This window comes from Gorilla gorilla, chromosome X (assembly GCF_029281585.2).
Source record: "Gorilla gorilla gorilla isolate KB3781 chromosome X, NHGRI_mGorGor1-v2.1_pri, whole genome shotgun sequence".
In the NCBI taxonomy this organism is placed as follows: domain Eukaryota; kingdom Metazoa; phylum Chordata; class Mammalia; order Primates; family Hominidae; genus Gorilla; species Gorilla gorilla.
The window spans coordinates 62,439,358-62,511,446 of NC_073247.2; positions in this window are offsets into that span (position 1 = coordinate 62,439,358).

Consider the following 72,089-nt stretch of genomic DNA (forward strand, 5'->3'; position numbering starts at 1 on the left):
TGATTGATGTTGCATGTTTCCCTAAAATATATAAAACCAAACTGTGCTCTGACCACCTTGGGGACATGTCATCAGGACCTCCTGAGGCTGTGTCACAGGCATGTGTGCTCAGCCTTGGCAAAATAAACTTTCTAAATTAACTGAGACCTGTGTCAGATATTCAGGGTTCACAGTTATAATAGGTCAGTGTGTTGTTCCTCTCTAAGCTTATTATCTAATTGAAGTTTCATAAGTCTAGAGTCTTTGTGGGGATTTTCGTGATGCTGATAGGTGAGTAATCTAGTTTAGGAACTTTGTCCTGACAGGTAGAGTATATAGTGTTTGATCATTGGAATATTAATTCTTTTTGTATAAAATAACCATCAATAAATAGTGGTCTTTCTAAGGCAGTTATATGTAGATTATGTCTTATCTGTCTGTGTAATTGCCATTGTGTCTTATGCCATTGAGTCTCCTTCTCTTAATTCAAATAGATTTAATATACATTGCCCTGAATCCTGATGCTTTGAATGTATCCAATTTAACTACAGACATTTTGTCCCAATTTTCTGTGAATAATTTTCCTGATGTGTATAATGTTCCTTATGTCATTCCAAGTCTGAGTTAGTAAAATACTTAGCCTAGTACACTGTGTTTGCAGCAAGTTTTTCACCATAAAGTTTCTTAATGTAAATAGGTTAGTTTTCAGGTGTCTAACTTGTGATCAATATTGTAATTGAATTCCTTTTGGGATTCTGTGAGGTCGTGTGTATGAGTCATCATTGACTATATCTCGTTAATTGCCTATGAGATAGATGAAAGTATAGATGTGGTAGTTGTTTGCAGGAGTTACGTTTATGTTCATAGGTCTGTTTTAACTTCCTAAATTTTTGCTTCTTGTATTCCTGAAATGACTGAGTTTGAAATAATTCCAATTGCTGCAAATAGTTGTGGTGGTTTTCTTAGATGATATTTATCTAGTGAAGGTAAATTTGGTAAAATGAACTGCTTGTCATATCCTTGTCCCTCAAATTACATAACTTGTGGTTTGATGTATGTGACTTTAAGTTCTTTTTTGAAAAATATTTTGACTCTCCTAGGTGCTGGTTTGTAAATTAATCTTAATGGGTTAATTAGGATAGGTTCAACTAAATTTGGTTTTAATAATTTAGATAGAGGGTTTGTTATTCCTTTGGTACACTGTGGTGTCCAGTGGTGTGTTCCTAAGCAATGTGTCAGTCCAGCATCCTCTGCGAATTATGCATGGCCCGAGGTTCTGGGGTTTAACATAGCATTTTGCAAAAGAGATATGTCTAGCTACAAATAAAGGTAAGTGGGAGTCTAGTTTGGCTATATTTTGATAAATAGGATGTTGGACTGACCATATAACTTTATTCTATGATCCATCAAATGGCTGAATCATGAAGAAAAAGTAATTTGACATACCTGAGTCTATTTTTGTGACTTTATCCATATTTATTTTGGTTCCTAGTGTTTCCCACCGGTCAATTGATTTAAATTGTGTATTGTTTCTATCTACATCTTCAAAATTAAAGTTTACATCATCCTGAATTACCAGTGGATACATTGTAAAAATAACTTGATTTTGTATATACTTAGTTTTCCTGGTAAATTTGTCTAATATAGTTATGTCTCTTGGTTCATTTCCTGTAAAGAATGTGCCAATAACCTCTGCTGTTTTGTAGGTCAGTGTGAATGGTCCAAGTACTAAGAGTGAGTTAGATAATAGCAGATTGTATATATCTGGTCTGTGAGTAGATGTGAATATTAATTGTTCCCATTTTGTTTGTTGTAATTTACCAAAAATAACTGTTTCTAATGTCCAGTACCACCATGGGTTTCTAGAAGATGTTGACATCCAGCAATCAGTAAATTTAGAAGGGATTTTGTATGTCATTGTATCTATTGTGATGACTGGGAACTAGTGTGGTTTTTGTGGTTGTGTCCAACATAAGCCTGCTTTGGTTTCTGTCACATTCCACCATAGAGTGGACTTTCCAGTTATGATAACATATCTGTCTACATTCTCTATAAACTCTTTGCTTATTGTGTAAAGGTAGTTTTGATATATTGTAGCCAAGTTTGCCATGTAATGCTGTAAATTTAGCATGTGTTGTATTATGCCAAAGTCTGAATTGTGCTGTGTCTGTTGGTTTGTTTTGTTTTGTAAAGCCTGTTGATCTTGGAACGTGTAACCATGTTAGTAAGCAACTTATAGTGTAGAATGGGCAAGGATAAGGTTTTCATCCGTGGGATAATGAAATGTAGCTTTAATATATGTAAAGTTAAGGTTAAAGCATATTAATGTTGGTTGTCCCTCAAAATGTATATCTTGTTGGGTAGTGTTGATTCTATTTTTTATCTTTATAAGTTCCTTATTTGTGGAGGGCAAGTATACTTGTATTCAAGACAAGCTTTATCTACATACATTGTTTTAGTGTGTGTTTCAAAGGTAGTGTGTGTAAAGTGATAGTCAGCATTAGTTAAGATTACTGGGTGTCATCTATGTTTTCAATATAATTCTGCCAGTGAGAATTTTTTAGCCTTATTAAAGAATTGTTACTCCAGCTCTCTTTTGTCTAATAAAAAGAAAAAAGAAGAATTGTGAGACTGTCAAATAATTTTGGCTTTTTGCATAATAATCATAAGATGAACAGGGTGGGTGAAGGCAAAAGTTTCCAAAAAACAGAAAGTTAGGAAAGTTAATTAGATGATAGTTATAGTATGTCTTATCCTCTTCTGTTGTTATTATATCATAATCTAATGGATATCCTAGTGGCATTGACACTTTTTCCTGTGGGGGTCTGATATATGGGTGTAAGATGAAGTGGTTGGTTTTGTAGCTATATTTAGTCTTGTGTCATCCCTTGAATCTACTTCATAATCATAATGTTCATTTCCTTCAAGTCCAGATTGGTACCAGAATTCATACCAACTATTAACAAATGACTTGTAGGAGTGTCGTATCATATCCAAGCATGTCATGTGAGATCTTCCAACATATGGTTCTATCTGTGGTACTATGATTGGGGATTGGTATGATATAGCGCTTCTTATGTAATGAACTGTTTTGATTGGCATGTCTGTTTCTATTAGCATTTCTCTACCTATTATGTGAGCCATCCATGGTTTGAGATGTTATTGAATGCTTCATTGTAGCTGCATAAGTTGGGGTGTCACATTTAGTCATGTCATTTATGCATTCTTCTAAAGTATGTTTAGGAATATGCCCAAAGATTCTATAAAGATACAATGATTGGAAGTGTGTGTAAAAGCTCTTCAGGCATTGCTTTGGGTCAAATGAATATGAACAAAATGGTCTAATTGAAGCTCTAAGTATTCTTTTATCAGTCGCTTGATTTTCTAACAATTGTTCAAAAATGATATATTTTCATGAAGTATATATTGCGGAATTTGTTCTGGTAATCATGTGATTTTAGGTGCTGTATGAGTTGGCACTGTTGGATATGTATGTGTTTGAGGCTCAGAAATTTTAATGGTCACTTTAGGAATAAACATAGTAGTAGTAGTAGTAGTAGTAGTAGTAGTAGTAGTAGTAGTAGTAGTAGTAGTATCTGTTATTTCCCTTCTGTATCTCCTAACATATTTTAAGCTATTTGCATCAATCTTATGTTTGCTATTAATTATCAGATGTATAGGCATTAAATATAGCACTGCAAACAAACTAAGATATAATAATCTATGTCATCCTAATATTTCTCTAAGTAGTATAGTCAAAGATTGCTTCCAGTAGTAGTATTGCTGCTGGGTTAGGTTGGGGTAGATCAAAGTAAGGTAGTTCTATGGGGTCTGTCCTCTCTTATTAAGCAGTTTAGCAATGCAACTTATGTAATAGGTTAGTAGCCAAGCAAGACTTATGCAGTCATTGGGGTGTACACTTTCAACTAAACCTTCAATAGCTCCTAATGCTGCAGTTAGTTCATAAACGTAAGGAGCAGGAAGGTGGCAGTGGCGCCTAGATTCTACAAAGTCTGGTCTGAAATTCCAGTCCGCGCCTGCCTGTATGGGCCAGTCTGCTTGAGCTAATTCCTGAAGGAAATCTGGTGAAGGGGCTCTGAAAGCTATAGGTGGCGAACATGAGGCTGAAGCTTAAAAGGAAGGAGGGCAAGGCGGAATATACATGGATGATGGAGATCCTGGAGAGGCTAAGTCCATATGCTGGGGATGCATTATAGCTGTCAGTCTGCAAATTATTAATCAAATAATATACTTAACAAGCAAATAGTGAAATTTGTAATTTTTCTGCTGTGAGGGGTGTGTGTGCTTGTGTTAGTTTGATTTATCTGGTTACAGTCTCCCTGGTGGCAATATAAGTAATAACAAGGCAGTAAAGTTACTATGATGGCTAATATGAGGTGAATGAGAAAGTTGATAAGACCAGTTGAGAAGCTACACAAATTTGTAGCCATCTTGATGTCCTAAGTGAGTAAAGTATTTAATTATTCCAGTGATAGCTAGGAGTGACGTTGAAGTTAAAAATATTAGATTAGTGGCAAGCAAAATTGGATTGAAGTACACCTTCACTTATTCTCGTGGATAATATTAATGCAATGACTAGAAGAAAGCATTGTAAAGAGAGATTGGAGATTTTGTCTAATTTGAACTCTCCTGTTTCCTGTAGTCTAACATGTGTTTCCGTGTCCATGGGCCACAGTGTCCTGTTGGGAGATAGTGTTGTTATTTAGTCTACTGTTCACCTTGTAAGGTATAATATTTGTATCATATTCTTCCTTATCTTTTGTGACAGTTAAGTTTGGGTGATTAAGATAAGAATGGAGGCTGCTCTTACAGTCTTTCTCTTTGATTTAAGTTGAAACATGCCAGGTTAAGAGCTTGATGAAATGTACTCATTTGGTCTAAGGCTTTCCATTCTCTTTTTATTAGCCATTAAATCTTTCTATATATCCCACTGCTGTAAGATTGCAAGGTAGGTAAAAATTTAATTATATATCCCATTGGTCCACCAATGCTTGTGTGGTCCTTGATGTAAAATGAGTTCCTTGATCACTTTCAATCATTTTGGGGGCTCCATAGTGAGCCACCCAAATTTCTAAGGCTGAGATAGTATATTTGGCAAATGAGTGGCTAGCTGCTGTTGCTATGCCAATCCCTTTATATATATCCACCACTGTAACTGCATATTTTTGTTAGTAGGAGCAATTTAATGGTTCTATAAAATTTACCTGTAAGCAGAAATTAAAGATGTCAGATTTGTATGTATATTGGTTTAGTATATTTATATTTGTCCAGATTAGTTTTACATTATTCATAATTACCTGTAGCCTTTTTAATTTGATGTCATGTCACCTTTTGATTTCTGACAGCCACTTGTACAGTGAGTGTGTGCCTAAATGTCCTTTCTGCTTACGTAATTGTAGGAGCATTTGTGGAATGTAAGCTGCTTCTGGTGTCTGTTTAATTTTTTTTTTTTTTCAGGTGGAGTCTCGGTCTGTTGCCCAGGCTGGCGTGCAGTGGCACGATCTCAGCTCACTGCAACCTCTGCCTCCCGGGTTCAAGCGATTCTCGTCTCAGCCTCCTGAGTAGCTAGGATTACAGGCAAGTGCCACCACGCCTGGCTAATTTTTTGTGTGTGTTCTTAGTAGAGACAGGGTTTCACCATGTTGGTCAAGCTGATCTCGAACTCCTGACCTCGTGATCCACCTGCCTCGGCCTCACAAAATGCTGGGATTATAGGCTTGAGCCACCACACTCAGCTGTCTGTTTAATTTTCAAGTCATACCCCTGTTTCATTATAGTTATTGGGGGGTACTTGTACTATCTCACATTCATTGTCTGATTTTCTCCTGAGTTGTAGAAGTGGTAATGAATGTCTCCATGGGTTGTCTGGATTTCTGTGTAGTTTTAATTTGGGTATGTTTTGAGTGTCAATGTTTATATTCCCTGTTAATGCATCTACTTGGTTATTAAATCTTGTGGTCTCTGAATTGTCTTTTTGGTGTGCTGATTCATGCATCAAAAATATCTAAATTCAGTTTCATGATTCATATAGTTCCTTCCAGTAAGATGTGGACTATATGTCTTTACCATTAATTGTAAAATTATTTTGTTTTCATTGATGTGACTATAGGACTATGACATTTGCAACTGCCCATGAGTCTGTAAAAATATAAATTTTCTTTCAATTTTCTGATAGTGTCTGACTGGTAGGACAGCTGCACTCAGTTCTGCATGTTGTGTGGGGAGAGATTTACCTGCTTCCTTCAGGATTGTTTATTTCTGGGGTCTGAGTGCTGTTGCTGTCCGTTGGGTCTGGCTTTGGGTCATGGAGGCTGATCCCTCTGTAAACCAGGTGTTGGACAGTACATCAGGCTACACTGGGCCCCATTTACCTACATTTGCATGGATTGTCCCTGTCCTCAGAATAAATTCCAGCAAGTCTATTTCAGTCTTGTGGATCTCCTTGGTGAGGAGGCCTGGTTGACCCTTAAAGCCTGTATCTCGACCCTGGATGTACCATTTCCATGCAATCAATTTGGATACCTATTTATTCTTCAGGACTCAATTTTATCCAGTGAAGGAGAGGTATATGGTATCTAATGGTAATGGTGTTGTTACCAGTCAGAGGCTCAGTGCTTGTGAGGGCTTCATGTGTAAGCCATATATATTTTTCAAATGGGCTATATTTGTTGTTTAGAGCATGGGAATTTTGTTGTCCAAAATCTGACCAGTAGGAAGGATTTAGAATCTGGTTTCTTTGTCCATAATGACAATGTTCCATCTTCATTGCTCATTAAAATTTTTAACCTAAGTTGTGTATCTGGAGATGGCTAATGTTGTGTTTGGAATGTGGTGATGTAGTCTTTGAGTGTTTCGAGTGCTTGTTTTTGTTCTTGTCCCAATGTGAAGTCGGGATTTCCTAGTCATCTTACATATTGGTTTTAGGATGATGTTTAAATGAAGTATATGTTGTCTCCAGTATCCAAATAAATCTGCAAGTCTTTGTGCTTCCTGTTTATTCTTTGGTGCCTTAAGGCTTTTATTTTATCTACCACTGTGGTGGGGATTTTTCTCCCTTTTAATGACCACTGTACTCCTAAAAATTTGCAATTGGTGTTTGGACCTGTGTTTTTATCTCTATTAATAGTCCATCCCAGTGATCTTAAGTGTGTTATTGAGATTTTTTTCTTGTTTAAGTGTTTCATGGTCATTGTTTACCATTATAATGTCACCTATATATGATATTGTTAGTGATGTGTATTTTGACTGGTCTATGTGTGATGATAAAATGGAGTGAGCTATTACTGGACAACTTAAATATCCCCATGGTAATATTTTATATTGGAACTGTTTGCCTTCCCAGGTAAAAGCGGTATATTCCTGACTTTCTTGTTCTATTGGTATGGCAAAGAACATGTCCAACATGTCTATAGTTACACAGTATTTGTCATTACAGTTAGTGATCTTATTAATGACTTCTGCATCTGGTAATACTCCTGGCATTTTAGGTATGACTTTATTTAAATTTCTGTAGTTAATAGTTATTCTATAGCTCCCATTTGGGTTCAGGACAGGCCATGCTAGACTATTAAAGTTATTTGAAATGCCAATTGTAATAAGTTCTTCCTTAAGAAGTTCTAGAATCTTTGCTTTTATTTCTTTGTGTCCTCCCTTTAATGGATATTGTTTACTGTACGCAACCTGGTATGGTGTAGACAGTCTTATGCGCTTCATTTTAATTTGTGCTATGTAAGAGAATTTTAGTTCCTAAGTTTCTTAATAGACCACCATGGGTTAAAAAGTTTCACAACTCGATCCATTCCTATAATGTTTTCTAGTTCAGGTGAATAGTAAATAGTGCAATGTATAAGTTTAGAGTTACAGAGCCATATAGAAGCAGAGATAGGGAAGTCTCAAGTTACTTTTCCTCCAAGTCCTTCTATGAGGATGTTTGTGTTAAGGTTTGGTGCATTATATCTAAGACAGCTTGTGATCCAGTGTCTAATTAAATGTATAAGTATGTGTATATTTGTCAATTTGTATAGCTAATTGTATGTATGGTCTATTATCCCCAGGATTGAGTGTTACAGTTCGTACCCAGGGGGTTTCTCATTTGTTGAGAAACATTTTCTTGCAACATTTTTCTGTTGTTGTTGCTGTTTTTGACATTGTGAGTTTGGCCCTGGACCTCGGGAGGTCCATTATTTTGGACCTTATTTTGGTATCTGGCTGGTGGCCTTAGATGGCCCTGTTGCCAGTGTTGGAAATAAGAACTTGGAGTCACAAAGAAAACGAGCACTCGAACAAAGGATTTCTCAGCAAGGTAAATTTACTTCTGCAGAAGGATGCTGCTTGCACCTCTGGCCACTACGAGAGCACACTGAACAAAGGAGGGAAGGGGTTTTTATCCCTAACACACTCCCTACCTCTGTGTCACTCCCCCATGGGCTGGGGTCAGACCACACAATCTAAGCTGACTTGATTGGCTATTTGTGAATATTTTCCCAAATAAGGGAAGGGAAGGGGGATATGAGTTTTTGGCGGGAAGAATAGTTGCATTTGCAGAGTGGGTAACCAAGGGAACAGGTGTGAATTATTGATTAGAACTGGCGGGAAGGTTGTTTACTGTAACTAGGGGCAAGGAGGCACAAAGAATGAGGAAGTTAGGCTTTGAAAATAGAGAACAAAGAACAAAGAAGTTGACCAAGCTGACTTTTTGAAGAGGAACTTACTGTACCTAACACCAGTTTGGTCCTTGTGGCCTTAGTTGCCAATTATTTTGCCTGGGTTGCCAACTTGTCTGCCTTGGTTTATTTTTCCAAGGTCCTCCAGGTCCATTTTGAATAAACGTTCAGATTTATGTATTAAATGTAAAGAATTTTGGTGCCTTCCTGAGATTATCTCTTGGTGTTTTTTTAAATCAGGTTTGCCATAAATGTTACCTTGTGAGTTCCTGATAATTCGGCAGAAAGTTGAAAATTTTCTAGTATACTTTCTATGGTTCTTCATGCTGAGAGAGAATTAATGTAGGAGACTTTTAGGTTAGGTGGTGCTCCTACAAGTGCTCTTTCAATTTCATTTGTAGCTGGAATTTCAGATGGAATGGTATATTGATTATATCCATCATTTATCATTCCTAAGATAGATCATTTTCTTGTATCCTTTTGTGCCTGTGTTAGATCAGTCCGTTTAAGTCCATCACCAAATTTTGTTGGGTTTAAATATTGGATAGATAGATATCAGGCTAATGTAATCCAGTCCCAGATGGATAGGACACATGTTGGATAATTTGTTGTTAGTTCTAATAATTTCTGATTTAGTGATGGGTTTTCTGCTAATGTATTGATCTGATGCATTTCTGTGCCTGATAGTGCTGTGGTGTTTGCTTCATTATTGCATAATGGAAGGAGTCAGTCTGCATCTGTGGTCTGTCTTTGGCAAAAATTTATTCTTAGTTTTTGTAATTCTGCTGTGGTGTATTCTCTGTCCTTACTGATGTCCTGAGGTCTGCCATTTCCACTGTTATAATCTATAACTCTTTTTTGTAGTTATTGTAGGTCTTGCTGCATATATCCCACCCACCTCTGGGATCATTATATTCTCCTAGGTCCACTAGTTGGGGGTCCTTAGGACCCAGGGGTTCCTCCTTAAAAGTTACATCTGAAAGGGATTTACTTTTCCTTAAAATTCTGTGAGCTAGCTCTTTGGCTTTCTGAGGACCCGTGTATATCTGTGAGCTACTTTGCATTAAAAGTGCAGGAATTTCTTCAAAAGCCTAGCTCTTGGGAGCATTGAAATGTAAGCTCAGAGTTACATTTTCAAATCTTGGGAAGAGGCTTGTGAGACACATTGTTTGCTTTCTGCTGAGATAAGGAATGCATCACTCTGCCAGAGTATGACTTTTTATAGATTATTAAATAAAGTTGTGTATGTCTCAAAAAAAGTGCAGGGATTTCTTCTTTGGGAGCTCTGGTAATTAAAGGCTTAACATTTTGTCAGGTCCCTCGAGTCTGACCATACATCCTTGGGGGATCCTACAGGGACTCTTTCTGACTTCCAACTCTGTTGGGTACCAAGGACTCTCAACACTAAGTACTGTATTTGGGTGATGAGCCCTCTGGCATGCCTGCTTAATTTTCTTAACTAGAACCCACATTATGCCATAGTAGTAGTTACTTTATATAGTTTCTTAATAATATTTCAATTTCCCACCTTAACCAACTGTCTGAGTGGAGGTTATGTAATAATTGACTTTCTTTTGGCCAAATTAAAAATTTGTTTTGCCAGTCAGCATCCCATAAATTGAGACCTGCCTGATGTGAGCATTCCTGGCTCCACCAGCTTCCTAGCTTGGCATCAACCAAGACCTTGTCAGCCGTGGGATCTTCACAACTTGAGCAAGTTGTCTTATCACCCAAGGTTTTCCTCAAGTAGCCAGGCTTTCAAGGTGAGGCAAGATTATGTCTGCTGTCAGAGAGCATGGCAGTTTGTTTTGTCAAATGGTGTGATTTCCAATGGAAGTTTTAGTGGGGGCTTTGGCCTTAAAATTGAGTACACCAATTATGCCAAGTAAGCCAACTATGCCAGTTGTGCCCAGTAAGCTGACTATGCCAGCTTATCATGAGAAGTACTGGATTAGAAATAACCAGGTCCATGCATGCTTGTGTCTTTCAACAATATCAGGTTTTTATTGATGCTATCCAATCACAAAAGCCACGAACTACATGGAGTTCCCAAGGAGACACTTCCCCTTAGTTCTTCCTGTTCACTTAGTAGTCAGAGCCACAGGCACACAAGCTCAAGCCACTCCACAAGTCAGTCAGTATTGCAAACCATACATAACAGTATGCCAAATCAATATGCAAGTGTTACAGGTTAAACACTCCACAACAAACAAAGTAAAATTTACCATCAAGAAGAAAAAGAGATAAGATAAAGGATTAAAGAACCTGTCTAGGTGGAATGAAGAAGACAAAAGGAATCCTGGTCTGGGCCAGCCAGTCAATTGGTCTTGCAAGGAAGAGTGTTTGTGGTGGCAGAGCCTTTGGCAGCAGATGCCAAGTTCTTATCATAAATGACTGCAAGAAGGTATCAGTGAAGATGGCTGTTTTGAGCTGCTGAAGGTGTAAACTTTTATAGTCACAGAGTCCTCTGGTGAGAACTGATTTGCAGTGTGAAATGTGAGTGGGTGAGGAAGATTAGCATACAGGCCTTAACCAAGAAGAAATGGACAAGAATCTTCTCAGCCTGATAGGCCTGTAGTTGTGCGTACTTTAACATTTGATATTTTCTATTAGCTGAAATTTCTTTTTGTAATAGTGTTGTTGAACTAGTATAGATACACCGATAAAGATCTTCCATGCTGATAAAAAATGATCATGGCATCTCATGAACGAAAGACTAATCTAAGAGGATTATGTTCTGGCTTTGCCTGGATGAATGATCTTGTGTTTCCCGGATTTTGCCCATGACTCCCTCCTCATGCTTATTGATAACAGATTGCACACATCTATCCCAACAGAGATTAAAATGACTTCTAAAGCCCTTGAGGGTGTCTCTGTCTTAGAGTAACCTCTCCATGGGAAGAGTAACTTTATGAAGAATAAGTATATGTTTTGTGGGATCTATGGGGTGTTGCTTTTCTGGCCAGAAACCTCTGTGGCTGGTGGCATCTTTGCCCAAGTTCTTGTCTTGTGTCCAGGAAGAATGAGGTAGGCAGACAAGTGGAGAGTGAGCAAGATGAAAAAGAGCTTTATTGAGTGTTAGAACAGCTCAGAGGAGACCTGCAGTGTGTAGCTCCTCTCTGTACGTAGTTCCTCCTATCGTACAGTGTTCAGCTCTCAGCAAGGAGGAGGCCTGGAGTGAGTGGCTCCTCTCTGCAGACAGGTCGTCTTCATGAGTGTTCACCTCTCAGCATAGAGGGTGGCTCCTTTCTGCAGCTTGTCATCCTGTTGTCTGCAGCTCTCAGCAGAGAGAAGGCTCTGAAGAGGGTAGCTCCCCTCTGCAACTGGTGGTCCTGAAGTCTGCTGCTCTGGCAGAATCTGGGGTTTGTATGGGCTTCAGGGAGAAAGTGCATGCTGATTGGTCCATGGGCAGCCGTGGGCAGGCCCGGTAAAAAGCACCATGAGTTCCCCCTCCAGTCCGCAGTAATGGCAGCCTGGATCCCAGGCTTCAGGCCTTTCCGGGCCTAAAGGTGGCGTTTCACCAGGGACCCCCCTTCTGCCCAGAAGCCTGTCGGACTCCTACCACCATTCATGGCTCCCAGACTGTTTGTGCCAAGGGCTGCCTGCAGGCCAGTGCTGAACTTCCTTCCGCCCCCCACTCAGTTTCCCTCCTGTGTTCATTGGTGCCCAAAGCCTGGGGGACTCAGGCAAAAGGTGTCTGGCAGGTCAGCACTACCCTGAGCGTGCATCCACCCAGCCGGTCTGTGACAGTGCCCAGGCGGCCCCAACCTTGCTCCACAATCAGAGCGGGCACTGGGAGTAGGGAGAGGCCAGGCAGTGGGAACAGGCACTTCTGAGCGGGGGCACAGGGGCCTTCCAGGGCTCCCAAGAGCACAGATATGCCTAGGTCCAAAGCCGAGCTTGGCAGGCTGCAGCTGCACCTGGGCAGCTCCCGTCCCACCAACTTGGAAGAGGCGGCTCCTGCTTGTCCCTGGCTCCCACTTGTCCTTGGCTCCCACCAGTTTCATGCAGTGTGCAGCCCCGGCCATGCCTCTGAGATCGGAGTGGACGCTGACAGTGCGGAGAAACCAGGCAGTGGGAGCAGGCACTTCCAAACCTGCCGGGGAGGCACTTCCAAACCTGCTGGGTGGGGGGGCCTTTCCTTGGCCCCCTAGGGCACAGAGACACCCAGATCTGGAGCCACAGTAGAGCAGCTGCAGCCATACAGGGGGCAGGGCTCCTGCCTGCTCTGTGGAACAGAAGGCCGGGCCGTGCTGCAGCCAGTATGATGGCAGCTGCTGCTCCAGATGGGCCACCCCTGCCCCTGCCATCATATGGAATCATGTTGGAGAAATATCTTTAGACTTACTTAGGATTAGAAATATCTATATATTCTGTATACTTATATTATTGACATGTAGTAATAACAAAACTTTTTATTTGCGCACACACGCGTGCGGGCACACATACATACACCGCTAGTCCCAGGAGCCAAGTGAGAGAGAAGATCAGGGTGCAGCTGAGATTTAAGGTGCTGGGAAGGAAAAGAAGGAATGTCTGTGGTGGAGAGAGAGGAGGCCTATATGTTCATCATGCATTATGCCATAACTAGTAACAGGAGGAAAGAAAACATTAAGAAAGGATCTCAAACATTTCCTGAAAGTTGGCTGGAAAAGTGAAGAGTATAGTATGCAGTTTTGTGCAGTCCCTCACTATAAAGAATTTCCCTTTTTCCTTGAGACTTATTTTCTGTGTTTGAAAATATCTTTCTCATCAGTGTTCTACATTAGCAAATCCAAGAAAACAACGTTTAATATTAGTCATAAAATTGTGCACTATCTCTTAGTTATTACATCAAAAACATAAGCATCTTTTAATAAAACGTATAGAGTGCCAAGTCAACACACTTATAACACCTAGGATAAGGCCTGTTTACATGGGGTTTTTAACTCCTTTCTAAATGAGACAACTCAGGCTCCGAGATTGTGTCTTACTAAAGAGCACTTGACTGGTTGAGATAGATTGGTACTTCATTCCCTAAATAGTATTTTTCCCCTCTCTGTTTTTGTAAGTAAAAAGTGAATGGTTTTGCTTAAAATGCTTAATGATCAAATGTGTCTGCACTGTAAGGTAGCTCAGTACTGGCTCAGGAAAAGACACAGTTCAATGAAGAGACTCCAGAAAAGAGCTCAGTGAATGATGGCCATTGTCCTTTGGTTGATATTTTTTGCAGTAAATTTGGTAAAAGCTGGACAATTCAAGATACTGACCTATAAGCAGTTATATCACTATGACTTTAAGAGGCTTTTTAAAAGTTGTTTAAATACTTTCATAATTAGAAAAATCAAAAGTATCATAAGATAATCATGAAACAGAGATTATTTCCTCAAAATATAGCATTTCCAAACTAAACATTTACATAATTTGGTCCATGGATTATTTTAGCAATTCACTGTTAAGGAGTTTCCAAAACATGACTGACAACAATGCCCATTAATTTCTTTCCATCCTACTTCTTTATTCTCACTTCAAGACAGTAAATTCACTGTTAGTCACAAATAATTTTGCTATTATTTCTGGTACTTTGTTTCACATAGGATTCATTTATGAAATGTTACTTATAGGACTTTTGGACCTAAATATGACTTTTTAAAATTTTTAATTTTTGTGGGTACATAGTAGGTGCATATATTTGGGGGGTATATAGAATATTTTGATACAGGCATACAATATGTAATAATCACATCAGGATAAATGGGGTATCCATCACCTTAAGCATTTATCCTTTGTGTTACAAACAATCTAGTTATACTCTTTTAGTTATTTTTAAAATGCCATTACATTATTATTGACTATAGTCACCCTGTTGTAATGTCAAATACTAGATCCTTTTTATTCTTTCTAACTTATTTTATTTAACATAATGACCTCCAGCTCCATCTATGTTACTGCAAATGACAGGATTTCATTTATTTTTATGGCTGAATAGTATTCCATTGTGTATATATACCATATTTTCTTTATCCATTTGTCCGTTGATGGACACTTAGTTTGACTCCATATCTTGGCCATTGTGAATACTGCTGCAATAAACATCGACATGCAGGTATCTCTTCTATATACTGATTTCCTTCCTTTTGGATATATACCCAGTATTCAGAATGCTGGATCATATGGTAGATCTATTTTTTCTATTTTGAGTAACCTCCATACTGTTTTCCGTAGTGGAAATTTGCATGCCCATCAGCAGTGTACTAGCATTCCCCTTAGTCTGCATCCTCTCTAGCATCTGCTATTTTGTGTCTTTTTGATAATAGCCATTTTAACTAGGATGAGATGATATCTCACTGTGGTTTTAATATGCATTTCTCTGAAGATTGTGATGGCAGTGGCAGCCCATCTGGAGTGGCTGCTGTGAAAACACTGGCTGCAACAGGGAAGGCTCAGCAATGGCTGTGCACTCCCTGGAGCTGGTTGGTGCTGGGAATGGGCAGGAGCCTTGCTCCCTCAGGCCCCTCTGGACTTTGGGCACTGATGAGAGTGGGAGGGAGGCTGGGGGTGCTGAGGGTGCCTTGGTGCAGGCCTGCAGCACCAAACAGTCCCCTCAGCACAAACAGCCTGGGCAGCATTGATGGCATGTTGATGGCAGTAGGAGGCAGACAGGTTCCTGAGCAGAAAGGGGCAGGTCTATTGTGAAGTCCCACTTTCAAGCCATGGGTGGCCTGAAGCCTGCAGGCCAAGCTGCCCGTTCTGGGTGGAGTCTGCAGCCTGGAATGAAAACTTATGGTGCTTTTTCTGGGCCTGCCCATGACTGCCCATGAACCAGTCTGCACATGCTTCCTCCCTTCTAAGCCCATAAAAACCCCAGACTCAGCCAGACTCATACAGACATCAGGACTACCTGCCTGCAGAAAGGAGCTACCCACTATAGAACTCCTCTCCACTGAGAGCTGGACACTCATTGGGACAAGCTGTGTGCAGATAGGAGCTACCACTCCAGATCTTCTCTCTGCTGAGGGCTGCACTTGTCAGGTCTACCTACCTGCAGAAAGGAGCTACCCACTATGGGTCTCCTCTCTTCTGACAGCTGGACACTTGTTGGGATGACCTGCCTGTAGAAAGGAGCTTCCAACCCTGGGTCTCCTTGCTGCTAGCTAGACACTTGTTGGGACAACCTGCCTGCAGATAGGAGCTACCCACTCCAGGTCTCCTCTCTGCTGAGGGCTGGACTCATCAGGACTATCTGCCTGTGGAAAGAAGCTACCCACTATGGGTCTCCTCTCCACTGAAAGCTGGAAACTCGTTGGGATGACCTGCCTGTAGAAAGGAGCTGCGCACCCTGGGTCTCCTTGCTGCTAGCTAGACACTTGTTGGGACAACCTGCCTGCGGATAGGAGCTACCCACTCCAGGTCTCCTCTTTGCTGAGGGCTGCACTCATCAGGACCACCTGCCTGTGGAAAGAAGCTACCCACTATGGGTCTCCTCTCCACTGAAAGCGGAAACTCGTCAGGATGACCTGCTTGCAGAAAGGAGCTACCTACTTTGGGTCTCCTGAAAGCTGCTCTGTGGCTCAATAAAACTCCTCTCTGCCTTGCTCACCCTCTAGTTGTCTGTGTACCTTGTTATTCCTGGACATGGGACAAGAACTCAGGATCCACCCACTGAATGGCAGGACTGAAAAAGTTGTAACACAAACAGGGCTAAAACACGCCCTTCCACTTGCCACATTGTGGGTGACAAGAATGAGGGAAGAGTTGTGGCTCTTCGGGGAGCCCAGACCTAGGTGCTTTCCAAGCCAGGGCTATGACACCCTCTTTGGGGCTTGCAGTTTCTGGCATCTCCAAACTTCCAGGGGCCACTGTGTTCCCCTCATGCAGACACAGGTGCCTGCAGCAGAAGCCACTTGTGGTGCATCTGATCCAGTTGCAGGCTTGCATGGAGCTAGCACCTGTGCCAGTGACTGGCACTGCCTCCCCTGCTGCAGCAGCTGGCATGCCTGGCTGTGAACAGTGGCCGGACCCTGTGCTCATTTGCTCATGCACCCCTCACTGCTCTATACCTGTCTTGCCCTTGGCAGGCATGGAATCTGGGCTGGTAGTGTGAGCTGAACACAGCCTCCCAGGCCAAATGGGCAGAGTGAGCCCCAGCAGACCCAAGCAAAACTCGGACAAAAGCGCCATTGGCCACAGAGGTTTCCATCTGGAAATGTGACACCTGATGATCCTGTGACATTTTGTAATATTGAGCATTTTTTCATATTCCTGTTGGCTGTTGGTGTGTCTTTTTTTCGAGAAATTTCTATTCAGATCTTTGCCATTTTTAATTGGATTACTTGGTTTTGTTGCTATTGAGTTGTTTAAGTTTCTTATATATTCTGGTTATTAATTATTTGTCAGGTAGATAGTTTGCAAATATTTTCTCCAATTCTCTAGGTTGCCTTTTCACTCTGTTGACTGTTTCCTTTGCTGTGCAGAAGGTTTTTAGCTTGATATAATCCCATTTGTCTATTTGTGCTTTGGTTTTGCTTTTAAGGTCTTAAGCAAAAAATGTTTGCCCAGACCAATGTCTCGAAGCATTTTCCCAATGTTTTCTTCTAGTATTTTCTTAGTTTCAAGTCTTATATTAAATTCTTTAATCCAACTTGAGTTGGTTTTTGTATATGGTAAGAGATAGGGGTCTAGTTTCATTTTTCTGCACTGGAATATCTAGTGTTCCCTGCACCACTTATTGAAGAAACTTTCCTTTCCCCACCGAATGTTTTTGCTGCTTTTGTGAAAAATCACTTGGCTTTAAATATGTGGATTTAAATCCAGGTTCTCTATTCTGTTCCACTGGTCTGTGTGTGGCATGCTGTTATGCAAGCACCATGCTGTTTTGGTTACTCTGGCTTTGTAGAATATTTTGAAGTCAGGTAGTGTGATGTTTCCAGCTTTTTTCTTTTTGCCCAGGATGGCTTTGGCTATCTGGGGTCTTCTTTGGCTCCATATGAATTTTAGGATTTTTTTTTCATTTCTGTGAAGAATGTAATTGACATTTCAATAAAAATTGCCTTGAACTGTAGATCACTTTTGGTAGTTTGGTCACTGATAATCTTTTCATTTTTAAGGAACTGACCTGGAAGCCAATCTTGAGGAACTGTCTCAAATGATGAATGGAGGTAAACATGGATATGGTACTGATATAAAGGGGGAGTTTGTGTCAAATATAGAGCCTGCTTGAGTGCCAGGAGCAGGCACATTGTTCATTAAGATGCAAAATTATGTGAATTTGTTTTCTACAAGATTATATATAATAATATACTGATAATGACACTGCTACTTCGATAACAGAGTTCAATTACAAAGGGTCTTTGAAAGGTAATTCTGATCCCAAATGCCTGGTTACATGATTAATACACTGTCATATACAGAAACAAATTGGATCAAAGCCATATTGAGTCATAAAATATGCAACCATTTTCTTACCTTTGAGTATAACAGTTAACAATTTTCAGATTATTTTCTTATTTCTACTTTTAACAAACACAGAATGCATTTGTAATACCAGTTTGTGTGAAATATGCTGAGCCCTGAAGGAGACTGTAGTACTAGCTCTGCTATAATTTGTGAGATTCTGGATGAATCCCATAAATTATACACCTATCTTTGTGCTTTTTGAAAATAATGAATTCAAACCAGATGTTTTAAAATCAGTTTCAATACTGATTTCTGTATTCTCTGGTTCTTTTGGATAGAATACAAAGATATTCTGTTTTCCATGGTTGGTTTATCATAAAATATCAGCTTGAGTCAAGGTATACTATCTGAATTGAGATTTGATTGCTCCTAAGAAAATGAGTGTGCACTCTGCTTGATGTTTGTTTTTGTATATGGAGACCTGAATGACTGTTCTTGGATCTTATCAACTTTTGAATTCTCTGGCTCTTAAAGAATAATTGCTCTTTAAGTTCTTCCCCCAGTGAAGCTTCAAATGACCAAATAATCAAATGGCAAGAGATAGTCTAGTTTCTAGTTTCTGTCACTGATGAGTTAGGGAGAGTGCATGGAGGTCAGTAAGGCCCAAGGTAGGTGTAAGATATCTGTAATAAGCACTCTCCCTACTCTACTCTCTGTCTTTATGAGCTACTATTTCTAATTAGACTATAGACGTGTATATGATATAATCACCTCTATATATCATATGTTACATATTACAAGTTTCTGCCTTGAGACATCCATTGATAGGATCTGAGATTCAAAGACCATAACATAGTAATTCACGAGTAGTCAACATAAGTATGTGTGGCATGTTTTCCAAATTGCTGACTGTTCATTACAGAAGATTCTGCATTTAAAGGAAGCATTTGATGTTTAGGGAAAAAATTACCTTGCATTAGTCTTCTAAATGTTTTTGCTCTACACTGCTGAACCATTCCATCAGATGACTTACATTAAAAGATAGTTTTCAGACCACTTCAAGCAGCCTTCTGAATATGGCTAAAATGCACTCTTAGGAAGATCATAGCCTTTAAATGTGTATGTTATTAAAATAGATAAATTACATGAACATCCAATATAAAAATAATGATAGAGTAGCAACAGAATAAACCTAAGGGGAAAGGAAAGAGGTACTTAATTAAAGACATGTATGAATTATTAGTAAAAAGAAAAGTAATCCAACCAGTAAATTTTAAAAAGATTACTCTTTTTAAAAATAGCTATGAGGTGGAGCCAAGATGGCCAAATAGGAACAGCTCCAGTCTAGAGCTCCCAGCGTAAGTGATGCAGAAGATGGGTGATTTCTGCATTTCCAACTGAGGTACCGGGTTCATCTCACTGGGGATTGTCAGACAGTGGGTGCAGGACAGTGGATGCAGTGCACCCAGCTTGAGCCGAAGCAGGGTGAGGCATCGCCTCAACCAGGAAGCGCAAGGGGCCAGGGAATTCCCTTTCCTAGTCAAAGAAAGGGGTGACAGATGGCACCTGGAAAATCGGGTCACTCCCACCCTAATACTACACTTTTCCAACGGTCATAGCAAACGGCACACCAGAAGATTATATCCTGCACCTGGCTCGGAGGGTCCTACGCCCATGGAGCCTCGCTCATTGCCAGCACAGCAGTCTGAGATCAAACCACAAGGCAGCAGTGAGGCTGGGGGAGGGGCACCAACCATTTCCGAAGCTTGAGTAGGTAAACAAAGCGGCCAGGAAGGTCGAACTGGGTGGAGCCCACCGCAGCTCAAGGAGGCCTGCCTGCCTCTGTAGACTCCACCTTTGGGGGCAGGGCATAGCCAAACAAAAGGCAGCAGAATCCTCTGCAAACTTAAATGTCCCTATCTGACAGCTTTGAAGAGAGTAGTGGTTCTCCCAGCATGCAGCTTGAGATGTGGGAACAGGCAGACTGCCTCCTCAAGTGGGTCCCTGACCCCGGAGTAGCCTAACTGGGAGGCACCCCCCAGTAGGGGCAGACTGACACCTCACACAGCCGGGTACTCCTCTGAGACAAAACTTCCAGAGGAACAATCAGGCAGCAGCATTTGTGGTTCACCAATATCCGCTGTCCTGCAGCCACCGCTGCTGATACCCAGGCAAACAGTGTCTGGAGTGGACCTTTAGCAAACTGCAACAGACCTGCAGCTGAGGGTCCTGACTGTTAGAAGGAAAACTAAGAAACAGAAAGGACATCCACACCAAAACCCCATCTGTACGTCACCATCATCAAAGACCAAAGGTAGATAAAACCACAAAGATGGGGAAAAAACAGAGCAGAAAAACTGGAATCTCTAAAAATCAGAGTGCCTCTCCTCCTCCAAAGGAATGCAGCTCCTCACCAGCAACAGAACAAAGCTGGACAGAGAATGACTTTTATGAGTTGAGAGAAGAAGGCTTCAGATGATCAAACTACTCTGAGCTAAAGGAGGAAGTTCGAACCCATGGCAAAGAAGTTAAAAGCATTGAAAAAAAATTAAACGAATGCCTAACTAAAATAACCAATGCAGAGAAGTCCTTAAAGGAGCTGATGGAGCTGAAAACCAAGGCTCGAGAACTACGTGACGAATGCACAAACCTCAGTAGCCGATTCGATCAACTGGAAGAAAGGGTATCAGTGATGGAAGATCAAATGAATGAAATGAAGCAAGAAGAGAAGTTTAGAGAAAAAAGAATAAAAAGAAACGACAAAGCCTCCAAGAAATATGGGACTATGTGAAAAGACCAAATCTACGTCTGATTGGTGTACCTGAAAGTGATGGGGAGAATGGAACCAAGCTGGAAAACACTCTGCAGGATATTATCCAGGAGAACTTCCGCAATCTAGTAAGGCAGGCCAACATTCAAATTCAGGAAATACAGAGAACGCCACAAAGATACTCCTCGAGAAGAGCAACTCCAAGACACATAATTGTCAGATTCACCAAAGTTGAAATGAAGGAAAAAATGTTAAGGGCAGCCAGAGAGAAAGGTCGGGATACCCACAAAGGGAAGCCCATCAGACTAACAGCTGATCTCTCGGCAGAAACTCTGCAAACCAGAAGAGAGTGGGGGCCAATATTCAACATTCTTAAAGAAAAGAATCTTCAACCCAGAATTTCATATCCAGCCAAACTAAGCTTCATAAGTGAAGGAGAAATAAAATACTTTACAGACAAGCAAATGCTGGGAGATTTTATCACCACCAGGCCTGCCCTAAAAGAGCTCCTAAAGGAAGCACTAAACATGGAAAGGAACAAGCAGTACCAGCCACTGCAAAAACATGCCAAATTGTAAACACCATCAAGGCTAGGAAGAAACTGCATCAACTAATGAGCAAAATCACCAGCTAACATCATAATGACAGGATCAAATTCACACATAACAATATTAACTTTAAATGTAAATGGACTAAATGCTCCAATTAAAACACACAGACTGGCAAATTGGATAAAGAGTCAAGACCCATCAGTGTGCTGTATTCAGGAAACCCATCTCACATGCAGAAACACACATAGGCTCAAAATGAAAGGATGGAGGAAGATCTACCAAGCTAATGGAAAACAAAAAAAGGCAGGGCTTGCAATCCTAGTCTCTGATAAAACAGATTTTAAACCAACAAAGATCAAAAGAGACAAAGAAGGCCATTACATAATGGTAAAGGGATCAATTCAACAAGAAGAGCTAACTGTCCTAAATATATATGCACCCAATACAGGAGCACCCAGATTCATAAAGCAAGTCCTTAGAGACCTAGAAAGAGACTTAGACTCCCACATAATAATAATGGGGGACTTTAACACCCCACTGTCAACATTAGACAGATCAATGAGACAGAAAGTTAACAAGGATATCCACGAATTGAAGTCAGCTCTGCACCAAGAAGACCTAATAGACATCTACAAAACTCTCCACCCCAAATCAATAGAATATACATTCTTCTCAGCAACACACCACACTTATTCCAAAATTGGCCACACAGTTGGAAGTAAAGCACTCCTCAGCAAATGTAAAAGAACAGAAATTATAACAAACTGTCTCTCAGACCACAGTGCAATCAAACTAGAACTCAGGATTAAGAAACTCACTCAAAACCACTCAACTACATGGAAACTGAACAACCTGCTCCTGAATGACTACTGGGTACATAACGAAATGAAGGCAGAAATAAAGATGTTCTTTGAAACCAGTGAGAACAAAGACACAACATCCCAGCATCTCTGGGACACATTTAAAGCAGTGTATAGAGGGAAATTTATAGCACTAAATGCCCACAAGAGAAAGCAGGAAAGATCCAAGATTGACACCCTAACATCACAATTAAAAGAACTAGAGAAGCAAGAGCAAACACATTCAAAAACTAGCAGAAGGCAAGAAATAACTAAGATCAGAGCAGAACTGAAGGAAATAGAGACACAAAAAACCCTTCAAAAATCAATGAATCCAGGAGCTGCTTTTTTGGAAAGATCAACAAAATTGATAGACCACTAGCAAGACTAATAGAAAAGACAGAAGAATCAAATAGACGCAATAAAAAATGATAAAGGGGATATCACCACCGATCTCACAGATATACAAACTAGGATGAAAGAATACTATATACACATCTATGCAAATAAACTAGAAAATCTAGAAGAAATGGATAAATTCCTGGACACATACACCCTCCCAAGACTAAACCAGGAAGAAGTTGAATCTCTGAATAGACCAATAACAGGCTCTGAAATTGTGGCAATAATTAACGGCTTACCAACCAAAAAAAGTCCAGGACCAGATGGATTCACAGCTGAATTCTTCCAGAGGTACAAAGAGGAGCTGGCACCATTCCTTCTGAAACTATTCCAATCAATAGAAAAAGAGGGAATCTTCCCTAACTCATTTTATGAGGCCAGCATCATCCTGATACCAAAGCCTGGCAGAGACACAACAAAAAAAGAGAATTTTAGACCAATATCCTTGATGAACATTGATGCAAAAATTCTCGGTAAAATACTGGCAAACCGAATCCAGCAGCACATCAAAAAGCTTATCCACCATGATCAAGTGGGCTTCATCCCTGGGATGCAAGGGTGGATCAACATACAAAAATCAATAAATGTAATCCAGCATATAAACAGAACCAAACACAAAAACCATATGATTATCTCAATAGATGCAGAAAAGGCCTTTGACAAAATTCAACAGCACTTCATGCTAAAAACTCTCAATAAATTAGGTACTGATGGGACATATCTCAAAATAATAAGAGCTATCTATGACAAACCCATAGCCAATATCATACTGAATGGGCAAAAACTGGAAGCATTCCCTTTGAAAACTGGCACAAGACAGGGATGCCCTCTCTCACCACTCCTATTCAACATAGTGTTGGAAGTTCTGACCAGGGCAATCAGGCAGGAGAAAGAAATAAAGGGTATTCAATTAGGAAAAGAGGAAGTCAAATTGTTCCTGTTTGCAGATGACATGATTTTATATCTAGAAAACCCCATCGTCTCAGCCCAAAATCTCCTTAAACTGATAAGCAACTTTAGCAAAGTCTCAGGATACAAAATCAACATGCAAAAATCACAAGCATTCCTATACACTAATAACAGACAAACAGAGAGCCAAATCATGAGTGAACTCCCATTCACAATTGCTTCAAAGAGAATAAAATACCTAGGAATCCAACTTACAAGGGACGTGAAGAACCTCTTCAAGGAGAACTACAAACCACTGCTCAATGAAATAAAAGAGGATACAAACAAATGGAAGAACATTCCATGCTCATGGGTAGGAAGAATCAATATCATGAAAATGGCCATACTGTCAAAGGTAATTTATAGATTCAATGCCATCCCCATCAAGCTACCAATGACTTTCTTCACAGAATTGGAAAAAACTACTTTAAAGTTCATATGGAACCGAAAAAGAGCCCACATTGCCAAGTCAATCCTAAGCCAAAAGAACAAAGCTGGAGGCATCACGCTACCTGACTTCAAACTATACTACAAAGCTACAGTAACCAAAACAGCATGGTACTGGTACCAAAACAGAGATATAGATCAAGGGAACAGAACAGAGCCCTCAGAAATAATGCCACATATCTACAAGTATCTGATCTTTGACAAACCTGACAAAAACAAGAAATGGGGAAAGGATTCCCTATTTAATAAATGGTACTGGGAAAACTGGCTAGCCATATGTAGAAAGCTGAAACTGGATCCCTTCCTTACACCTTATACAAAAATTAATTCAAGATGGATTAAAGACTTAAATGTTAGATCTGAAACCATAAAAACCCTAGAAGAAAACCTAAGCAATACCATTCAGGACTCAGGCATGGGCAAGGACTTCATGTCTAAAACACCAAAAGCAATGGCAACAAAAGCCAAAATTGACAAATGAGATCTAATTAAACTAAAGAGCTTCTGCACAGCAAAAGAAACTATCATCAGAGTGAACAGGCACCCTACAGAATGGGAGAAAATTTTTGCAATCTACTCATCTGACAAAGGGCTAATATCCAGAATCTACAATGAACTCAAAGAAATTTACAAGAAAAAAACAAACAACCCCATCAAAAAGTGGGCAAAGGATATGAACAGACACTTCTCAAAAGAAGACATTTATGCAGCCAAAACACACATGAAAAAATGCTCATCATCACTGGCCATCAGAGAAATGCAAATCAAAACCACAATGAGATACCATCTCATACCAGTTAGAATGGCAATCATTAAAAAGTCAGGAAACAACAGGTGCTGGAGAGGATGTGGAGAAATAGGAACACTTTTACACTGTTGGTGAGACTGGAAACTAGCTCAACCATTGTGGAAGTCAGTGTGGCGATTCCTCAGGGATCTAAAACTAGAAATACCATTTGACCCAGCCATCCCATTACTGGGTATATACACAAAGGATTATAAATCATGCTGCTATAAAGACACATCCACACGTATGTTTATTCTGCACTGTTCACAATAGCAAAGACTTGGAACCAACCCAAATGTCCATCAATGATAGACTGGATTAAGAAAATGTGGCACATATACACCATGGAATACTATGCAGCCATAAAAAAGGATGAGTTCATGTCCTTTGTAGGGACATGGATGAAGCTGGAAACCATCATTCTCAGCAAACTATTGCAAGGACAAAAAGCCAAACACCACATGTTCTCACTCATAGGTGGGAATTGAACAATGAGAACACATGGACCCAGGTAGGGGAACATCACACACCAGGGCCTGTTGTGGGGTGGGGGCAGGGGGGAGCGATAGCATTAGGAGATATACCTAATGTTAAATGACGAGTTAATGGGTGCAGCACACCAACATGGCACATGTATACTTATGTAACTAACCTGCACGTTGTGCACATGTACTCTAAGACTTAAAGTATAATAATAATAAAAAATAAATAAATAGATAATTAAAAATAAAAAGTAAAAGACCTATTACAATTTCTGTCAAAAAAATAGCTATGAGTAGAGTATTAAGTCATTTACATAATCTTGAAAAAAGTGGAAAAAACTCAACATGGAATATGAACAAGATGCTGACAGATATTCAATATATGGTATAATCCAAAGTGAATACATTCTTGAACTCTAATATTTTCAAAATATGCATGAAATGGTTGATATGCTAGGAAAGCATATAGTCTTTAATATATCCCAGTAATACCTGAATATCTAAGCATCACAAGTACCATGGAAGAACTTCTGAAATTTGTCAGTTGTTCTTCAAAATTACTGACTTTTAGAAACAAATACTTGGCTTTTGCAGATATCGTACTCTCTCTATCCATTTCCCTCTCCCTCTCTCCATTCATTCATTCATTTATTTAATTTATTTATTTTTCTCTTTTTTTCTTTTTCTTTTTCGTTTTTTTTTTTTTTTGGCCGTACTGTGAGATATGGTATATATCTCCACATTTATTTTATGTTGAAAATGATGGTAGTAACCATATGATGTATTATATTAACTGGATTGCTTTCAAGTGTGAAAAGAAGCATTCCTCGTAATTGCAACAGGACTATAGGTGAAAACTCGGGACAAATGGTTATCCTACTTTAAAAACTCCAAAAGGGTTGTACTAGCCCAGAGAAATATTTTTGCACTTCTGCAAAATAGAGAAAAGAAGAAATGCAGTGCTGAACTTTCTGTGTTTTTTCACTTATATAATTCCAAATGTAATATTAACCAGTTTTGGTTTTCTGTTCCAAAATGGCCAAATAGGAACAGCTCCAGTTTGCAGCTCCCAGCGAGATTGAACCAGAAGATGGGTGATTTCTGCATTTCCAACTGAGGTACCTGGTTCATCTCACTGGGACTGGTTGAACAGTGGGTGCAGCCCAGGGACGGCCAGCTGAAGTAGGGTGGGGTGTCGCCTCACCCAGGAAGCACAAGGGGTCAGGGGATTTCCCTTTCATAGCCAAGGAAAGCCATGACATACTGTACCTGGAAAAACGGGATACTCCTGCCCAGATACCGCACTTTTCCCATGGTCTTAGCAACCGGCAGACCAGAAGATTCTCTCCCGTGCCTGGCTCAGTGAGTCCCACGCCCATGGAGCCTTGCTCACTGCTAGTGCAGCAGTCTGAGATCAACCTGTGAGGCTGCAGCCTGGCTGGGGGAGGGACGTCTGCCATTGCTGAGGCTTGAGTAGGTAAACAAAGTGGCCAGGAAGCTCAAACTGGGTGGAGCCGACCGCAGCTCAGCAAGGCCTACTGCCTCTATAGACTCCACCTCTGTGGGCCGGGCATAGCTGAACAAAAGGCAGTAGAAACTTCTGCAGAGTTAAATGTCCCTGACAGCTCTGAAGAGAGCAGTGGTTCTCCCAGCATGGCATTTGAGCTCTGAGAACACACAGACTGCCTCCTCAAGTGGGCCCCTGACCTCTGTGTAGCCTAACTGGGAGACACCTCCCAGTAGGGGCTGACAGACACCTCATGCAGTTGGGTGCCCCTCTGGGACGAAGCTTCCAGAGGAAGGATCAGGCAGCAATATTTGCTGTTCTTCAGCCTCTGCTGGTGATACCCAGACAAACAGCATCTGTAGTGGACCTCCAGCAAACTCCAACAGACCTGTAGCTGAGGGACCTGTCTGTTGGAAGGAAAACTAACAAACAGAAAGGAATAGCATCAACATCAGCAAAAAGGACATCTACACCAAAACCCCATCTGTAGGTCACCAACATCAAAGACCAAAGGTAGATAAAACCACAAAGACGGGGAGAAACCAGAGCAGAAAAGCTGAATGTTCTAAAAACCAGAGTGCCTCTTCTCCTCCAAAGGATCGCAGCTCCTCGCTAGCAATGGAACAAAGCTGGACGGAGAATAACTTTGATGAGTTGACAGAAGTAGGCTTCAGAAGGTCGGTAATAACAAACTTCTCCGAGCTAAAGGAGCATGTTCTAACCCATTGCAAGGAAGCTAAAAACCTTGAAAAATGGTTAGACGAATGGCTAGCTAGACATCTTCTACTGTGCTACAGGAAAATATAACTAGAATACACTAAAGCCATTTGGAACAGTTTGTGAGGACTCGGAAAAAACAACTGATATCACAATCTTCACATGGAAAAATGACACATCTGCAAATATGTCTGACCTTTCTTTAAAAATTATGAGGTGGAGAAGGAGAAGCACCAAACCTCTTTTTCCATCTACATAATTCCATCAGCCTGAAAGTCACCACATCTCATTCAGAAGCTCCTGCAGCTGTCTGACTGCAGCCTGATATCCCTCTTACTAGAGATAATACATGAGTTACAACTCTGAGCTCTGTTCATATCCTCACCCTCCAAAAGATAATTCTGCAGCAAAGGGCCCTACTCAGAATCTGCACTGCTTAGGGAGGGGAAGGGGATTATAATCAGCAATTATTTCTCCCTTTTACAGAGATTTTAAAATGTTTTCTGATCCAAAAGGACTGAAAAGCTAGGGTTCAAATAAAAAGTAAGACTAAATGTAGGGGATCCTATTTGCCACAAAATATGTAAGAAGTCCGTAGGCTGTTGAGCTGGATGAAAGAATTAGGGCCTAGGTAGAAGAAAGGGGAAAGCAACCAGGGCAACTTGCTAAAGCGAAATGAGTTGAGTCCTAGCTACACTGTCTGCTTATAGGCTATGACATGAAATAACCATGGGTGTCCATTCTGGCTCTGACACACTGACCTTGAGATGGTGGGAACGTTACACTCATTGGGTCTGTTTCCCTAATTTTAAAGTAGAAATTAGAATACTTACACTAAATGATTACTATGAAGAATAAATGAGATAACATTTGAAGTAGGAACTACTTTGCAGATGGATTTGGTTTATTCCATTTTTCTTTTTTTAAAATTTTTAATTGACATATAATTGTACATATTTATGGGGTACACCAAGCTTGTTTAACTTGTGGCCTGAGGGCCACATGCACCCCAGGACAGCTTTGAATGCAGCCCAACACAAATTCGTAAACTTTCTTAAAACATTATGAGATTTTTTTTGTGATTTTTTTTTTAGCTCATCAGCTATTGTTAGTGTTCATATATTTTATGTGTGGCCCAAGACAATTCTCCTTCCTCCTTCTAGCTATTTGAAACTATATGTTATTGTTAACTATAGTCATCCTACAGTGGTATAGGACACTAGAACTTATTCCTCTTATCTAGCTGTTATTTTATATCCTTTAACAAATCTCTCCTATCTTTCCCTTCCCCCTACCTTTCACATCCTTTAGTTTTCTTTATTTTTTTCATTTAAATTTTCAGATGAGATCAGTAAGGTGGTAAGACCATAGACTTCATTTACATTTTGAAAAATTTTTATGTCATTTACTTTCACAGTTAGATCTCTAGTAGGTCATACTGCTTTTGAATTTTGAGTAGGAATATGAGGTTACCTTTTTAAATGAATTTGAGTTCATAAACTTTAAAGAAATCATTTAATAGCAATGTAGCTGGTGTAGGACATGGCATCTATTCTAATAACCGAAGTCTGGCAAAGTCTGCCCTAAGTCATGATATGTGCTGAGAACTTCTTGTTCTGTGTGATGTCAAGGAAAATAAAATATTCTGGCTGCCAAGTGATCAGTCAGTTTCTAAGCAGCATTGCAGTGGCTAACAGGGCCACAAGGATCACTACTGCAATTGTCAGGTTGGCTTGTCACACTTCCATAGATTCGGCCAGTAAGAAAATAATTGAGCCCAAATGGATCCAAACAGTATATTACAGACACAGCAAAAGCAAGATCAGCATTGTGTCAGCTCCCTGGTTCCCCGGTTCCACAGTTTGACACTGAATCAAAGGTGCTCGGTGACAGCACAGATAGTAGGTTGCTCTTCCAGTGAGGAGCCCACAGCTATACCGTAAGGTGGTAAGCAGTTTTATACCTCACAGCTGTACCTTAAAATGGGGCAAGGAGGAATGTCCTGTGCTTATGATTAATGACCTTGTGTCAGCTTCTAGCAAAATAGGGAGGCAGGTGGAAAAGTTCCTTGTGGCAGCTCCTCACTAGGTTGCTTATTCCCCCTTGCCCCAAGAGGAACCACTGCATGTTTGACAAGATTCTAGTCAGAGTACAGTTAATCCTTGCTGATGTGGCCTGTGTGACATGCAAGGTCACCAGGGCACCAAGGCAAAGCCACTCTTCTACATCTGGCACAAAGTGAAAAGCTGTATGTATGGTACCTGCAAACATAGTATCTACAATAATGACTCCTAAATGGAGGAGATGCTTTTACTGCCAAGATCATTATAACAGCATGTTTCAGGAAATATCTGGGATGCTAGAAATGAAAAGACCAAAGATGTACAGTGTTTGCCATGGGGGCCATATCACACTATGGTGGAGCAGACAGACATATAAACAGAAAAGGAATTTAAGTACAAAGTAGAAAAAATGGATGAGACTCAGCAGGAAAATTAAAACTCCGTGAGCAGGGTATCCAAGAATCTGGATATAGAATAGTTATATAAGATATAGAATAGTTATATCACTCCCCCAAATTTCCTCCTTCCTTTTTTATTCGACCACTCTGCCAAGCTCCAGTCCCTGGAGACCACCAATCTGTTCTCTATCCCTTTAGCCTTGCCTTTTGCAGAATGTTATATAAATCAAGTTATAAAATGCATAACCTTTTGGGTCTTTTTTCTCTTTGCATAATACATTTCAGATTCACCTATGCTATTGCACATATCAGTATTTCATTCCTTTTATTGCTGAGTCGTATTTCCTTGTATGGATATAATACAGTATGTTTATCCATTCATCAGTTGAAATATTTGAAATTGTTTTCAGTTTTGGGCTACTATGAATAAGGCCATCATAAATGTCCATCTGCAGGTCCTGTGTGAACATAACTTTTCATTTGTCTTGCATGAATATCTAGGAGTGGAATTGCTGGTTCATATAGTAAGTATATGTTTAACTTCATAAGAAATTGCCAAACTGTTTTCCAAAGTGGGTGTATCATTTTGCATCCCTACCAGCAATGTGAGAGTTCCAGTTGCACTGTATCCTAACTAGCAATTAATATTGTCAGAGTTCTTTTTAAATTTTTCTTCTCATTTTAGCTTTTGGAATAGGTAATTGTGATTTTGATTTGCATTTCCATCATGATTTATGATATCAATATCTTTTCCTGTGCTTACTTGCCATCCATATATCTTCTTTGGTGAAGAGTTCAAATCTTTGGTTCATTTCAATTGGGTTGTTTCTTATTATTGATATTTGAGTGTTGTTTATGTACTCTGAAAGCAAGTAGTTTATCAGATATGTGTTTTGCACATATTTTCTTCTTCTATGTGGCTTGTCTTGTTTTTCTCTTAATTTTGTCTTTTTAATGTTGAAGTTCAATGTATCAGTATTTTTCACATAGATGGTGTTTTTGGTGTCTTATGTAACAAATCTTTGCCTAACCTTATTAATTTTCTAGGGCTGTCATAACAAATTACCATAAAATTGGTGGCTTAAAGCAACAGAAATGTATTCTCTATACTCCCAGACACCAAAGGTCCAAAATCAAGGTGTTAGCAAGGTTGGTTCCTTTTGGAGGCTCTGAGGGAGAATATGTTCCATTTCTCTCTCCTAGCTTCTCGTGGAAATTCTTGCTACAATTTCTGCCTCTATTTTCAGATAGTGTTTTGTGTTTCTCTGTGTTCTATTCTTATCTTATAAGAGCACCACTCATTGGATTTAGGGCCCATCTTAATCTAGCATGACCTCATCTTAACATAACTAATTACTTCTACAAAGATCCTATTTCCAAATAAGGTCACATTCTGAGGATTCAGGTGAACACGAATTTATGTTAACTAAAGGCCACAAGTATCTTATATATTTCGTTCTAGAAGTTTTGTTACTTTTGGTGACAACTTTCACTCCATGTTCCAAATTAGGTTCACTTTTGTATGTGGTATGGATTATAAGTAAAGGTTCACTTCTTGTTCTTGTGAAATCCAATACACCAAAAGTGTATGTTGAAAAGATTGTCTTTCCCCATTGCCTTTACACCTTTGTTGAAAATCGTTTGATTAAATGAGTCTATTGCTAGACTCTATTCACTGATTTTTTTTTTGTCAATACTACATTCTTTTTTTTTTTTTTTTTTAAGAGATGGGAGTCCTACTCTGTCACCCAGGCTGGAGTGCAGTGGCATGATCATAGCTCATTGCAGCCTCGAATTCCTGGGCTCAAGCGATACTCCTGCTTCAGTTTCCTAAGTAGCTGGGACTACATGCAGGTACCACCACGCCTGGCGAATTGCACATCCTCTTGATTACTGTAGGATTATAGTTGAGTCTTAAAATCAGGTAGAGTGAATTCTTCATCATTGGCCTTTTTCAGAATTGTTTTTCGTATTTTAGTTCCTTTGCCTTTCAATACAATTTTGAGAATCAGCTTTATTGAAGTAGGTTGAAGACAGAATAGTCTAAGCACAATGAAGCAGTTTTTGCTTTGAAGGGAAACAAATAAATGTGTTAGTAGCTGCAGGAGGACATGTGAGAAGGGGATGAGGTTTTTCCTCCTTAGCTTGGGGAATGATCCAATATAGAGGGGGACATTGATGGTTCAGGAGCCGGAGTGATCATTGCAGGAGCAAAGCTCCTGTGAAGGTGGGAGGCATGGGATCCTGAGCTGAGGTGAGGGCACTGGCTTCAGTTAGGAGCATTGTATGCAGAAGGGCGGCAGAGAATGCCAGAGCAGGCATGGGTAGACTAGGTTTGGGAAGCTACGAGAATTCCCAGCAGATTTCTTCTGTCCTCTCAATGAATTATTAGAGGAAGCCATTCAAATGGAGAAGAGATTCTAGCATTATCGGGGAGTAATGTAGTGGTGGAGGTAGGATGAGAGTGAAAGTGAAAAGCTATGCTCTTATGGTCATGGATTTAAGGTAAAATAATTTAGAAGGTTTTCTATTTTATTATTATTATACTTTAAGTTTTAGGGTACATATGCACAATGTGCAGGTTTGTTACATAGGTATACGTGTGCCATGTTGGTGTACTGCACCCATTAACTCGCATTTAGCATTAGGTATATCTCCTAATGCTATCCCTCCCCCCTCCCCCCACCCCACAACAGTCCCCGGAGTGTGATGTTCCCCTTCCTGTGTCCATGTGTTCTCGTTGTTCAGTTCCCACCTGTGAGTAAGAACATGCGGTGTTTGGTTTTTTGTCCTTGCGATAGTTTGCTGAGAATGATTTCCAGTTTCATCCATGTCCCTACAAAGGACATGAACTCATCATTTTTTATGGCTGCATAGTGTTCCATGGTGTATATGTGCCACATTTTCTTAATCCAGTCTATCATTGTTGGACATTTGGGTTGGTTCCAAGTCTTTGCTATTGTGAATAGTGCCGCAGTAAACATGCGTATGGATGTGTCTTTATAGCAGCATGATTTATAGTCCTTTGGGTATATACCCAGTAATGGGATGGCTGGGTCAAATGGTATTTCTAGTTCTAGATCTTTGAGGAATTGCCACACTGACTTCCACAATGGTTGAGCTAGTTTCCAGTCCCACCAACAGTGTAAAAGTGTTCCTATTGCTCCACATCCTCTCCAGCACCTGTTGTTTCCTGACTTTTTAATGATTGCCATTCTAACTGGTGTGAGATGGTATCTCATTGTGGTTTTGATTTGCATTTCTCTGATGGCCAGTGATGATGAGCATTTTTTCATGTGTGTTTTGGCTGCATAAATGTCTTCTTTTGAGAAGTGTCTGTTCATATCCTTCGCCCACTTTTTGATGGGAATTTAGAAGGTTTTAAGGTTTTCTCATCACTGCTCAGTTGCTCAGATACAGGCATCATTATATGGTCATTATATTAGTAGGAGAAAGAGGAGTGCTAGCACACAAAATACATATGATAATACCTCCTGAAGACCACTAAAAGTATTTCTATTTGTTTGTTAAGGCTGCCATCAAAAACTACCACCGACTGGGTGGCTTAAACAACAGAAATGTATTTTCTCACAATTCTAGAGGCGAAAAGTCTGAGATCAAGGTGTTGACAGAGTTCATTTCTTCTAAGGCCTCTCTCCTTGCCTTGTAGACGGCTGTCTTCTCCCTGTGTCTTAATCATAGTTTTCCCTACATACGTGTCTGTGTCCCAATTTCCTCTTGTAAGGACACCAGGCATATTGCATTACGACCCACTCTAATTACCCCATTTGACTTAATTACCTCTTCAAAGACAGTCACATTCTGAGGTACTAGGGGTTAAGACTTCAACATGTGAATTTTGAGCATACACAACTCAGCCAAACAACAGTATTATTTTATTATTAGTTTTACTCCTATTGTTACTATAATTTATTTCGTTTTTAAAATTACCCTGCAAGGTAGGAGGTAGTCACTAAAGCTCAGGAGCTATATCTCTTGCTGAACCTCACCAGGAATGAAAGTACTAGTCAAACAGGCAAAACTCATGTGTTTTGTAGTATATGTAGCTGAGATAGAAAGTCAACCTAGTTGTTATCATGAATTCATTTGTTATCATTAAATTATAAATATTCAGCATCGGTAAAGAAAATAATGAAAAATAATCAGTCTCATCAAATCTACAAGTATAATGGAAGTCATACTGAATTTAGAGTCCAATGAGATACACTTGGTCAGGTAACTGCAGGAAAATGCTGCCAATGGTCCTCATCCCTGCATCCTCGAGGCAGGTGATTAACAGGGGAATCCTGAGACCACTGCAAACATTCTCACACTCACACCTGTCCAAACCTACACATCTGTAACGATTTATGAAGGGAACAAAAAAATGGCTCTACTTCCCAAGTTTTAGGAGTGGGGATATCATTAGCAACACCTGAGAAATTGTGGCACACCACTGCTTGTACAGGGTCCTTGGACATTTAGGTGTCAAGATTGGGTCACCAGCAACACTAGAGAATGTATCAGAATTTGATCTATGTCCTTTGTGACAGAAGCTTTCTAAATGATGAGGTTCATGTGTATTTGCTGTTCTATGGATCCCCTTGAATAAGTATATTGCACTGGACATTTTTAAGAGGCACATATTATTTTCAAGTTTTTTGACTTGGGGAATAAACCATCTGTAAAATTTACACAGAAATTCAGTGGACTACAAACAGCCAAGCTGAAGAAGAACACAGGTGAAGAACTTACAGTACAAAAATCAACACTCATTATAAAATACGAGTAATTAATACAGTGATGTATTGACACTAGGATAGTAAAAATAAACCAGTGGAACAGAATAGACTCAAGAAATAGTCCCAGTCATATAAAATCACCTGACTTACTACAAAGGAGCCATTGCAACTAAGGGAAGAAAGAATGATTCTTGATCACTGGATACCACATGGAAATTAAATCTTGGGCCTTTGGTCATATCGGCCACAAAAATCAATTCCTGATGGATCTTTTGACCAAAAATTGGTCAAAATATGAAAGTTAAAACAAGCTAGAAGTAGCATAGGAAAATATTCTTATCACTTCAGAATAGGCATAGTTTTTTTTAAAAAAAAACAGGACATGATGAGCACTAAGAATAAAAGATTGACAATATATAATTGATTAAAATTAAGATAATCTGTTCATCTCCAAGGCACCACTGAGAAGATGAAAAAACTAGCCATTGAATGGGAATATGTTAGTTCTAATACATATATCCAAAAAAGGACTCATGGAGAATATCTAAGGAACTTCCACAAATGACCAAGAAAAAGGCAGACAATCTAGTAAGAATAGGCAAAAGGCTTGGAAAGCCATTTCACAAAAAAACAATAACCAAGTAGAAAATAAATATGAATATGTGCTCAATAAGTGTTCAAAATCTTTAGTCATCAGGGAAATACAATTAAAACCACAATAAGATACTACTACATGCTCACTATAAAGGTTAAATTGAGAGAGAGGGAGAGGGAGAAAAATCCACTGTTGTCAGGGATCTGAAGCAACTGCAGCTGGAGGGCACTCCCACACTGCTTCTGGAACATAGTTTGTTACAACCACTTTTGCCATCTGTTTTCTTGTAACACTTAAAGCTAAGCATGGTACTGGTACCAAAACAGAGATATAGACCAATGGAACAGAGCAGAGCCCTCAGAAATAATACCACACATCTACAACCATCTGATCTTTGACAAACCTGACAAAAACTAGAAATGGGGAAAGGATTCCCTATTGAATAAATGGTTCTGGGAAAACTGGCTAGCCATATGTAGAAAGATGAAACTGGATCCCTTCCTTACACCTTATACAAAAATTAATTCAAGATGGATGAAAGACTTAAATGTTAGACCTAAAACCATAAAAACCCTAGAAGAAAACCTAGGCAATACCATTCAGGACATAGGCATGGGCAAGGACTTCATGTCTAAAACACCAAAAGCAATGGCAACAAAAGCCAAAATTGACAAATGGGATCTAACTAAACTAAAGAGCTTCTGCACAGCAAAAGAAACTACCATCAGAGTGAACAGGCAACCTACAGAATGGGGGAAAATTTTTGCAATCTACTCATCTGACAAAGGGCTAATATCCAGAATCTACAATGAACTCAAACAAACTTACAAGAAAAAAATAAACAACGCCATCAAAAAGTGAGCAAAGGATATGAACAGACACTTCTCAAAAGAAGACATTTATGCAGGCAGCAGACACATGAAAAAATGCTCATCATCACTGGCCATCAGAGAAATGCAAATCAAAACCACAATGAGATACCATCTCACACCTGTTAGAATGGCGATAATGAAAAAGTCAGGAAACAACAGGTACTGGAGAGGATGTGGAGAAATAGGAACACTTTTACACTGTTGGTGGGACTGTAAACTAGTTCAGCCATTGTGGAAGTCAGTGTGGCAATTCCTCAAAGATCTAGAACTAGAAATACCGTTTGATCCAGCCGTCCCATTACTGGGTATATACCCAAAGGATTATAAATCATGCTGCTATAAAACATGCACATGTATGTTTATTGCAGCACTATTCACAATAGCAAAGACTTGGAACCAACCCAAATGTCCAACAATGATAGACTGGATTAAGAAAATGTGGCACATATACACCATGGAATACTATGCAGCCATAAAAAAGGATGAGTTCATGTCCTTTGTAGGGACATGGATGAAGCTGGAAACCATCATTCTCAGCAAACTATCACAGGGACAAAAAACCAAACACCGCATGTTCTCACTCATAGGTGGGAATTGAACAATGAGAACACATGGACATAGGAAGGGGAACATCACACCCCGGGGCCTGTTGTGGGGTGGGGGAAGGGGGAAGGGATAGCATTAGGAGATATACCTAATGTAAATGACGAGTTAATGGGTGCAGCACACCAACATGGCACATGTATACATATGTAACTAACCTGCACATTGTGCACATATACCCTAGAACTTAAAGTAAAAGAAAAAAGAGAAAACAAAAAGAAAAAAAAAGCTAAGCATTTAAAGCTGCATCCCCTATTACAGCAATGCCACTCCTTAGGTTATACAGCCCAAGTCTTCACTTAATGTAGTTGGATAGGTTCTTGGAAATTTCGACTTTATGCAAAAATGTACAGTAGGTCCCCAAATAATGTCATTTCCTTCAACATCATTTTGTTATAGCATTTATAAGAAAAAAATGGTTTTGTTATATGTTGCTTCACTTACAGTCACAGTTTCCAAGAACCTGTTCATGACATTAAGTTACTGTACCTAACAGGTATGTGCCCATAGGTTTACATGAAACATGTACAGGAATATTAATAGCATTGATTAATAACATCAAAAATGGGAAATAATCCGAATGTCCATCAACTATAGAATGAGTAATAAAATTGTTGAGTATTCAAGCAATGAATTATTAGACAGAAATGAAAAATCTTAAACTACTTCTATGTGTAACAGGATAGATGAATTTCACAGACATAAGATAGAATGAAAGAAGCCAGGCATGAAAAGCTTACATATAGTGCTATTCCATTCACAGAATGTTACAAAAAAACAAGCAAAACTATTCTTTTAAGTTGGGTTAATGATTGGGAAAGGATTGCTATGGAGGCTTCTTTGGTGATGTAAATGGAGCACAGGGGATATTTAAGATTGTGAAACTCCTCTGTATGATACTGTAATGGTAGATACATTATGAATTTATTAAAACTCATAGAACTGTACAACACAAATAGTGAACTCTAATGTAAATTATGGACCTTGGTCAATAATAATGTCAATGTTGGTTTATTAATTGTAGTAAATGTACTAAATTAATAATAGGGGAAATTGAGGGGAAGGGCTTAAGGGAACTATCTGTGCTTCCTATGCAGTTTTTCTGTAAACCTAAAACTTCTCTAAAAATATAGTCTATTAATTTTTAAAAAGTCAAAATAGTGATAATTTTTGCTGGATTAATGATTGGGAAAGGATTATGATGGGAGCTTCGGTGGTGCTGGTAATGCTGTATATTATGTTGTGAATATTGGTGATGTGCATGGTTCATTGTGTAAAATTCATCCAGTTGTATTACTAAAATTTAGGGGTGTATGTAATGAAAAAAACATACCCTCCAAAAAAAGAAGTCCCAGAAAAACCAAACTGAAGTTTAGAAGCTAAAGGCCTTGTTAGAACACTCCTGTAGTTTGAGAAATCTATAAACACAACCGCTGATTGCTAAAATTAGTTCTGAGATAAATAGCCTGAAATAAATTGTAAAAAGAAGCCATTTTTCTTCCAAACTTGATTCTTCAGAATATGATACCTATTTCTGAGTCCATGGTTGTAATGACTCTACTATATTGCTTAGTAAGGGTGTATCTGTCCAAAACATGTTCATTGTACAGATGTTACTTGAGGCTTTTACTGTGGGACAGGAAATACAGGCACTTTCCTGACCCCAGATTTTGAAGGCAAAATATACAGTTGTATGTGATTTGTCATCTTCATCTCAGAAACCTGTGAACTTTGTGGAGCTTCTTGCTGACCATGGAAAGCCTATCACCTGTCTTTGGGGATTGCCCTGTGGTGCCAGGTCTTTAAAGCACACCATCAGTTACCAAGTAAATTATTTTCTCCCCCAGACTGATGATGTGTTTGGAAGAAGGGAAGGATATTCTACCATCCTCTGTCACTTTGGGGAAAGCTGCAAGGTTGATTAAGTGAACTAGTGGCCATATTATATGGAGCTCCAACTATGTAGCAGGCACTTCCCTTTGTGCCCCCACATCCTGTTCCCATTATCTTCTCAACCTTGCAGTGTAACTCTTATGATGCCTTTTGAAAATAGTTATGAAAGTTAAGACACAGATTAGATTTTTACCAAGTTAAAGAACACTACTCACACTCTTCCATGTCATGTGTTACATTGCAATGTTAAACATTAATTTTTCATTTGTTTCTCAGAATCAATATTCACACCATGATATAGAACATTACCAGCACCACAGAAGCTCCCATCATAATCCTTTCCCAACCATTAACCCAGCACAATTTTCCACTATTTTTACTTTTAAAAAATTAATGGAGCTAGGTCCACATTGCAATATTTTGATGAATAACAATATGACAATAGCTGTCATTGCTCTTAGATGGTAAGTGCAATTTGGCTGTTCATTGATGGAATCAGCTATCATCTTGAGCTTGTGTTTCATACTAGATGCTGGGTACTTAGAAACCTTAATCCTCATTATTGTTGTTAATCTAAACCTTAATTGAGCACATGTGTTCCAGGCACTGAGTTATGTGCTACCCCAGTAAAAGTCCAGACCATTTCAGGCACATAGATAATATTTTTCTCACTTTACAGAGAAGAAGCTGAGGGAATGAGACATTGACTAGCCACAAATTGAATGCCAATTCTAGGTTTTCCAGGTTCTGTCTATATGATGTTGTGTTGGTGGCTTACCCTTTTATGAACTTCAATTTCCTCATCTATAAATCGGGATTAGTTACAATATGCACCGCCTCTGTTTCTGGTGGGTTCAATAGAATACACTGCCTCAGTGTCTGGGTGGAGTAGATGAAATCACATATGAGGTACTTAGCCCAGTTGTTTGCAAAGAGTAAATGCTCAACACATCATAATAATTTTGGTCAACACTATTACTATTATTACTACTATAGAAAATTCCAGACTGTGATCTATCACTGGAGAAAGACATAGTGCAATCTGTGGAAGATGTTTAGAAGGACTAATTTGCCAACTCTTGTCACAACGATTTTCTTTAAGAAGGATCTTGAAAGTATACCACTAGTCAATCCCCCTTTTCTTGGGGTATGTCATTAAAAGCTAAATAAGATAATAAAAAATTGCAAGTTTAAAGCAGGCTGAAGGCCTTCTTACAGAAGTGGTGGAGATGCTAGGCAATGATGGCTTCTTGTCTTATCCCTTATTTTCCATAGCTGCTGCCAAAAATCATGTTCTCTGGACAAGATCTTTATATTTCATATTATATACATTTTTGAAGACACTGAGATGATGCCCAAGGTGAGCATTACTTGTTTTTTTTGGTGTTGTGTAAGTTTTTTTGAATGCAGATACATGCAGTTATTTACAAGATAACACTGGAATAAAGAAAGTAAAGTTCCTGAAGTTGAAAACACTTGGTTTACCATTATCTCCATTCCCCCACAATACCCCTGGCAGTACATAAAAGAATCCATGTTTTATAGAACTGAGGCTCAGAGATGTTAAGTGACTTGTCCTCAATCACAGTGTGGTCTCCCTGAATCCAAAAGCATCCCTGGCTGCTCTGACACATGGTCATGACCCAAGCCAGCCTTTTCTCAGTATCTGCAGCTTATCAGAAGATTTTAGGACAGAAGATAATTCTATAAAGTGACCATATATTGATCTTAGCTGCCATCTCACTCTTTGTAGGGACACAGCTTCTTCCTGTGGGCCACTCATTTACATAGTTTGCTTCAGATTCTATGATTTGGGGAGCTATGGCCTGGAACATGATTATTGAGGTTTAAGAACTCTGTATATGTACTGGGTCAGTCCTGTGGTTGCTCTAGGGTCTTATTCTAGGGAACCACACTGCTCTGCCATTGTAAAATTTCTACTCTAGAATCCAGGAATTCCTCAAAACTTTTTCTTTGGGGCACAAACAACCAGAGGTAACATCCTAATCTCTGCCATTTTCAGTGTGTGTGACCTGTGGCAAGACATTTACTCACTCTGAAACAATTTTCTTATCTGTCATGTGAGGTAACTGCCTTGCAGATTGGCTCTGAAGATTTCATGGAATAACACATGTAAATTATCTGACACAGTATAGGGAGAGTGCCAGAGACCACTAGTTCTCTTACTTCATCCTCTTACTGCCCATTCTATTCCTTGGCTTCAGTTACCAGCACATTATACTTTAGACCAAATCTCTGCTTAAATCACCCCTGCCTCAAGTTTCCTTCATCTAGCTACTCAGCTTCTGAAAACAGAGGAAAGATTTCTGTGAATCCAGAGGGAAATTTCTTGGTCACAGTTTCAGTCGGGAAGGAAATTTCCTTATTATATGGATTCCCACAATTTACCACATCTTTTGGTTAGATCCTAAGAACATTTCATTGTTGCCCACCATGAGCCTGGCCCTGTAACCTCTCTTTTTTTCCTATGTTTCCTGCTGATCAACAGGTCAGTCTCAGCTCCTTCCCTCCACAGCAACCTCTAGGTCCTCCATGCTTCAGCCCCTCCTCTGCCCTTTGCACGAGGAGGACAATTTCCATCTCTCCCTAAGGTTCCTGTCTGAATTCTTACTTCCAAAAAACAGCTCTGTAACTAAGAGCCCTCTTCAGGATGCTCACTCCTTCATAGTCCTTAGCAAAGTGTACACAATTGTTTTATGCTCTCAAAATATTTAAAAATGATCTTCCCTCCATTCTAGTAGGCCTCAGCATCAGATGTATAGGCAACGGGCCAGAGGATCTGCAGAATGTTCTCTAGGATGAGAAGTTGCTGAAAGTGTTAAGAGCAGATGGTCTGAGAACCAAGGAGAGCTAGATCAGTGAGAAAAGGAGGAAGGAACCAGGGGAATCAACTGGGAATAATAAAGTTGGGGACTGCCAGCAGTGCACTCTACGTGGGCTTTAGTATCAGATAGACTTGGGTTAGAGTCCTGGTCCTCCCATACTAGCTGTCTGACCCTGAGAAAGTTAACTAACTTCTCTGGGTCTCTGTATTCTAGTCTGTGATGATAGACCATAAAGTGCATAAAATTATGCAACATTTTTCTTCGGAAATTTTTAAATTTTTCTTATTTTCGTTTTTAATTCTGGCAAAATACACATAACAAAATTCACCATCTTAACCATTTTAAAGTGTACGGTTCAATAGTGTTACATACATTTACATTGTTGTATGACCAATTTCCAGAACTCTTTTTATCCTGCATAACAAACCCATTAAACCTATACTCATCAAAAAACAACTTCCCATTGCTTCCTCCTCCCAGGCTCTGAGAGCTGCTACTCTACCTTCTGTCCCTATGAATTTGTAAAAATCATAAAATTCTACTATTACTTATTGTTTTGTTCTATTTGGGATGCTATAACAAAATACCATAAACTGGGTGGTTTATAAACAACGGAAATGTATTTCTCACAGTTCTGGATGCTGGAAAGTTGAAGATTTGGTGTTTGATGAGGGCTCACTGGTTCACAGATGACACCTCACTGTGTCCTCACATGGTAGAAGGGGAAAATGTGCTCCCTGAGTCTTACTTTATGAAGGCACACCTTTTTGGGGAGGTGATTAGGTCACAAGAGCAAAGCCCTCATGCATGAGATTTCATAATCTAATCACCTCCCCAAAGTCCCCATATGCTAATGCTATCACCCTGGGGATTAGGATTTCAACATATAAATTTGGAGAGAGAGACAGAAACATTCAGACCACAGCACTTATATCCAATCTGAGCCTTATTTTTTTTTAAATGTTATTATATAATTTTGATTTTGCTGTACTTAATTTTAATTAGATTTTTGTTGTTCTTTGGGAGTTTGTTGTTTTTATTGTTTCTTTTTGCCAAGTGACATTTTTATTTAAGTAAAGTTATCAAGTCACAGGTAGAAAGCAGAGAAAGTAGTAACTCTGAAGGTAGTACTTAATGATTGAAGTTGGGAATTAATTAAATGATTAATTCAACATTCAGTGGTATGTAGCAAGATTTGGGAAGTGTCCCGAATGATCAGCTTCTAAAGACCAGGGTCCTTGTCCTAGAGGGGCTCACAGCTCTGTGGCAGAGACAGACCCATTCATCTAATCTACATGAATTTATTAAGTGCCTATGACATGCCAGACAATGTTCTGAATATTTAAGATACAGCAGTTCACAAAACAGACAAAGATTCCTGTCCTACAAAAGCTTATATTACCTCAGGGGTGGTGATGGTTGAAATATAATTTATGGTTCATTTGATACAGTCATGTGCCCGGTCTCTGCCAATAGTGTTCGGGAATAAGGATACCCTCTTAACTCCCTCTCATGTACTATAATTTAATTCTCCACCCTGCGGATGCCAAGCAGAAGCATTAGGATTGAAGAGGCATGATCTGATGTGGTCCTGATGCAGTACCACATGGCACCCATGATGTAGCATGGCAACACAGCCTTGTAATTGTGAGAGATAGATCCATGATGTCAGTGCGTACTGGGGGATTTATAACTGTGGAGGGCCATGGTGACTGTGATCTCTTATCCCCATCCCAGCCAATCACCAGCCTCACCACAAGCTATCCTGAAAGTCTCTTGATTCATTTAAATTGTTTTTCAGAGTGGTGAGTAAAGTTTTATCATGCTCTGCTATTAAGCACTACAGATTTCACTTTATAGTTTCTCAGTATTTTATTCTAAGAAATTTCGCACTAGTTCTCTTGATTTTCTGGGCAAATAATCACACCGATACACAAAAATCATGTCTTTTCAAACAGCGAGCACCTCTGTTTACTTCACATAGATTTCAACGTGAGATTTATATTGCCAGATTTTTTTCTTACTGTTTTCTAGATGTCTTCTGCTCAATATTTGCTTTTAACGTTGTTTCATTTTAAGAGAAAAGCAATTTAACAAAATATGCTGGCAAAAATTGTATATAAAGTATGATTTTAATGTTGTAAACTATGCATATATATGCCCACTCCCACACATACAGAAAAATGACTGGACAGAGATATGCCAAAATGTTAATAGTGTTTGTCTCTGGGCTATTTCCTTTTGTGTGCCTTTGAAATTGTATGCCACCCTAAATAGTCTACCTTTATAACAAAAAATGGCCATAAAATGACATTTAAGATTATCTAAGCAGAATTTTATATGATACAATAAATACCATTTGGCAGAAAATTAAATATTCATGTATTATCTCTTAGACTGCATACTGCATATATCAATAATGTAAAAATATATTTCTAATTATCTTTAAATAAGCCAAAATTAGATCTTGCTCCATTCAGAGAATTTATAGTGAAACTCCATGATATTCTATTGAGTAAAGTTAATGGGTGCAGCACACCAACATGGCACATGTATACATATGTAACAAACCTGCATGTTGTGCACATGTACCCTAAAACTTAAAATGTAATAAAAAAAACTTTGTCATTTCACTTGTGAATTCTTAAGCAGCTTTAGCCTCCCTTTGTTGAACAGGGAACCTGGCCACTAATTCATATCTACCTGTGAGTCCCATCCTAATATTTGAGTTTCAGCTGTAATACTGCTTTTCTCACAATTGTCAATATTTTCCTGTAATTGTGTGAAAGAAAGTTCACAGGCTGAGGTGCTAAATCAGTGCTTTGTCATTTATCGGCTACATTAACTTTGGTCCAGTTACTCTCCTTTGCTGATCCTCAGTTTCCTCAGATAAAGAGACCTAATAATTCTTATTCGAATTTCTCATGATCAACACATGGCGAATGGAAATAATAATCATTCTCATTACTCTTGATAGTCATTTAATAGAATGGAATGATCAGATTGCAGTGGAATTGCATTCGTATTTAGTGGGGTAATATATCAGTTATTATTAACAGACAACTGAACATGGGATGACTGGGAATTTGAAGCACTTAAAAAGTAAACTTGAGGCTTGATGAGGTGGCATGGAGCAAGCTACAAAGGACTCCAGCTCCCACTTCCTGCCTCATCTCCATGCTGGGTGTGGACCAGGTGGCACCTGCTCAATCAAGAATGACTGCTAGGGTTCTAGTCTAGGCAACTAGGTAGACGGTGGTGACCACATCCAAGCAACTCCTTCCTCAGTGATTCAGCAACTTGCACTGTTCTGTGATTGACTATCTCCTCTCCTCTCCAGTTTCATTCAACCAGGAAATCAGCAATAATAAAGGCTGTAATTCCCTCAGCACCCACTCTGTGCCAGACACTTCATTCATTCCAGATATAAACATTAATTGAGGGCCATCTGTGTGCCAGGCAGTGTCCTAGGAGCTGGGGATTCTCCAGTGCACTAAGCGGTCTTAAATGCCTGCCTTTGTTCAGTTTATATTCTTGTGGGGGAGACAGTCATAAATAATAAATTTAAATAAGTCAACAAATAATGCAGTGCAGTAGTTGGCAATTCATGCTACAGGAAAAGTAGAGCAGGAAAGGGGGATTGGGAGTGCTGGTTGGTGGGTATGCCATTTTAAATGGGATGTTCATGGTCCACCTCATTGAGAAGATGACATGTGAGCAGATACTTGAAGACTGTGAAGAGTAAGGGAACAGTGGTATCTAGAGGAGCAATGCTGTAGGCACCGAGTACAGCTCATGCACACAAAGAGGAGTTTGTATGCTCTGAGTTCCAAACACACTGAGCTGGGCACTTGTGTCACAATTTTAAAATCACAGTCTAGGGGACATGGGAAGGATAGAGAATTGCACAAGCAATTACAAGAAACGTGTAAGCACTACCTATGTCAGAATGAAGAGTACTTTGTCAGCATTTGGCTTTTGGGCAAGTCAGATGAGCTCCCCTGAGGAAGTGCCACGAATCTCAGAACTAAAAGGATAGGAGGAGTTAGCCAGGATGTGGAGAAGAGTTTTCTAAACAAGATGCAAAGGTATGACCTTCCATTAGGAAGTGCAGCTTAGAATTCTGCCTACAGGGAATGTAATTGTCAGAGGGCACCAGCTGCTACATTCTAAAATGCATCTCCATGTTTTTACTAGACCACAAATCTTGCAGGCTGCTCTTTGCCTGTGACTGAGTGTAGCAGAGACACTAAGGTAGGACTGTTCCCAAGGGGCAAGGGACTCTTGTGATGGCTGACTTTATTGTCTGTTCATTCCATCTGCCCTTTGTTCCCTTTTCCCTTATTCTGCTTTTTTTTTGTTTATTTTTGTGGATTCATTTTATTTCCTTTGTAAGCTTATTGGCAATAACTTTGTTATTTCAGTGTTTGCTCTTGGGTTTAAAATATACTTTTAACCTGTCATTGTATACATTTAAGTAATATTATATAACTTAATTTATACTATTAGAATGTTACAGTATACTCCATCTCTTTCCTCCCAATCTTTGTGTTACTTTTCATACATTTTACTTTTACATATGTGAAAATCCCTACACTACATTGTTTTTTCATGAACAAATATCTTTCAAAGAGTTTAAATAGTAATGAAATCATATACCTTAACCCATACAGTTAATATTTCCAGTGCTCTTCATTCCTTTGTATAGATCCATATTTTCATCTGGTGTCATTTTCCTCCTGCTTGAAGGACTTCCTTTAATATTACTTGTAATGCAGTTCTGCTGGTGATGAATTCTCTGATTTTGTATGTCTGAAAAAGACTTTATTTTGCCACTGTTCTTAAAAGTTATTTGTACTGTGTATAGAATTCTAGGCTGACAGGGATTTTTTTTTCACTCAGTACTTTAAGATATCCCTGTATGTCTTCACTTGCATTGTTCAGAAAAGAAATTTCCTCTTTGTAATTAATGTGTCTTGTTTATCTGGCTGGTTTTAGGACTTTTCTCTGTATCACTGGTTTTGAGCTATTTTATTATCATGTGCTTTGGTATAATTTTCTTTGCTGGGTGCGGTGGCTCACACGTGTAATCCCAGCACTTTGGGAGGCCAAGGTGGGCGGATCACCTGAGGCCAGGAGTTTGAGACAAGCCTGACCAACATGGAGAAACCCCATCTCTACTAAAAAATACGAAATTAGCCGGGTGTGGTGGCACATGCCCGTAATCCCAGCTACTCGGGAGGCTGAGGCAGGAGAATTGCTTGAACCTGGGAGGTGGAGCTTGTGGTGAGCCGAGATGGCATGCCATTGCACTCCAGCCTGGGCAACAAGAGCGAAACTCCGTCTCAAAAAAAAAAAAAGAAAAAGAAAAAAAGAAATTTTCTTCATGTTACTTGTGCTCGGGCTTGTTGAGCTTCTTGTACCTGTGCATTTATAGTTCTCATAAAATGTGGAAAAAAATTTGCCCATTGTTTCTTCAAATATTTTCTCTGTCCTCACCCCTTGCTCTACTACTTCAGGAACTCCAGTTGCATCTGAAGTTGTCCTCTGGCTCACTGATACTCTGTTAGTTTCTTTAAATTATTGTCTTTTCTTGGTGGTTTCATTTTGGATCATTTGTATTGCTGTCATCAAGTTTGGTATTTTTTTTCTGCGATATCTAATATACCATTAATCTCATCCAGTGTATTTTTAATCTTTCACATTGCCGTTTTTATCTATAGGTCATTTGTGTCTTGTTGATATTTTTCACGACTCAACTTAATTTTTTGAACATACGGAATATAGGTATAGTAACTGTTTTAATATCCTAATATGCTATTTCTAATGTTTGGGTCAGTTTCAATTGATTGACTTATCTTCTAATTATGGGTTGAATTTTAATGCCTATTTTCATGCCTGCTAGATTTTATAGCCTGACTGGTGGGAACAGATGCTATTCCCATTTCTGCAAGAGCACTGGGTATTATCCCCTCTAATCCTGTGAGATGGTTCTTTTCTAGGCCTCAGGAAGTTACCTCACAGTGAGGTGCTGAGGGAGACCCTATTAAGACCTTATAGATTTTATATTTAAATCTTGATGCATATTCCTAGCTTGCCTTCCAGTGTCACCAGGAGTGTATAGAAGTAACCATTATCCTTCATCTTCTCCAATATTACTTATGTGTTTGCTCTTTCATTCATTCATTTACTTACTTATATTTCATGTGAATTGTTAGGCAGGACTGAAATAGTGCTCAGTCTAGGGCTAAGTTACACCACACTACTGAGAAAAAAGATCCTTATGAGTACTCTACCGAATGTCTTATGAATCTTGAGGTTTTCTAGTGTGACTGGTGAGAACAGGCACTATTTCCAGTCCTGTACATGTGCTAGCTACTCTTCTCTCTAATCCTATGAGATGGTTCTTTCCCTGGCCTCAGGAAGTTACCTAACATGCATGTACAGAAAAGTAATCTGCTGAATACCTGAGAGAGACTCTTTTAAGATCCCTGGGGTTCTCTCCCTTTGCAACTTTCTCTTCTCTGGTACTCTCTGAGCTCCAATTGTCTTGATCTCCTCAGACACTCAGCTCATGGAGTCCACTGGGCTCCACCTGGTTTCCCTCTACATGTGCAGAAGCCTGAAAGCTCTCTCAAGGCAATAAGTTGAGGCAATCTTTGGTCCCACCTTTTTTGTTTCCTTTCTCTCCGGGATCACTGTCCTTTGCTGCCTGATGTACAGTGACTTTCCAGTCTTTGTTTTATCTATTTTGTCTGTTTTTTTATGGGGGTGGGGGAGGGTTGTTTCAGGTGGGAGGTTAAATCTCGTTACTGTTACTCCATTTTGTCTAGAAACAAGTTGATGACCAACTTTGGCTCAAGGATTCCCCAACGACCTTGCCAAACTCTACTTAGAACTGGTGTGCAATCTAAAATGCTTTCATCCCACCTGATTCCTTATTTCTCTCTCTTCCTCACTCAAGTTCAGACCTGAGGGACCCAAGTTCAGACCCAGCTCCCCCTAGTCTGCCATTCACTCTCACCCAATAAATGTATTATTTGTTTCCCCTCATAAATTTTGTGCAGGTTGAATCCTACTTCAGTATCAGCTTCTCAAAGGCTTGGACTAACACAAAAAGCATGTGTGAGATACTTTGACTCCAAAACAACACATTGGAGTCTTATGTTCTTTGTGATCTTAACACCTACTCTAATGGAGGCCAAGTTTTATTTACTGGATGTAGCCTGAATATTTCAAGACATACTTAGAATGTAAAATGTATATAACTCCATGCATGGAAGTAGCCTATTTATTGCAGTTAAACCCTTACAGGTGTATATTTGTTTCCACTTTTCCACAGTTTCAAATATAGGTAGTGTAAATACCTTTGTTTAGAAATGTTTGTATATTTCAAACAAATGGAAGAACATTCCATGCTCATAGGTAGGAAGAATCAATATTGTGAAAATGGCCATACTGCCCAAGGTAATTTATATATTCAATGCCATCCCCATCAAGCTACCAATGACTTTCTTCACAGAATTGGAAAAAACTACTTTAAAGTTCGTATGGAACCAAAAAAGAGCCTGCATTGCCAAGTCAATCCTAAGCCAAAAGAACAAAGCTGGAGGCATCACGCTACCTGACTTCAAACTATACTACAAGGCTACAGTAACCAAAACAGCATGGTACTGGTACTAAAACAGAGATATAGACCAATAGAACAGAACAGAACCCTCAGAAATAATGCCACATATCTACAAGTATCTGATCTTTGACAAACCTGACAAAAACAAGAAATGGGGAAAGGATTCCCTATTGAATAAATGGTGCTGGGAAAACTGGCTAGCCATATGTAGAAAGCTGAAACTGGATCCCTTCCTTACACCTTATACAAAAATTAATTCAAGATGGATGAAAGACTTAAATGTTAGACCTAAAACCATAAAAACCCTAGAAGAAAACCTAGGCAATACCATTCAGGACATAGGCATGGGCAAGGACTTCATGTCTAAAACACCAAAAGCAATGGCAACAAAAGCCAAAATTGACAAATGGGATCTAATTAAACTAAAGAGCTTCTGCACAGCAAAAGAAACTACCATCAGAGTGAACAGGCAACCTACAGAATGGGAGAAAATTTTTGCAATCTACTCATCTGACAAAGGGCTAATATCCAGAATCTACAATGAACTCAAACAAATTTACAAGAAAAAAACAAACAATCCCATCAAAAAGTGGGCAAAGGATATGAACAGACACTTCTCAAAAGAAGACATTTATGCAGGCAGCAGACACATGAAAAAATGCTATCATCACTGGCCATCAGGGAAATGCAAATCAAAACCACAATGAGATACCATCTCACACCAGTTAGAATGGCAATCATTAAAAAGTCAGGAAACAACAGGTGCTGGAGAGGATGTGGAGAAATAGGAACACTTTTACACTGTTGGTGAGACTGGAAACTAGCTCAACCATTGTGGAAGTCAGTGTGGCGATTCCTCAGGGATCTAGAACTAGAAATACCATTTGACCCAGCCATCCCATTACTGGGTATATACGCAAAGGATTATAAATCATCCTGCTATAAAGACACATGCACATGTATGTTTATTGCAGCACTATTCACAATAGCAAAGACTTGGTACCAACCCAAATGTCCAACAATGATAGACTGGATTAAGAAAATGTGGCACATATCCACCATGGAATGCTATGCAGCCATAAAAAAGGATGAGTTAATGTCCTTTGTAGGGACATGGATGAAGCTGGAAACCATCATTCTCAGCAAACTATCGCAAGGACAAAAAACCAAACACCGCATGTTCTCACTCATAGGTGAGAATTGAACAATGAGAACACATGGACACAGGAAGGGGAACATCACACACCAGGGCCTGTTGTGGAGTGGGGGAAGGGGGGAGGGATAGCATTAGGAGATATACCTAATGTTAAATGACGAGTTAATGGGTGCAGCACACCAACATGGCACATGTATACATATGTAACTAACCCGCATGTTGTGCACATGTACCCTAAAACTTAAAGTATAATAATAAAAAATACAATAAAAAAAGACTTTAGAGGATTTGAACAACTCAAAAAAAAAAGAAACGTTTGTATATCTGTCCAATCATTTCATGAAAAGTTTTTTATAAGTAATATGTCTGGATCCTATAGATTTTACACTGAAATTGTGATGCAATGCATATTCTTAGCCTTGATTCCAATCTCGCCAGAAGTGTATGAAGGTAACTGATATCCCTTATCCTCTCCAACATTATTGATTATTTGCTTAATTAGTTTTAGTATCTTTTCCAGGGGTAGGATTAAAAAGGAAGCAAAGCAAGTCTCAACCTTTATATGACAATCTTGCTCTGGATAATAATTTTCTCTTGTTAAATAAAAGAACTATAACTGAAGCTTTCTTTCTCTTCAGTCTTTATATCATGATATATCACTAAATCAAACATGCCTTTGTCCTGATCCTCCAGAACAAGCCAGTAAAATGTTCTGATTTTTTGTACCTGTTCCCTAAGAAAGGCCTCATGGCACAGATATGAAGAGTTCTGGCTTTGGGGATAGGAAGATCTGAAGCAGAATTTCCAGCTCCATCACTTACTAACTGTTTTTTAGGCAAGTTACTGTAGCTCTGGGTGCCTCAGTTTTGCTGTACACATCTGAGGGGTAAGAGGAGTGAGAGACATAGACGAATTTTGAGCCCTGGTCAGAGACTTGAACATGGCTCCTATGACTTCATCCATTCTGTGAAGATGAGACCACAAGACCCATCCCTACTGCCCCTGCTCTCTTCAGTATGGGAAATGGAAGGATACAGACAGCCTAGTTACAGGCTAGGAGGTACCATTAACCACGGGCCTGCATAAGTCACACATCAGTGAGGAGATGAAGGGTGCCAGGACCCCTGAAAATCTCATTTAGCTTAGCAGCACTCAGTGGTGTTCTGGACCCAGATCATATCAAGTCACAAAAGCTGATCTCTAAATACCCAGGAATTTTTCAAACCATTTATGAAATTGTCAACAACTTGAAATCTGCGATGATGGAAGTATTTACACCACAGACATTAGCTAGCAAATGCTACACATCAGTGTCATCCTTCCACACCCCATTACCTCACCAGTACTTTTCTTTTTGTTTATACTTTCAATGTACATGCTTCACTTTATCCTTAGTTAAGTTGTACTAAGAAGAGGTAAAATAATAGCTGCAAAGTTATGGAGCTAATCCTCATAGCTTATTTTGTAGTCATCCGTACCAACAGTGGAGTCCCAGCTTTTCAATGAACACTGTAGGAACAGGCACAACCCTGAGTGGGTTTAACGAATCTATTGAGGAGCCAAAGGGGATGGATGAGGCTTGTCAAATTCTCTGAGATGGTCCCCAGGGTCAGCAGACAACTGATCCATATCTCCCTGGTGATGAGAAAGGACCAGAAATGAACCCCTTGACAGAGCTAGGGTAACTTAGTTAAGATACATTTTTTATATAGCAGAAAACATGACTAAATAGGTTTAATCTATGATGAAAAATTATCTCATATAACAAAAAGTCCACGGGTATGATGGTTTCAGGCATGATTAATTTCATAGTTCTATGACACTGTAAAGTAACAAACTCTGTATTTTTGGGCTTCTGTCCTTACTGGATAGGCTTCTCCTCAGCCAGGATCTCCTTGTGTTACCAAAATTGTGGCTACAATTCCAGGCACCATATTCAGACACAATGACATTCAATGGAAAACAAGGGCCTGACACTTGCTATGTGGATTCTATTATGAGCAAGGAAACCTCCTGAAACTCCAGAAATTAGATTGCACTTCCAGTCAGCTCATTCTGAACCTGAATAAAATATTGTTCTATTTGTGGAATTTATTATGAATTCCCATGTTCCACCCAGTAAAAATATAAAGATTATTAGCTATGCTCTTCCATCCAGATTTAACCTTTGTTGGATGAGTAGGAATTTTTGATGTGTGGTTTCATACTTGATTATTACCCCTTACTAATGTCTGATATTTAACTATCACTCTAGATATATAAAATAGTATCCTAAATTATGTTAGGTCCTTGGATTCAAGGGAGGAAAAGATACATATGACCCCTGCCCTCAAGGAACTCCTACTCTGTTAGGAAAGATTCCATAAAATAAGCACTGACAAGAAACTGTGATAAGTGCTTTGTATTAAGGAGAAGGCAATTGTATGGACTTTGTCTGCACATGACAGGAAATAATCTAACTTCAAGAAGGCAGACAAAGCCTCCTAGAGAAATGTAAGTGTAACTTGAAAGATGGAGATTAAGTAGCAGTTAGCCAGATGGAGAGGGAAAGCATCCTACACAGAGGGAACAACATGGGTGAGGTTATGAAAATCAGAGAGAAAATGGGCCATCTGATGAACAGAAGGTTGTTCAGATTGGCTGGAAAATAGCATGTAGGATACTGTTTCATGATACTGCCTGAAATATAGTAGGCTTCTTTGAATATATATTGGGTTAATTAATCTTTTTAATGACCCTGATTGGAAAAACATCCCCTTAAGTCTTGGATGAGTACTGAAGGGTTATTTGTGTAGGCACCAGTCTGTAACAATTCCTCAGTCTTTCCAGCATGCCACATTATATTTAGATGTCATGTCGCCTCAGTCTTCTAGAATCAGCCATTTATCCCAGAAGCCCTGGTTCCTTTTATTAGAGAATGGTATAAAGAAACCAAGACCTGGGTGTCAGGTGTGCTCATTGCAGCTAATGGTATAAAATTCACAAGATACAGCATAATAATTAGAAAACTAGTAGACCTTTGGCTTCCATGCTTTCAGGAGAGGAGCAAGCCTGGACCAAGGAAGCCACTTTAATATGACTTTCACTGTATGTTCAATTATTAACATGCTTCACTGTTGTTGGTACAATTTCTATTTGGGGTAGAAAGATGTTTTCTACCATAAAAAAATACAAAGTGTTTTTGTGACCCTCCCTGTTCTTTCTTTTACCTCCAACACTTTTTTTGCAGTTTAACAACTTTTGGCTGCGGTCTTTTCCTCACTAATTTCAAGTAATTTGAGAACGTCGAGCTTCGATTTCCTGTCCAGCCCTGAAGATCCAATAAGAGCTTCAAGCTGGGACTGTAACTTCATGGATCCACCACAGAGAGTCACTCCAACTTTGAATTCTGATTCATCTCTGATTCCAACCAAAGAAATGTCCCAGAAAGTTACATCAACCTCCCAAACATCCTTCCCTGAAATGCAAAACCTGGGCCCAATTAACTTCAACCATGGTCCTTGTAGCAACTACGTCAACCCTCAGCCAGAGGGGCTGCTCCAACTGCAGTATGAAGATGAGATGACCCAACAAGAGAGGCAATGGGAAAGGTCAGCATTCCCTGAGAAGAAAAAGATATTCATGGAGAACATAAGACAGAAAATCCTCAATCCCATGGCACCTTACTAGGCTGAAGGGAAAGTAAAAATCTCTTCCTCATATGATAAAGATAAAAATAAATGCAAATATCTTTACTGCCAGATCTACAGGGAAGATAATTCTAGGAGCCCTAGTGGGCAGAATCCATCCTCTTGGAAAATGCTAGTGCAGGGCCTTAACCACTTGACCTTCAGCCCTGGTAACATACAGACCTGTCATCTACCAGAGGAGCTGCTCAAGAGAAGTAAAGAGAGAAGAGCCATCATGAGAGCCAGAAGAAAGGCAAAAGAGCCTAGGCTCCTAAAATGACAGTCGAAATAAATCCAAGACTCTAATCCTCGTGATTAGATCAGAATTGATTCAGATGTGTGAATATTGATTTTAGCCAGTTGCTTGGGTGGAACTTTTTGGGAACTATACAATTAGGAATGGTCATTAGAAGCAGCAAGAACCAGTATTTTGACAAAAAAAAATTGTATCAGTTTGAGATTTGATCTAGTTCTAGGAAAGCAACTATCATTTTCCCAGTAATTTTAGAGTCAATCTGGGAAATACTGGGATGGTCTACTCTGCGGCAAGGAAGATGGGTAAACAATGGTTCTTTCTATTATTATTATTATACTTTAAGTTCTAGGGCACATGTGCACAATGTGCAGGTTTGTTACATAGGTATACATGTGCCATGTTGGTTTGCTGCACCCATCAACTCATCATTTACATTAGGTATTTCTCCTAATGCTATCCCTCCCCCAGACCCCACCCCCCGACAGGCCCCAGTGTGTGATGTTCCCCGCTCTGTGTCCAAGTGTTCTCATAAACAATGGTTCTTATCTTATTATTTAGTTTTTATGATACGACCTGTCTTTCTTCTCCTTAGATCTCTTTTTCCCCATCCTGTTTCCAGTAAGGTATAAAGGATATGTGTAGTGTAAGTGTCTTGCTGGTTTTGAAGTGTTTTTGTTCAGTCTCATGGATTGACCAAAAGGAAAAAAAAAGCAAAAACACAATGTCTGATGAAATTTATTTGTGTTTTGGAATTCTGAGGTTAACAAAAAGATGAGATCCACTTTTAAAGTTTTGAATCAAAAGAATGTGTGACCAAAGGATGTGTGAATAGAATTTGTGGGCTTCACATTGAATTGTTTGGATAAACTACTTTTCATGAGGCACGTACAGGAAAAAATTTTTTTTTTGAAACGGAGTTTCACTCCTGTTGCCCAGGCTGGAGTGCAGTGGCACAATCTCGGCTCACTGTAACCTCTGCTTCCCAAGTTCAAGAGATTGTCCTGCCTCAGTCTCCCGAGTAGCTGGGATTACAGGCACCTGCCACCATGCCCAGCTAATTTTAGCATTTTTTAGTAGAGACGGGGTTTCACCATGTTGGCCAAGCTGGTCTCGAACTCATGAGCTCAGGTTATCCACCATGACAAAGTGCTGGGATTACAGGCATGAGCCACTGCACCCCCGGCCAGGAAAATATTTTTATGCTCCTTTACAATTGTTAAACACCTCCCTGAAGAAATTTCCAATGTGTTGTCTCAACTGTCAACACCAATACCTGTGTATTTTTATTTAATATTACTTGGATGGTAGTTTGTCAAGGGGAACTACTTGCAGATTAGAATAGGGATGTAGGAAAGGGACCTTTGAAAACATTTGCATTACTCTTTATGGTACCATAATCAGGACAGCATGTGAAGTAGCCGTTGGATGGTCCAACTCCTGCTTTGTGATAGCAGTGGGAAGCAGTATCCTGCCCACCGTGTAAGCATATGCGTGTTGTGCAGCTGCCACGGATTTAGGTGTTCCACAATACATTCTTCCCTCTCAGGTGCCCCAGCACTCTCATGCTTGCTATTGGGGCGGGGGCCCAGAGCATTATTATGTTGTTTTTACTTCTGCCAGTTGTGTGACCAACAGTATATATGCGTTTTCTTTTCGTAATATGAAATTGATTGTGCTAATTTCTTTCCTGTAGAGCCCTCTGAGAGTTATCCCACCACAGGTCATAATATTCTGCTGATGGGAAAATAAGTTTGGCTCTGGGGCAATCTGCTTTCTTATACAATCTTCAGTGGTGCAATAGAGCAAAAACTCCATAATGTTTTCACACATAAACACTTGAGGACATACAAATTAATATGGACTGGATCCTAGGCTTGTGATTTCATCAGAGTATGAGAGTTAAAGTAATCCTGTATTGTTTATATCACAATTCAAGAGGACAGTGTAAAAAATTGCATATTTTATACATTTGAAAGGTCATGGCCTAATTTCATTATGTAAAATGTGATATGTTTTCAGAGAAATATAATAGTTTTCTTATGACTCTGGCAATATTCCAAATACATATAGGTGCATGTACATTTAAAGATACAACCAGCTTGGAACTGATTAAAATCAAGGCAGGTTTTTGGGGGAGAAAACATTGACAAACAATACAACCTTATTCTTCAAGATTGAGTTTGCTATTTATATATAAGTTTTAGAAGAAGTATGGCTGGATGTCTCAAAATATTAGGGTCCCCCAGAGAAACAGAACAAATATATATATATATATATATATATATATATATATATATATATGCACACACACACACACACACACACACACTCATATATGTATATATACACAATCTATACACACACACACACACAAACATATAGAAAGAGAGAAAAGACAAAGGAAGACTTTTATTTTTAAGGAATTGGCTCACATGATTGTAGAGGCTACTAAGTCCAAAATCTGTGGCATCCAAAATCTGCGGGATAGGCTGGTACTCTGGAGACTCAGGGAAGAGTTTATATTGCAGATCAAGCTTGAAGACAGTCTGGGGGCAAAATTCTCTCTTCCTCAGGGGACTCCAGCCTATTTACTCCCAAGGTCTTCAACTGATTGGATGAGGCTTGCATTACGGAGAGTAGTATGCTTTTCTCAATATCTACTGATTTAAACATTAATCTGATCTAAAAAAATAGTGTCCCAGCAACACCTAGATTGGTATTTGATCAAATATCTAGATACCATGGCTTAGCCAACTTGACACGTAAAATTAAGTATTACAAGTCCACTTTTTGTCAACTTGGCACCCAAATACATATCTTTAAACCATTCCTAATCTCCAAGTAAATATAATAATGAGGTTGTGCTTCCACCTAACAAGATACAAGTATCCTATGTAAAACCAAAAGCGCACTAACCCTTTCCCCAGATAAGGATGCACTTGGGTGATGTTGACTCTTCTCCATGATATCCTGTAACTTAAATACTACAATGTAAAGTCAATAAATCTCATATGATAAGGGGATAAAAGATGGAAAAAAAGCTATTTGTTTAACGTGTATATAGGCACAACCTCCATCCCTGTGCATATACACACATACATTTCATGACAAAATAAAGAAGAAATACTCAGACAATTATAGTCCTTGTTTGTAAAACTGGTCACATGATCATACTTGGTATTTATAACTACCTTCTTCCACTATCCATTTCTTAGTCCTTTCGCCCTCTGCAAGCACTTCAGCTAATTGTATTTCTTACCTGGTGGGGTGACCCAAACCTTCATTCCTAAATTCTCCCGGCCATTAGTAGTCCTACCTGCATTATTGGGTTGTTGTTGTGTCCCATTGATCTTAATCACAAGGCATGGTAATATTAAGAGACACCCTAAGAAATCTCCTATTTTCTGGACATTCTGTTCCTTACCTCCATTGTGGAGGAGCAGTCCAGTTTCCCCCTTGGTAGTCAGGATCAATCACCTCAGCCAGTACAGAAACTCCCTTATTTGCTTGTTGATTCAGAGACATGAGGAAACCAAAATGGCTAGTTGGCAATTTTAACTTCTAGTTCAATGGAATCATTGTGGTCTCTCCTGGTAGAAACATTCCTCCCTTTGGAACTAAGACCTCTAGGCCAGCATAGCATAAAGACATAGGAACGAGAAGCAAAAAGTTTGCTAGTGGATCACTAGGAGTAATAGTGAGTAGTGTCACTCTCATTTCCATCCCTTGATTCCTGGACTTGTGAATCCTGGCTATGGGAGAAACAACACCACATGCTGGACACTGATTCAGAGCATATACAGCCTTGTGGAGAACTTTGCCACAGCCTTGCAAGTATTGCCACCTAGCTGGCACTGTAACTGAGTCTTTAAAAGGGCATTCCACAGTCTTATCAAGCCAGCTACTTCAGGATGGTCAGGAACATGGTAAGACCAATAAATTTTAAGAGCATGGGCCCTTTGCCACTGCTGTAAATTGAGTTCCTTGATCAGAAGCAATGTCATATGGAATAGCACAATGGTGGATTAAGCATTCTGTAAATTCATAGATAGTAGTTTTGATAGAGCATTACCTGCAGGGAAGGTAAATCCTTGTTCAGAGTGTCTAATACAATAACAACAAAACACTACACTTTCCATGATGGAAGCAGTCGAATCTAATCAACCTGCTACCAGGTAGCTGGATGATCACCCTAGAGAATGGTGCTATATCCTGGACTGAATGTTGGTCTCTGCTGCTTGTAGGTTGGGCACTCAGCAGTGGCCATGGCCAGGTTGGCCTTGGTGAGTGGAAGTCCATGTTGCTGAGCCCGTGCATAACCTGCATCCCTGCAACCTTGGGCACTTTACTCATAGGCACATTAAGCAATGACGGGGTGGCTGCGGAAGGAGGCTGAGTGGTGTCCATAGAACAGATAATCTTATCCCCTTGATTATTAAAATCCTCCTCTGCTGAGGTCACCCTTTGGTGAGCATTCACATGAGAAGCAAATATTTTCACATTTTTCACCTATTCAGAGAGGTCTATCCACATACCTCTTCCCCATACTTCCTTGTCACCAATTTTCCAATCATATTTTTTCCAAGTGCCTGACCACTCAGCTAAACCATTGTCCACAGCCCATCAACTGGTACCTAGTCACATGTCCAGCCATTTCTCTTTCTAAGCAAAATAAGCAACCAGGTGCACTGCTTGAAGCTCTGCCCACTGGGAAGATTTCCCTTCACCACTGCCCTCCAGAGATGTCTCAGAAAGGGAGGATAATTCTGTAGCTCTTCACTTTCAGGTGATTCCTGCATATCATGCAGAACCATCCGTAAAGCAGGGCCAAGTTTTCTCTTCCTCTGTCAACCGCCTGTGCCACTGGTCTGCACAGATCCACGAAGAGACTTGTTTCCAGATCAAAGCTGAAAGAGAAAAGAGTAAAAGAAAAGTTATAATTCAACCTGTACCAGTCACTTTTCCATGGGTTCACTCTCTGGTATAAGGCATCTGCTTCTGCTTACTTTTCAGATTCCTCAGGTAAGTGTTTTTGTTTTTGTTTTTGTTTTTGTTTTTTTGTTTTGTTTTTGTTTTGTTTTGGTTTTTTGGTGTTTTTTTTTTATTTGGTCTCGAATCTTTAGTTATAATCAGTGGGAGAGATAGGCAGTACTATGCCAACTCCATGGTGGCCAAAAGTGGAACTCCTGATTGGGTTGCTTTTATAGACTTTAGTTTTTAGAGCAGTTTTAGGTCCACAGTAAAATTGAACAGAAGACACAGAGATTTTCCATATGCCTCTGCCCCGACACATGCATAGCCTTCCCAATTATCAATATCCCTCACCAGAATAGTGCATTTGTTACAATTGATGAACCTACATTGATATATCACTATCATCCAAAGCCCATAGTGTACATTAGGGTTCACTCTTGGTGTCATGCATTATATGGGTTTGGACAAATGTATAATGACATGTTTCCACCATTATAGTATCACATACAGTAGTCTCATTGCCCTAAATAATTCCTCTGTGCGTTGTGTATTTATCCCTGCCTCCCTCCAACCCCTAGTAACCACCAATCCTTTTACTATCTTCATAGTTTTGCCTTTTCCAGAATGTCACATCGTTGGAATCACACAGTATGTGGTCTTTTCAGATTGGCTTTTTTTCACTTAGTAATATGCATTTAAGGTTCATCTGTGTCTTTTCATGTCCTGATAGCTTGTTTCTTTTTGGCTCTGAATAATAAATAATTGTCTGGGTGTACCACAGTGTACCCATTCACCTACAGAAAGACATATTGATTGCTTCCATGCTTTGGCAATTATTAATAAAGCTGCTTTATACATCCATGTGCAAGTTTTTGTGTGGACATAAGTTTTAACTCATTCAGGTAAATAGCAAGGAGTGTGATTGCTGGATCATATGGTAAGAGTATGTTTAGTCTTGTGAAAAAAACAAAACAAAACCAAACCTGCCAAACTGCTTTCCAACGTTGCTATACCATTTTGCATTCCCATCAACAATAAATGGGAGTTCTTATTGCTCCACACCCACATCTTCCTCAGTATTTAATGTTGTACATGTTTTGGATTTTGGCCATTCTATGTAATAGTATATTATTGTTGTTTTAACTTACAACCTCCTAGTGATGTTAAGTATCTTTTCATATACTTATTTGCCATTTGTATTACTTCTTTGTGAGGTGTCTCTTCAGGTTTTTGCCCATTTATTATTGGGTTGTTCATTTTTATATTGTTGAATTTTAAGAGTTCTGTGTGTGTATATATATATATATATATATATATATATATATAGTGAGAGAGAGAGAGAGAGAGAGAGATGGAGTTTTGCGTTTTGCTCTTGTTGCCCAGGCTGGGCATACATATATATATATATGTATGTATAATTAATTTTAATTAAGTTTAATTAATTAAAGTCTTAATTTTAATTAAGTTCAGTTGATCAATTCTTTCTTTCATAGATCATGTCTTTGGTGTTATATCTAAAAAGTCATCACCATACCCAATGTCATATAGATTTTCTCCTATGTTTTCTTCAGGGAGTTTTATAGTTTTTATAGTTTTTCATTTTACATTTATGTCTATGATATATTTTGAGTTAATTTTTGTGTCTGGATTCTTTTGTTTTCATATGTCAGTGTAGAGTCTTTCACCACCATTTGTCGAGAAGACTATCTTTTCTCCACTATATTGCCTTTGTTCCTTTGTCAAAGATCAGTTGACTATATTTATATGAGTCTATTTCTGGGCTCTATATTCTGTTCTATTGCTCTACTTATCTATTCTTTCACCAGTACCACGCCATGTTGATTACTGTAGCTTTATAGTAAGTCTTGAAGTAGAATAGTGTCAGTTCTCCAATTTTGTTCTTCTCCTTCAATATTGATTTGGATATTCATGGTGTTTTGTTTCTCCATATAAACTTCAGAATCAGTTTTTTGGTATCCACAAAATAACCTGCTGGGATTTTCATTAGGATTGTGTTGAATCTATACATTAAGTTTGGAAGAACTAACATCTTGACAATATAGACCCTTCCTATCCATAAACATAAAGTATCTCTTTATGTATTTCTTCTGTGATTTATTTTATCAGATATTTGTACTTTTTCCCATATAGATCTTGTACATATTTGGTTAGATTTATACCACTTTCACCTGTTTATTGCTGGTATATAGGACAGTGATTAAATTTTGTATATTAACCTTGTATCCTGCAACCTTGTTACTTATTAATAGTTCCAGGATGGTTTATTGTCTATTGTTTTTCGAATTTTCTACATAGACAGTCATGTAATCTGCAAACATAGACAGTTTTATTTCTTCCTCCCCACTCTGTATACCTTTTATTTCATTTTCTTGTCTTATTGCATTAGCTTGTACTTCCAATATGATGTTGAAAATGAGTGGTGAGAGGGGACATGCTTGCTTTTTTTCCTGATATTAGCAGGAAAGCTTCTAGTGTCTCACCATTAAGAATAATGTAAGCTGTAGGGTTTCTACAGATGTTCTTTATCAAGCTGAAGAAGTTCCCCTCTGTTTCTAGCTGTATTAGAGTTTTGGATTTTGTCTACACTTTTTCTGCATCTATTGATATGTTGGATTTTGTCTACACTTTTTCTGCATCTATTGATATGATCTTGTGATTTTTCTTTAGCCTGTTTCCTCACTGTATTTTATGGAGTGTACAATTGAATTGGAAGTTATAATAAGTTGGTGGTCTGAGTGCAATAGATTCTGCTTGGAGTTATAAGTCACTCAAATGATGATTTTATTATTGAAAATTAATGTGTTATTAAAAAGTGGCAGTGGAGGGCTTCACTGAAGACCAGAAATTATGAGCAACAATTGAAACATGGAAAAAATATATAATCTGCTACAATACTAATATCTGTAGATGTAATGAGCATGGTCATGTGACTACTGACACTCCTACTCATTTTAATAGGTACAAATCCTTGGTCTTCTAAGGCACCACAAAAAGTAACACTGGAAATGAACATTACTGAGTATTTAGTATGTGCTGGGCACACTTTAATACCTTGATTTGTTTAAACTCCCAACAGTATCTTGTGAGGTAGATGACTCCAAAACAAAAGACCACTTACTTGTGCTGCCTGCCTATTTTATACAGATCCCTCTGTAACATTGTCATTACCAAGGGAAGACCAGGGGTCTGAATCCTAGCTGAATCTATCATCCCTGCAGTGGTTGTTACCATTAAAAAGTCTGCACTGAAAGATCTCAGGCTTCCCTCTATTATGCCAATCACACAAAGACCTTTATACCAGCAAAGAAACTCTCACAGACACTGCACAATCTTGTTTAAATCCATCCATCCATCTCTCCATCCAGCCATGCATGCAATCATGACTCTATCCATCTATCCATCCAAGAAATATACTTTAAGAGCTTCAATAGGCCATACTCCATTAAAAAGCATCAGCATCATTCTATAAGGCAGATCAACGGACTCTCTAAAGGGACCTTCTTCCTAATTTTAACACTATGGTTCTCTGTGACCTCCTCCAGGCCCGAATGCCACCTTTAGGCATTGTGTGACATGTTTATCACCAGCTCATAAATAAAAGCTTGCAGTTGCATGATGCTTTTAATGCATCTATTTGGCTGCCGAATCACTGGAATTCTCCTCACTGACCAACATCTGAGCGCTAGAAAATATACAAATGATGTAAATGCCACATACCCACTTGAGTAGTGCTTCTTAACTCAATATGCATCACACAGCAGGAAGAATAATAACTATAAAGTTTTGCTTGAAAAAGTACAATTTGGGGATGAATTCTCATATGTAGGTTAAGACTTCCGTGTATTGGACCACCATCTCTCCATCTATTCATTCATTTCCTAATATCAGTGAGTACATTTCCATCCCTATTTATCTAGGTCTATCTTCTTTTTTGGACCTAAGCTGCTATAAATGAAAAGCAACATGTTCAACCCACCTCTTACTCTGGTGTTCAAGAGTTGTCATTTCAGCATCCGCTGAACTCGAGAGCAACTACACAAGATAACAAAATCAGAAGAGCCAGCAATGTAATATTACAGTTTTTAGTTTTCATTTTATTTTTTTAATTTTTATTTTTATTTTAAGTTCTGGGGTACATGTACAGGATGTGCAGGTTCGTTACATAGGTAAACGTGTGACACGGTGGTTTGCTGCACCTATCAACCCATCACCTAGGTATTAAGCCTATGGTGATTCCTCACAGATCTAGAACCAGAAATACCATATGACCCAGCAATCCCACCACTGGGTATATACCAAAAGGAATATAAATCATTTTATTACAAAGATACATGCACGCGTATGTTCATTGCAGCACTATTATGACTTTTTAAAAGAAATGGGGCTTCATCTCTCAGGTGAGACAGATTTAGTATAGAGTTTACTCTAAATAAATAGTTGTGCATGAGGCTCTAACTGTAATGCAAATGTCAAAATCAGCCTTGAAAGAAAGGGTAGGTAATAATTTTTAAAAGACAAATCTTGCCTCTTCACCTTTCATGATCTACCATGTGCCTACATTCCCGCCTCATCCCAGGTGTCCCCAATGTACACATTTGGGACTTATGCCACAGTCATTGTGCTCCTCTAGGGAGCAATGAGTGCTCCTGAGTACACATGTGTACACGTGTCTCTGCATGTTCAAGGACCCCTGTGACAAACACATCTATTGAGAGTCACGATTCCATGTCTGTGGGTGGCCTCCCTTGATACATCCTGTCTTAGTTTCCACTCCTTTGTTTGTTATTCTCTGGAGTCAGATGGATTAAGCTTCAGATTCCCAGGTAACCAACTATGGATCTGAGCTGAGTGACCCAGTGCCGATAAGAAGAATGTTGCCAAAACAACAGAATCCATACCCCTTTCCAGTACCTAGGCCCTCCTCCCTCCCCCTGCCTGCTTGGATCTCAGGTGAGAATGGGAATGTGATGTGGCTAAGAGTGAGGGGATGGATATGTGGTAGAGGGTTCGAGGAGAGAGGTGAAATCTTGGGGTCTCCACAGAAGGGACTAGGGGAGGGACCAGAGATGCCAAGAAAGCCTGCTCCTGGGCACTGAGACCCTAGGAGATGACTATGAAAGTGCAGTGGTTCTAACATGTGGTTCTATGAATTTCCCCAGCAGTACACAGAGCTGCGAACATTTTCTGACTCTAAGCTCCAGGGCTCAGACCATGGGAAATGAGGCCTGTGTTGGCAAAGGGCAGTGGAGCCTGGAATCACTAGTGGAGGGCAGCTGCAAGGCTTGAGGAGGCCCTGCTCACCTCAGCAATAACTCTCATCAGTTACTCCACTCTGTGTGTCTCTCTTCTGGTCTTCTCTTTCTGTGCTCTGTTGTCAGGGTCAATATATAACAGGTTAAAATTGTCCTGGGTTAAAGGAGAAGAAGAGGCAAGGATGTCCCAATCCCCTCTTCCACTGACTGGTAAGACAGTGGGCAGAGGGGGAGCTGGAAGAGATGGTATGCAGAGACCACAAATTAATTCGTGCTTCTCAGACCTGACGGGGGTCTGGTGCATTTACTTGCTAAGGCTGATCTGATTTTCATTATGAGTGCATAACCTCTGTACTGGACAGTAAGGTGAGAAAATACTGGAGTTATGTCTAATCTGGTGTCAGCTGATGCTATCATGTGAATGGTCCATTTGTATAAATGCTCAGCCTGTTTTGCTGAAAATGATCAGTCTCTCAGGTTTCCACCCCACCTCCCTACTCCTTTCCAAGACGATTAATGGTGTGTATGGCTTTCGAGTCTTCATGGTGATATGGGAAGGGGCCTATGATATCTTATGTTGATTGCAGTGTCCTTAGTTGTTTATGAGGGAAGGCTCAATCTTCTCTCTCAGGTTCTGCTGACGATGCTGATTTGCTCACCCATTTCTCTGGCTGGTGTAACTTGCATTTTTGTCTCTCTCATTTTGGTCAGGATCTGGTGCTCCCTGGCTGACTCAGCCTCAGCCCACCCGTGCTGGCATCAGCAGACCCCTCTGAATCGGGGCCTCCTCCTCCTTCCCACATCTGGGCAGGGCTGTCCATAGCACAGCCTCAGCTGCAGGGTCACCTAGCACCTATCTGGGTTATGCTTGCTTCATGGTAACACTCCTGGCTCTTGAATCAGCCACTTCCACATTCCCTTCTCAGAGAATGTAGCGCCCTGCAGGAACAAAGATCAGCTCCAAAAACTGAAATTCTTGAACTCCAGCCATTTCTCTAACCAAGGATCTTGCTATTTCTTTCTGCAAAAGTAAACTGAGTCCTAAATTTCAGCTGGGCAAAAAATCTCTTTATTTGGAACTCCCTTCCACTTCTCTGACACACCTGTCACATGTAAGATAAGGCCCATAGAAGAGAGACTGTGATGAGAGTCTCTTACCTCCATCTGACACTGTCTCCATGCCTTCTACACCCCCAAGCCTGGAACAGAACACTCTTTTATTTTCTTTATCTTTCATGTTGACATAAGGATTCCCATAGTAAATCCAGATCATAAAGGGAAGTCTTTAGGATTTGTACTTTCTCTTGTAGAATTCAAATTCATTTGAAATGTTTGAAGGAACTTGACTAACAGATAAAGAAACTCAAAATGGAAGGGATTACCAAATACAAGTCAATACATCATCAGTAGCAGGGCAAGCTCTCTGTAAAAATAAACTTGGAGTTCAAAGGGAGTTGTATTAGTCAGGGTTCTCTAGAGGGACAAAAGTAATAGAATATATATATATATACATGCACACATATATATGAGTTTATTAAGTAATATTAACTCACACAATCACAAGGTCCCACAATAGGCCATCTGCAAGCTAAGGAGCAAGGAAGCCAGTCCAAGTCCCAAAGCTGAAGATCTTGGAGTCCAATGTTTGACGGCAGGAAGCATCCAGCATGGGAGAAAGACGTAGGTTGCGAGGCTGAGCCAGTCTATTCTCTTTATGTTTTTCTGCCTGCTTTATATCCTAGTCGTAGTGGCAGCTGATTAGATGGTGCCCACCCAGATTGAGGGTGGTTCTGCCTTTCCCAGCCCACTGACTCAAATGTTAATCTCCTTTGGCAACACCCTCACAGACACACCCAGGATCAATATTTTGCATCCTTCAATCCAATCAAGTTGACACTCACTATTAACCGTCACAAGAGTCATCATGCTTTAAAAGGTGCTTACAAGGTGTGGCATCAGCATTTTCAATATGTGTGTCCAGAGAACGTCACTTAAGCAAGCTATCCCCAGCATTGTCTGATAACTTCTGAGACCACTTGAGAATCAGAGACAAACTATCCTGAAGCTTGTGGTGTGTTTGTGGAGTTACGGGGGCAAGCTCAGGTGTATGTTCATGTCTGTATTATTTCTGAAACTTTATGGAGGCCTATGTGACCTTTTCATTAGCTAACATCTTCCTCTTTTTCCCTCAAATTTATTGTATATGCCATGTAAAACATCAGTAAAATAATTTTATGATTAAGAAGAAAAACAAGGCAGGGCAAAGTATTCCTATGGCTTTACTATACATAACCAGAAATCTACAGGAGTTATTGTGGGGAACATACACATTGCAAAATTTCTTGCAGAGTTGAAGAGAGATTCTTCAGTCATGCCTCCACCCTGGCAAGGAAGCATAAAGTCGCAAGTGATTCTTTATTAAGTATTAAACAGATATTTGTGTAATCTCTCGTAATAGCTATTTGGTAGTCTTATATAAGTTGGTAATTTAGCACTGAACCGGGGAGCAGCAGAAGACCAACCAATAAATGAATAAATAAGTCCAGATTGCGATCAGTGTTAGGAAGCAAATACTTTAGGTGCTAGTCTACAAACTCACTACTTTAAACAGGACAGTCAGAGAGAGCTTCTCTGAGCAGAAACCCTAAGATTTATAAGGATACTGCTGTATGATGGGAAAATGGAAGAAACAACCCAGGGGGAGAGTGTAGAATGAGAAGGGGAACTGGCTAAACTTCATGCCGAAAGGAAGAGCAAGCAATGGGCAATGGCTAGTGAGAAAGAGTGGAGTGACCAATATGGTTGGAGGTACACCAGGAGAGGTATTTTCACAAATCTAAAATTTAAAAGATAGCATAAAAAGAGAGAGGAGAGAAAGCAGGGAGGGAGGGAGGGAAGAGAGTAGGCTTTGAGAAGGAGGGAGGTGTCAAATGTACTGAAGGCATTTGGACATATAGTATAAAAGGATGAGGACGTGATCGTAGGGTTAGGCAATATGAAGGCCATTGGTGCCTTTAACCAAAGCATTTTTCTGTTGGGAGGTGAGCAGATAGAAGCTGCATTGAAGTGGTTTGTGATGATAATGGTTATAGAACAAGGGAAGACACATTTGCTGCTTGGAGCATCAGGGAAATGTGTCATTACCTTGGAGAAATATGGGATAAGGAACGGGTTTCTGTTTTATTACATTTTGTATAAAATGTCAGAAACAAGAGCATGTTTGTAGATGACAGAAGAATCCAGAATAAATAAAGAATGTGACAATTCAGGAAAAAGTGATAATTACTACAAAAGCCTCTACCTTGAGAAAGTAGAGGGCATAGGATTCAGGTGAAGGGCTGGCCTCAAGTAGGATCCTGTCACTTCCTCCAGTGGGGCAGCTGAGATTACAAGTGCAGGCCCACTGCTGTTGGGAAGTGGTGAGAGTTTCTCTCCAATCACTCCTGTTTTCTCAGGGGAATATCAAGGAATATCATGAGAAGAGTTGGTGCTAGTCCTTGTGGAGGTTATTGTAGGGAGAGGAGAGAGAAGGTACACTTGTGGAGGGTGCACATTGTTTGTCTACTTGTTTGGTGGCGGGGGGGTTGCCAGGAGAGTAGGAGGAGGGAAAATGAAGAGATGCGTTTGAGGAGCGAGAGTTAATAGCTTTGAGTAAGCTGGGTAAGGAAGGTGAATGGTGAGGAATGCCGTTGGGGTCAGTGGACAGGAGGCCTCCTTGAGGCTGAAGGCTGTGGATATTGGGCCATTGGAAGGAGGGAGCTGTTAGGACTGGATTGGGTGTTGCCCGTGGTGAGAGTGGGGGATGCAAGAAATGGACATCGTGGAGCAGCTTGGTCTTTCCCGAGGCCCAGGGCACGACCACAAATAGAGGAGACGTAGGTGGGCAGGAGATCCCCTGAAGATTGGAGAGGCTCTGGTCGTGGCCTGGTCAGTCTAGGGGGTGCTGAGGTTACCAGGAAGGATCGGCAGAGTGAGGCCCTTAACAAACAACTCACAAAACTGTCAAAACAGTTTCTTCAAATCGGAATCATTTTTTTTTTTTAGACGGAGTCTCACTCTGTCACCCAGGCTGGAGTGCAGTGGCGCGATCTTGTCTCACTGCAACCTCCACCTCCCAGGTTCAAGTGATCCTTGTGTCTCAGCCTCCCAAGTATCTGGGACTACAGGCACGAGCCACCACGCCAGGCTAATTTTTTGTATTTTTAGTAGGGACAGGGTTTCGCCATTTTGGCCAGGCTGGTCTCCAACTCCTGACCTCAGGTGATCCTCTCACCTTGGCCTTCCAAAGTGCTGGGATTACAGGCGTGAACCACCATGCCTGGCCAAGAAACCTTTGGTTGTAAGATTTCTGGATTTTCTGGACACCTATATCCAGGATGAGAAACATTTTCACATTTCAAAATTTAAGATGGGAAGTGATTGCAGTCTGGACCTGACCTGCCAATCTGATCAGTGTCCAAAGATGCAGTGAGAAATTGGTCTGATGTGATTAACAACGAATTTGTCCACACCAGCCTCCTGTGAACCTAGCTTCCTTCTTGTCTATGAACATAGTGTTTATGTAACCTTCAGTCTCTCCCCTACAGTTGCACTCACCCCATCTTCCTGTAAATTATACAGCCTCCTTTGATGCCACTTGTGGATATCTCACTGAGGAGTATTTACTTCATGACTTCTGAAACCAACCACAGAGTGAGTCATAATTAATCACAGAATGAGAGTACTGCCCATCTTGTTCTCAAATATTGGAGTCTATCTCCCCTCAGACCAGATCAACACTCATTATTATAGTGTCCAGGACACTATGAGTTTTGAAGCCTGGCAGACATGCAGACATATTTTCAAAGCCTAGAGAAACTGTCTTCTCAAGACTCAATAGAAATCATAATCAATAAAATGATTCCAATGCCCTCCTTGGAGAGAATCTATGCATCTTAGTGATGTGTTTAAAGTGTCTGGCTCCCAATCACCCTTTAAGAAGGATTTCGTGAGCTATGTTCTAGGTGTAGAGGATACAACAGGTAACAAAACTGAAAGAGACTCTGACACAATAGAAGTTATCAGTAAATACATAGCATATCACAGGGCGGCAAGTGCTAGGTAGAAAGTTAAGACAGGAGCTGGGCGCGGTGGCTCATGCCTGTAATCCCAGCACTTTGGGAGGCCGAGGCTGGTGGATCGCCTGAGGTCAGGAGTTCGAGACCAGCCTGCCAATATGGTGAAACCCCGTCTCTACTAAAAACACAAAAGATTGGCTGAGCATGGTGGTGGGCGCTTGTAATCCCAGCTGCCAGGGAGGCTGAGGCAGGAGAACTGCTTGAACCCTGGAGGCGGGGGTTGCGGTCAGTCGAGATTGCGCCATTGCACTCAAGCCTTGGGGACAAAAGCGAAACTCCATCTTAGAAAAAAAAAAAAGTTAAGACAGGGTCAGGTAAATGGGTAAGTGGGCAGGATGTTGTTATTTTATTCAGGATGTGTGGGGAAGGCATCCCTGGAGAGGTGATGACTGAGCAGAGACCTGGAGGCAGTGAGGAGCAGGCCTTGCAATTACCTGAGGGAAGAGCATTCCAGGCAGAAGGAACAGCAAGTGCAACAGCCCTGGAGCAGGGGAAGCACCTGGTGGGTCCGGGATCTCAAGGATGTGTGATGGTAAAGAAAGGCTCATCCCAGGTTTTGACATGTGGCACTCATTGACAGGTGCCTGGTGTCCCCATCTCTATTTCTCCCACAACCTGAGAGGGAGATGGGGTTCTCCCATGTCACAGATGAAGGACCTGAGGCTCAGAGAAGTGCCCTGAGCCTGCTCTCCTGCTCACACCTGAAATTCCTAAAAGAGGGATGACCTTCTATTGCACCACAGGAGACATAGGGCTTGAGCCCACAGCTGGGGGGAAGGTGCCATCCACACTGAATGTCAGCCAGCCAGCCAGTAGAAATTATTAATGATAATATGGGAACCATGGCCAGCATGACATTTCTACTTCCAATGGGAAGGCAGGACTTTAGGAATGAGAAAGGAACTGGGATGGAAGAGAGAGGCAGAAAGGGGAAGGTGGGGGACAGTGAGGAAAAACACACTGATTGAGAAGGGACCCTGGGGACTTCTGGGATGGTGATCGACCTTGAACTATATGGTTGTTACATGAATGTGCAGCTTATTGCTTGTCATTAAAACATACACTTAACGTTTTATATACTCTCAGGCAAAAAAAAAAAAAAGACTCACAAGTGAAGCAGAGTGCTGTGGGAAGTGGGAGTAGCGTGAGTGTCCCTGACTCCTGCACACAGGCTCACAGCGCCCCGGCCTCCTGGTGTGGACCACACAGCATAGGCGGCCTCCTTCCTGCAGAACCTCCCCTGGGCTCCAGGTCTTGCCTTCTATCCTGGAGGCTCCAGAGGCTCCCTCGGGCCTGTTTGTGGAGATTGTCTGGTGGGAAATCCTCTATCCTGTGCTCCTGACGCCAGCCATGGAGCAGGAACACCACCTCTCAGGGGATAGACAGGATCTGCCCATTTTGTCCTCAGATGTTGGGGTCCATCTCCCCTCAGGCCTCATTTACACCCACAATAGCCCAGGACACGTGGGCTTTGGGGCCTGGCAGCCTTCATAGAAGCCTGGAACCCCAAGCCCTGGTGGTGTGACTTTGGGCAAGTCACCTGTCCTTGACCACCCTCAGTTCCCCATTCATAAAGGAGGCTAATGCCCGCCAAGCAGGGTTGGTGCAGGTTTTGGGGAAAACATGTGTACTGCCCTCCTCCCGAGCCCATGTTAGATGGGTCTAGTAGTTGAGGCAGGGTAGGAGCAGGGGCTGGAGTGACATTGGCAGGGACTAAATTGTCCCGGATCACACGGTGGGCAAGTGGCTTCAGCTCTCTCTGCCTCCCTTTGCTCGTCTGTCATCAGGGTACTAACTTTCCCTCCTCACAGGGTTATGTGAAGGAGAGGTGAGACAACTGGCAGTCACCGAGAGCAGTGCCGGGCACAGGGCAAGGCTGAGTACAGGCCCACTGTCATCTCCCTGGCTGGAATAGGTTCTAGCAATAATGACATGGATGTGTTTGGGGGGCCACTATTCTGCCTACCACTTACCCTCTTCCTTGGCAAGCCTTGATGGTAACTGTCATTGTCCCCATACTGGGGCCACAGAGGTAGACAGATGGACCTTAGCCTCCAAGAGAGTGAGTGCCCACCCTGTAGAGGAGAACAGCATGTCGCAGGCAGTTCACAGAGTGATGCCTTTTATATCACTATTGTGATGGTTAGTTTTAGGTGTCTGCTTGACGGGGTTAAGAAAAACCCAAATAGCTGGCAAACCATTATCTCTGGGTGTGTCTGTGAGTGTGTTTCTGGCCTTTGAATCAGTGAACCGATGGAGGAAGATCGGCGTGGGTGGGCATTGTCTGATCCCTCGAGGGCACAGGTACAACAAGAAGGCGGAGGAAAGGGGAATTTGCTGTCTTCTGGAGTTGGGACACCCCGTCTTCTCCTGCCTTTGGACATAAGAACTCCGGGTTTTCAAGCCTTCAGACTCCATGAGTTATGCCTCTGGCTCTGCTGGTTCTCGGGCCTTTAGACTCAGACTGAATCACACCATCCACCTCCCTGGCTCTCCAGCTTGCAGACGGAGATGG